This window comes from Protomyctophum bolini (genome assembly GCF_963924005.1).
Source record: "Protomyctophum bolini genome assembly, chromosome: 19".
In the NCBI taxonomy this organism is placed as follows: Eukaryota; Metazoa; Chordata; class Actinopteri; order Myctophiformes; family Myctophidae; genus Protomyctophum; species Protomyctophum bolini.
The window spans coordinates 11,540,980-11,613,068 of NC_137880.1; the positions used below are offsets into that span (position 1 = coordinate 11,540,980).

The 72,089-nt window shown below is 42.5% G+C and overlaps 3 protein-coding genes across 11 annotated transcripts in view; 2 read left to right on the forward strand and 1 right to left on the reverse strand.

The window, feature by feature from the left end:
• dpf3 (double PHD fingers 3) overlaps positions 1 to 11,641 on the forward strand; it is a 34,636-nt gene extending 22,995 nt beyond the window's left edge. For all 3 annotated transcript variants that reach the window (XM_080791672.1, XM_080791673.1, XM_080791674.1), the window contains 5 exons: positions 474 to 620; positions 1,778 to 1,906; positions 4,026 to 4,138; positions 4,944 to 5,025; positions 7,742 to 11,641. In XM_080791672.1, coding sequence (XP_080647798.1) covers positions 474 to 620; positions 1,778 to 1,906; positions 4,026 to 4,138; positions 4,944 to 5,025; positions 7,742 to 7,809 — 539 coding nt within the window. In that variant the 3' untranslated portion in view covers positions 7,810 to 11,641. The remainder of the gene's footprint in view (positions 1 to 473; positions 621 to 1,777; positions 1,907 to 4,025; positions 4,139 to 4,943; positions 5,026 to 7,741) is intronic.
• A 14,631-nt stretch (positions 11,642 to 26,272) lies between these two features.
• zfyve1 (zinc finger, FYVE domain containing 1) lies at positions 26,273 to 40,798 on the reverse strand. 3 transcript variants are annotated; one of them, XR_013965873.1, is made up of 15 exons: positions 40,377 to 40,798; positions 40,033 to 40,150; positions 38,431 to 38,978; positions 37,435 to 37,678; positions 36,594 to 36,854; positions 35,612 to 35,826; positions 34,997 to 35,103; positions 34,549 to 34,657; positions 33,985 to 34,082; positions 32,950 to 33,067; positions 32,137 to 32,307; positions 31,230 to 31,410; positions 30,169 to 30,288; positions 27,302 to 29,510; positions 26,273 to 27,238 (listed from the first exon to the last, which is right to left on the reverse strand). XR_013965873.1 is itself a non-coding variant. In XM_080790916.1 (13 exons), exons 2-13 carry the CDS (start codon positions 38,968 to 38,970, stop codon positions 29,275 to 29,277), a joined length of 2,400 nt encoding a protein of 799 aa, XP_080647042.1. In that variant the 5' UTR covers positions 38,971 to 38,978; positions 40,033 to 40,798; the 3' UTR covers positions 27,300 to 29,274. The 3 variants fall into 3 exon arrangements, 1 of the variants encoding a protein (XP_080647042.1); XR_013965874.1 differs by having other exon boundaries at positions 30,169 to 30,285; positions 40,033 to 40,798; XM_080790916.1 differs by lacking the exon at positions 26,273 to 27,238 and having other exon boundaries at positions 27,300 to 29,510; positions 40,033 to 40,798.
• A 2,322-nt stretch (positions 40,799 to 43,120) lies between these two features.
• On the forward strand, positions 43,121 to 55,701 carry pigh (phosphatidylinositol glycan anchor biosynthesis, class H; the record flags this gene model as incomplete). Of its 5 annotated transcripts, none has more annotated exons than XR_013965864.1 (5): positions 43,121 to 43,303; positions 47,336 to 47,545; positions 52,098 to 52,181; positions 53,330 to 55,179; positions 55,292 to 55,701. XR_013965864.1 is itself a non-coding variant. In XM_080790872.1 (4 exons), the coding sequence occupies 4 exons, from the start codon at positions 43,121 to 43,123 to the stop codon at positions 53,399 to 53,401; spliced, it is 549 nt and encodes a 182-aa protein (XP_080646998.1). In that variant the 3' UTR covers positions 53,402 to 55,701. The 5 variants fall into 5 exon arrangements, 1 of the variants encoding a protein (XP_080646998.1); XR_013965865.1 differs by having other exon boundaries at positions 53,330 to 54,791; positions 54,831 to 55,701; XR_013965866.1 differs by having other exon boundaries at positions 53,330 to 54,606; positions 54,903 to 55,701.
• Positions 55,702 to 72,089: the final 16,388 nt, after the last annotated feature.

Genomic DNA, 72,089 nt, shown 5'->3' on the forward strand with positions numbered 1-72,089 from the left:
CTTTGCTAAAATAAGTGTTAAATAGCTCTATATTGTGATAGTAATCATTGCTATAGCGTGTTTGTTCAGTAACGGTGTTAAATAGCTCTATATTCTGATAGTAATCATTGCTATAGACTAGAGTGTTTGTTCAGTAACAGTGGTCTCCCTATCGCTCTCCAGCTCTTTAGTAAACAGATTTGATTAAAAAACAGCAAAATTAGAACTGAATTGACAACCGGGTTCTCTCGCTTGATTGGACGAAATTGGTGTCCCGGCTGGAAATGTATTTTCTGTTTACTAAAGCACTATAGAAATAATTACTATTGGAATTGTAATAAGAGTTTTTACTTTTTAACCAAAGACTTAATTTAACAAAAAAACAATATCACTTGCACAGCACCTTTTTTACTGTTTTTAACTGTTATAAACGTGACAGCTTTAACGGTGGGATGTTGTGCTGTGTGTGTGTGTCTCTCTCTCTCTCTCTCTAGTCTGTGGGAAGCGCTACAAGAACCGCCCAGGCCTGAGCTACCACTACACCCACACCCACCTGGCCGAGGAGGAGGGAGGAGGAGGAGGAGGCCATGAGGACAAGGAGATGAGCCAGTCTCCTCCGCTGCGCCCAGACAACCACAAACGTAAGGAGAGCAGGAGGACCGCAACCATGACCACCACCATTTAGACCCGAGGACGATTCTATGAATGTCTTCTAAATCCTGACAGTGCACGGTCGTTCTCAAACATTTTCATATCAAGAACGCCCAAAAATATATATGTAATTGACCGCCGCGGCCAATAATAAATACACGCGGCAGCGTTACTTCATCCCCGAAGCCGGGTATACGCATACCCGGCACATCTCCTTGTAGTTTTGTAGTCTTTTGCAGTACTTTGTAGAGGTTCAGCATATTGCTGAACTCTGGGGGAGCCCGGGATCCAACTGGGCCCCGCCCCCACCTTTATGCATAGTACAGAGCACCCTGGAGTCGCAGACCAGACACACAGGACAGACATAAAGAGAACAGAAATATGACCTCGTAACTCTGAGTCGTAACTTCACAGGTCCAATCGAAGTAAAAAGTGCCATATAGTCACTGATGCGGACGTATAGTAAATCCAATACAGTAAAAAATGAGGGCTAAATGAGTCTTTTATTCTTTCTTTATTGATTCGGATCCCCATTAGCTTCCACAAAGTGGTTGCTAGTCTCCCTGGGGTCCACACAAAAATGTAGACAATAAAAACAGATAATTGAAATTTAAAACAGACAAGATCAGCAAAAAAACTGTGAAGTCGCTCTGCATGCAGAGACAACAGTGTTTACACAAAATAATAATAATAATAATACAATAAGAATAAGGTACAAAAAATAGAATAAAACGAAACTTAATTCATCTATAAAGGACTCATCAATGTATGAGCATATTCCAAGCTAAATGTGTCTCTAATATCATTGTTTAAATTAAGATAAGATAATACTCAAAGGTAGTGTAAATTATGTTTTCATGGTTAATACTGTATATGATACCATAATTAACCATAATTAAAAGAACAACCAAGGAAATGGCTGAAAATGAATGACTGCGTGTTCATCAACCGATTATCTAACTGTGTGTGTGTGTGTGTGTGTGTGTGTGTGTGTGTGTGTGTGTGTGTGTGTGTGTGTGTGTGTGTGTGTGTGTGTGTGTGTGTGTGTGTGTGTGTGTGTGTGTGTGTGTGTGTGTGTGTGTGTGTGTGTACTGTGTGCGTGTACTGTGTGCGTGTGCATGTGTACTGTGTGCGTGTGTCCTGACAGCTCAGAAGGGTCCAGATGGATCCGTCATCCCTAACGACTACTGTGACTTCTGTCTGGGAGACCAGGAGTCCAACAGGAAGACCGGCCAGGCTGAGGAGCTGGTCTCCTGCTCCGACTGCGGCCGCTCCGGTGAGTCCTCCTCTCCTCTCCTCTCCTCTCCTCTCCTCTCCTCTCCTCTCCTCTCCTCTCCTCTCCTCTCCTCTCCTAAACTCCTAAACTAAAGTTTTCTCATGGCACTTTACATGCAATATAGAGCAGGTCTTTCATTTACAGAAACCCAAACATTCCCCTACAAGTAGCCAAGGAAACAACTCCCCTTTGTCGGGAAGCAGAACCTGGCTAAATGTGGGAGGCCATCTGCCTTGACCAAGAGGGAGAGACACACGGACATATATACTGTACATTACATACACAGCATGAAAAACAATAACAACATTAAAAACAAATCAATAACAGTCCACAGCCATGGAGACTGGCGTCCATCCGCAGCCTGGGGAGCGATCTGTGAAAGCCTGTGTAATTTAGTAGAGAGTCTAGCTACAGGCCTTATAGCCTTTATATACGTAAACCAAAGGGCCTATAACGTTCATAGTATACAATTGATCTTTGCTGACATCAGCATCACTAACCCACAGACTCATGTCTCCCTGTCTTCTTGTCTCTGTGTCTGTGTGTCATAGATTAGATTAGGTTAGATTGGAGCAGTGGTTCCCAAACCTTTCAGCCCGTGACCCAAAACAGAAATTAGATATTCACCCTGGGACCCAAGCTAAAATAGCATATCTACAAGCTCACAATGCGTCGCTTCACATTACTGTATATTTTATAATGGCTGAGAGGCGTGGTGAGAGACGACGTGCAGTGTTCCAGTTTCAATTTTGCCTGCTCATTTATTCATGTCATATATCTTACATTTTCACTTGTTTATCCTCTCTTCTGATTGAATAACTTTGGCATGATATCCCTACCTGAAACATTTTTTAAATTATTTTTCTGTTTAATAAAGAGCTAGAGAGATATCCCCGTTAATGAACGAACACGAACACACACAGCAGAATTTAGAGCTATTTACCACTTATTTTTAACCAAACAATATCACTTACTTTGACCTTTTAAGAAATAGACGGCATGGAACAGACTTAGCCGGTGGAGTCTATAAGTCTTCTGAAATGACATCATGAAATGAATGACATCATTCATCAAACTGCCAGGACTCACTGTTTCCAGTTCCTCTCCGGTTCTATTTTGTCTTTATATTCATCCTACATTTGATCAGTGTTGATTTAACACAGAGTGTACAAGTGGAACCAAATGGACCTTAAGTGAGTAACAGGCTGACAGCAAAGCCCATTGCTTTGAGGCTGTCTTGAGTGTCTTCTATTCCAAATAAAATAGCTCAACCTTCACTGCCTGGCTTCTCTCTCCTCGCAGAGGTTTATACTGTAGTGTGGATCCTTTGTCTGCATATAAATGTAATATATTATTATTATTAGTATTACAATTTACAATTCAGGCATTTAGCGGACGCTGTTAATCCAGATGGATTCACCGTTAAGGTAAACGCGAGGTAATGCATAGAACAGTACTCATCAGACTAAACAGTATAATATCGCAAAAATGAATAATCTGTAGATTGAAACTATACTTCGACTCATGAATGGATCGAATATATTTGTATTGAATATAAAATGAGCAATATATTTATTATCTACCAACCATAGGGACCGATCTGTATACGGAGGATTACTGGGGTGGTGGAGGGTGAGCAGCAGTGTTAGCGTAAGACAGCAGCGGTGGGTGCAGCAGCATAAGCAAGCAGGGATGAGTAGTGCAAACCCCCAGATTATACAGAGAATTAAATGAGTGTGTGTGCTTGGACGTGTGGATGTGGACGTGGAGCTGAGGCGCGGCCCAATGGACGGCTGCCAACAACTGCACTGAGTTCCCTGACGGAACTTGTCTGTGGAAAGCGCGACGCTCATACACTATACTTGCCAGGTCTACTATTATTATGATGAAATTGGGGAGGAAAGGGGAGTGAAAAAAAAGCACACAAAGACATGTAACACCATTGACCATCTATCTATCTATCTATCTATCTATCTATCTATCTATCTATCTATCTATCTATCTATCTATCTATCTATCTATCTATCTATCTATCTATCTATCTATCTATCTATCTATCTATCTATCTATCTATCTATCTATCTATCTATCTATCTATCTATCCCTCCTCTCTGTGCAGGTCACCCCACCTGCCTGCAGTTCACAGACAACATGATGCAGGCTGTGAGGACCTACCAGTGGCAGTGCATCGAGTGCAAGTCCTGCAGCCTGTGTGGAACCTCCGAGAATGACGTAAGTCCACCTCAAATATAATATCCGTCTGTCTGTCTGTCCGTCCGTCTGTCTGTCTGTCTGCTGCAAAATAGCGACACCTACAGGTTGGTGCCTGTGCAGCAGGCTTTTTTTTGTTGCCAACGGCTGATTCGGTCTGGCTTATTAGCCAGGCTAGGGGAACAGGGCAGGGGGGAAAGCAGTGGTTCACAAACTGTTCAGGTCGAATCCCAAAAGAGAGATTAGACGATTAGACGCAAAGACGTTAAGGGATAAGAGGTAAGGCGGTGTGCAAGTCTCTTGTGACGCGTTGTGAGCTTGTAGATCTGCTATTTTTGGTCCCCCCCAGAATAGGGATGTTGGGGTTTAAGTGGTTTGAACGTCCAAGTATAAAAGTTATTTTCAGTCTGACACTCTCAACTCACGAAGTAGAGCATTATAAGGGACGGAAAATAAACAAGAGTTGAAATACGGATATACAAAGTCTCTATAAACGGTTTACGTGGTATAGTAAATTATCGTCTCGGTCCAGTGGAAACCTCATATCATGTTCGTTTTCAGTATTCAAATTCAAAAGCATCAAAAGTAGCACATCTACTACAAGCTCCATACGCATCGCTTCGAGACGCGTTTTCGAACTTAGGGATCGGCTAATTTTGTGTGACGCTGTAGTCGGATGTTCATTTACGAAAAAACACAAAAAGTTTAAATATGGAGATATGGAGATGGACGTTTCTACCCAACAGCAACAATATAGTATACAAGTATAACTTAAAAAGGATAATTCTCTCTCTCTCTCTCTCTCTCTCTCTCTCTGCGTGTGTAGGACCAGCTCCTGTTTTGTGACGACTGTGACAGAGGGTACCACATGTACTGCCTGAAACCCCCCATGACGCAGCCCCCCGAAGGTATGTACACCCCCCCCCCCCCCCCCCCGCCCCCCTTCATGTTACTGTGTATGACCCTAAGCCATAACCCATGATCCAGCCCCCCAGAAGGTACTGTACTGTACCGTATCATGTACACACCCAACCCCTCCATTGTACTGTGTAATGACTGTTACATGTGTCAGTAGTGCATGGAAGTGTGTCCCATTAATGGCCCAGCAGATGTCGCTATTTCACCTTCTACCATTTGCGAGACATTATAATCTCAATGGGCCTGATTCATTAAAAAGAAATACGCCACCGTTACACTGTGGCGGAAACAGATATCGTATTTATCCGTCCGATCAAGCTACGTTGAGATGACGTGTTATTCAGAGAGCGGTGTGTACCACAGGTGTGCTGGCGTATCGCAGGTGTATGTCATACTGAATGCAGTGGGTGCAAAGTGATCGGAAAAGAACCCGACAACCTCATTTGCATTGATCCACGCCCCATATCGCACCATAAAAGGCTTCAAGCATGACTCAGCAGACAGCAGTTTGGTCTGTCAAAAAAAGAAAAAAGGCTTTGCAGCCGCAGACTATGCGGCTTCACAGCCGCGGTCAATGCATGAATATAGCCCGCACTCTATTAAAATGTCCACAACGGTGCGCGCTCCGCTGCTGAAGCAATATCATTATAATTTATTTAATTAAGTTCGGGACCAAGGCGGGTGCTGCACTCACACCTTTGCAGTCAGAGGTAAAATATAGGCTATCCGATATTTAAAATATCGGATATATGTCAATGCAAAAGTCGTCTTTTGAGAGAGAGAGAGAGAGAGAGAGAGAGAGAGAGAGAGAGAGAGAGAGGGGAGAGAGGGGAGAGAGGGAGGGGGGCATGGCTTGCGCGATAAAGAACAGTATATACATTCATAAGTGAATAATTGGGATCCTCTTGTCTGAAGAATTTAAGAAATTATAATCCAGTGAGTTTATCCAGTGAGTTAAACTATTCTGTGTGTGGCATCCATGCATGTGATCAATATCAATACATGATATTAATTTGTACTGTTCACCACACGACCAAATGCTATATTACAACTCGGCAATGATAAGCCCTTATAGGCTACTGATGAATGCACCTGAGGGTTATAAAAAAAGAAACAACACTCGCCTGCAGAAGTAAAATAGATATCCGATGTATCAGATGTAAATTAATTTCATGATGTCGTCATATTAAAATGATTCGCGGGACACGGCAAACTCATGATGAGATCAATGTAGTAGCCTACAGCATATAGCCTACACAGCTACAACGTTGCCCATATTATAATTAATTAAGGTGAGCTGGCTTAAAACTGACTGGCCAAATTGCACGCTGTGGATTTATAGCCCTCGTCGTGACTGCTGTCTGTCTGTCAGACCGGCATGTCTGTCAGTCTGTGAACCATAGAATGCCATAGATAGACCATATAACAGTCGGGCCAGGCCGTGTTCTGTCCTTGCCGGGCTCACCGCGCCGTTATATTAATTTTCCAATGTAAATTTCACCCAGATTGGACTCGGTTCAGCGGCCGCATGCTGCTGTCCGCCCCCCCCCCCCCCCCCCACACACACACACACACACACACACACACACACACACACACACACACACCGACAGTCAGAGAACTGACTCACTAAACAACACTAACACACACTAAACAATTGGATTCGTACAGTGCAGAATGCAGATAAGTGTAGGCCTATATGTTCTTATTATAATTGTGAGTTTGTTTTTTAACATGCAGCGTGAGTCCACGGGAGCCGATCTACAAGCTCACAACTGCACTGCGAGTAGCCTAGAGAAGGCTGTCAAGTGAGCAGCGCAATCGCGCATGCTATAGAAATATCCTAATAAATAAATAAAAAGGTGTCGCTTGCAGGGGCAGTTTCCTTATGGGACTTGACTCTAGAATGCATGCATAGGATAGGCATACAAGTGCAAGTGCACTCGGCTTTTATATATCATTTTTTTATGTGCTGAACAATGTTAGGGTCGGGACACATGCCTACATATTTTATCTGCGATTTGGGAACTATTTATTGATTCAGCATGAAGACTAAAGCCTTCTGAATATATCCGTAAATTCGTCCGCCACCTAAAGAGGTCCCGTGGGATTTTACGGAGTTTCCGACCAACCTACGTGAGCGTCAAGTTCACGGCCATTTCCATGAATTCCAAATTAATGTGGGAAATCCACGTAAATGCCTTTCCGCTAGCTTCACGTCATTATATCAGCGTAAACGCGTTGAAGAATCAGGCCCAATATGAGTCAATGAGGTTTTGGGCAGACTTTATACTTATTTCTTAGCAGCAGGACGTTGCTTTACTGAAAGCGAGTGCTTCCAAATTCTGACACTGAATTTCTTGACATAAAGTAGCTCATAACATGTCTACGGTGGATTTTTAGGAAACAAACACTTTGCAGATAGAAAGAGGATAATTCAAGCTTTTCATACAACTGCAATGTTGGTGCGTTTAATACAATCGATAGGACTTTTCTGTTTGGATGTATGGGCTGTCAATGGCAAATTGCGGCTAGTTGCCACCCTGCCATTAACTTAAGGGCAAGATTATAAGATGGCTGCGGTCTGGACTGCAGTGGACCCTGCAGTGAGGAATAGTTACCATGTTGATTTGTCTCATATGCTCTCTCTCTCTCTCTCTCTCTCTCTCTCTCTCTCTCTCTCTCTCTCTCTCTCTCTCTCTCCAGGGAGCTGGAGTTGTCACTTGTGTCTGGACCTGTTGAAGGACAAGGCCTCAGCCTACGGAGAAGCATAACACACGCACACACACACACACACACACACACACACACACACACACACACACACACACACTACGGTGCATTATCAGGCTCAGGGCAGAAGTCCAGTTTTCCAGTGAGGAGCAGAGATCCCCTACCTCTCAGACAACCACCTGTTCTACTTATAGATACGTATATATTTCACAAATTGTCCATATTTATGTTTCAGAATAGACAAAAAGTGGCAAAATAAATATTTGTAAAACAATTATTTTATATAAATTCTTTTTTTTTCTTTTTTCGTTGTTGTTTTTTATATCCAGTCCTGTATTTTCTCCATAATACATATTGTTTTGTCCAGTTTTTGTGTCATTTGAAACATAATGTTTAGGTTAGGGTTGTCCCATTTCCATCACGTGATCGGAAATCGGTACGGGAGCAAAGAAACGTGATCAGGACATCTCTAGTATCAATATTATATCCATATCATGATATTAGACTGGATATTGTCTGTGATTTTTGATATTTTACTATTGTGATATGGCATAACTATAAAAAATATAAATATCGGATCGGGAAAAATCGGCATTGGCAGAAATGAAATGATTAGAATGGGATTGTGATGGGTTTGTTGGGGTATGGGGGGTGTTTCAGTCATTAAGCCACGACCTCACGGTAGTCCCAAGGCTTTAACCAAACCATTCAAATAGATGAGGAACATGCTTCATCTTTTCTTTTTACATCATTTTTAAGACACTTTTCTTTACCAGAAGGTTTATGACACACTCCAATCCTTATCAGATTCAGATTATTATCCATATCAGTGGTTCTCAGACTGTGGGTCGGGACCCACAGGGGGTCTCACGATGGACAACAACAGTAAACAAACCAATATACAGTACAGGTGTATACAGGATATCTGCACATTTCTAAAGGCCTATTAACACCTTTTTAATAACTCTAAAATGATGTATTAATAATAATAATAATTACGAAAATTACTGCGTCCAAAGTAATCAAACTATTGTCAAATGTTACATAAAGAGGCAAACATTGTGGAAAATCTCCAAGCTTGTAGATCGGCTATATTTTCACAATTTATCTGTAGAACCGAGTCAAACCAAAATTTGTGTCTCAACTCCTACAGTTCCAATTAAGGCCTTGTCAGGATGGGGGGGGGGGGGGTCCCGGCCGTAAGGTTTGAGAACCACTGATCTATATCAGTGGGACCACAGGGGGCCCTTGAGGAGTTCCAGGGGGTCCCCAACTAAATGATAGTTTGATACCAAATGGACCCTTATGTTTGGTTCCATTTGTACCCACTCAGAGTAAAATTAACAGTGATTTTACAATATAAATTGGGGGTCCCAAAGATGGAAATGCCATTTAATGGAGGTCCGTAGACTAATTCATGTCAAACTGGGGGTCCTTGAAATTAAACGGGTTGAGAATCTCTGCTAGAGCCATAAAAATCTTTTCTTATCATCTTCTCATCCCTGGCATATGTTTTCAAATGGGGGGGTCTGCGGGCTAATTAGTGCCAAGTTGGGGGTCCTTGACATGAAAAGGTTTGGGAACCACTGCTCTATATTGAGAGCCAGGGGAGTGTGGTTCTCAGGTCCTTCTTGTTGGAAGGAGAAACAGATTGAGTGTTTGTTTGAACTTGACTTTCTATTTCCAGTCCTCTTTCCCGGTGTGTGTGTGTGTTTATACCTCACAGCGACGTCCCATAATTCGTGGCTGTCGGGTGGAGACCTCGTATGTCCCCAAAAAACGTTACGGATTTAAAGTAGTGACTTTTTTTTTGTGCTACTTTAGTGCGACGATCCTGTGTGACGACGTAGGGCGTTAATGTACGAACCCCCCGCCGCATACAAGATTTCTGTTGCTAGATTTCTCAAACTCTTTGAAAACAGCTGATCTAAGGACCCCCTCAACTAGGATCCAGTCTATCCACATCCACAGGAAAATGAATTGAATTTTCAGAGCGCATATACTGTACCTTGCATCCATGTCATGAGAAATGAGACGCGTCTCTTTCAGAACAATTCTGTTTAGCGTTTCATGTTGCGAGTTGTTGTCGCCGTGACTCAACCTCGTCCTTGGATATCAATCAAATCTTGGACCCTGTCTTTATACTGCAGTGGTGGACAGTAGCAGAGTACAGTTTTGTTGCGGGAACAGACCTTTAATATCTCAATAGAAGAGCAGGTAGACCAAACACAACTGCTACAGTTGTGTTGGTTACATTGGATTAACAAACTTTTCCACACAGATTGGTCAAAATAACGTTGTGTTCATTAAACAAAGGCTGCAGCTTTGTAATGTGCTTAATGCTGTCTGAGAACTGATGGTGATTGTTTTTTAAATTATTATAGATTATAGAACACAAAATCCAAGGTTACACGTCCTCCAGTGAATACTTTGTTTTTGTTTTTTAAAACATTAGATGGTGATTATTTTTCGCAGGATTATCTCATTCAATTATTTTTATTTTCATTTTGTGATTTGGTGTTGTATTTGAAACTGCTTTTGTCCCAGGACAATCAGGAGCTAGCATAGACACAATGATATTTATCTGTACAAAAGAATGTATCATCCCCCGGTTTCAAGGGGTTTCGCAGAGGTTTTTCTCTATGGACATGGTGTCGTCTTAAAATCGTCTCCTATAAGAATTGTGGTCCAAAAATAAACAAACTGTCTCGGCGATATTGTCGTGGAGGTGTGTCTGCCGTTTTTGACCGTCAGTCAGTCAGTTGATACGGTCTGTTTCTAGTGAAAATCCTACTATAAATACGCCACATCTCTTCGTGCGTGCGTGTGTGTGTGTGTGTACGGTTGTAATGCACGTGTAACTCGAGAACCGTTTGCCCCACCGACTTCATATTCGACACACGAACCCGTGGACTCAGATTTAGAGGTGATCTATTGGAACATCCTCTAAATTGCGTGCTGAAAATAGCCACTGTACAAGCTCTCTTGTCCGCTGCACAACACACCACCGTAGAGCAGTGGTTCTAAACCTGTTCAGGCCGCGACCCCCCAATAGAATCATATTTGAACTGTAGAGCCCCCACCCACACTGACAATCACTGGAATTGGGGAGTTGGGCATTACATTTCGTTTGACTCGGTTCCACAGATAAATATTTGTTGCGAGGCGTTGTGAGCTTGTAGATCGGCTATTTTCACAATGTCTGTCTCTTTCTTATTAGTTGACAATTGCCAACGTTTGAGCAGTTTTATTAGTATAGGATTTTTAGGACCTTTTTAATACCTCAAAAAAAGAAAGAGAGAAAAGAAAACAACACCATTACTGGATATATCAAAAGTAGTCAACAAACTAGTAGTTGCCTTTTTTAAGGTATTAAAAAAGGTCTTGAAAGTCCTTAAATTGTCACTTCACTGTCAACTGAGGATCCCCCAAAGTCCTGTGGGGACACCCCCCTGGGGGTACCGACCCACAGGTTGAGAACCACTGCAACAGAGCGTTATTTATGCGTTACACTCTTAAAAGGATTCTATACTCTCACACCATATGCCCCCAAAACATTCCATTGTGGAAACATTATTATATTCTCTATTCCGAACTTAATGATTGAACTTCATGAATGAATGTGAATTAGACTCAGTATGTGTAATATGCGTCTACATAGTAGACACAGGTGGTATAAACTGTTATCTGTTGTTCGACATAGAGCCTTTTCTAGTAAGAGTGTGCGGTCATTATAATTTACGCTCTGAAAACACCTTTTTAATGTCATTATGTTTTGATAGCGTCCCTTAATTCAACATCAAATATACAGTATGTTGTATTTTGGTAATACTTGATGTTACATTTTATGTAAAATAAAGATGTGTTTTTTTTTCACAAACTACACGTCACCTCTTGCCTTTTTTTACTCCATATTATTTTATTTCTTTCCTCTTAAAAACTTTAGCCCTATTTTTGCCTATAATAAATGCATAGTGTAGTAGTAACTATACACTAGGCCCACGGGACCATTATGACTGGCCCACCAATGAAAATCTAACAAAAAGAAGAAGAAAAAATCTGGAAAATGAAATAAAAATAAATAAACCTGAATGAAGTTATCTTTAATTACATTATTATAAGTAATACTATTAGAGTTGTACTATTACTCGAACGAAAATAAAAGCTTGGGGGGGGGGGGGGGGGGGAGATGCAATGCAAATGAAAGACATATACTGTGTATCCCTATTCCCTGACATAATTTTATAGCTAAACGGACAGAATTCTATTTTATTTGAATGATGAAACCCAGCTGCCATTAATAGTTGGAAATGGAAATGGAAATTGCGGAAATTGTGGAAATGGAAATTGCGGAAATTGCGGAAATTGTAATTGCGGAAATTGCGGAAATGGTGTTAATGGAAATTGCGGAAATTGCGGAAATGCGGAAATGGAAATTGCGGAAATGGTGGAAATTGAAATTGCGGAAATTGCGGAAATGGAAATTGCGGAAATTGCTCTTCAGTTATAGCTATCTATTTTCAGGTAGATTGTTTTATTTTACTCAGTCAGCCATATCACTACTCATTTCTTTTCATGAAAAAGGTCATAGCTGGGTAATCTATTTTCAGGCAAATTGTGTTTATTGTATTTAATTTTACTCAGCCATAACAATTTATTTTCTGTTAACCAACTTGCTGGCTGGCAGGCAGGCAGACAGCTACTCATAGACAGGCAGACAGACAGACAGCTACTCATGGAGAATTGGACAGGCAGGCAGACAGCTACTCATGGACAATTGGACAGGCAGGAAGGCAGACAGCTACTCATAGACAGACAGACAGCTACTCATGGACAATTGGACAGGCAGGAAGGCAGACAGCTACTCATAGACAGACAGACAGCTACTCATAGACAATTGGGCAGGCAGGCAGACAGCTACTCATAGACAGACAGACAGCTACTCATGGACAATTGGACAGGCAGGAAGGCAGACAGCTACTCATAGACAGGCAGACAGACAGCTACTCATGGACAATTAGGCAGGCAGGCAGACAGCTACTCATAGACAGGCAGACAGACAGCTACTCATGGACAATTAGGCAGGCAGGCAGACAGCTACTCAGACAGGCAGACAGACAGCTACTCATGGACAATTGGACAGGCAGGCAGGCAGACAGACAGCTACTCATAGACAGGCAGGCAGACAGCTACTCATAGACAGGCAGACAGTAAGACAGCTACTCATTGACAGACAGACAAATAACTACTCATGGACAGACAGGCAGGCAGGCAGGCAGGCAGGCAGGCAAAGAGCTACTCATGTTATGTTATTATGTTATTATAACAGCTACTCATGTTATGTGCAATAATTTGTGCAGTTATGGAAACAGCTCTTTGTGTTTATGCAAGAAAATGTAACACATTTATTTATTTACATATTGTGTGCATGCACATTGTACTTTGATACATTTTGCGAAAATAAAGCAATTGAAAGAGAGAAGTTATCAAGTATCATTAATGTCGTAATTGTATCTACTGGCCCCTGGCCCCTTGCCATTTTTGTAATGTGGCCCACAGGTAAATCTATTTGAGTATCCCTGGTGTAGGATATAGTGTGAAAATCAAGAGAAGATTTACGTTAAAAGAATGTCAGTCAAAGCTATTCAAAAGTTTCCACATTTTCTTTCCAAAATAGCAGATTTCCTACTGGGGGAGTAAAACATTGTAAATTGTAGCCTAGTAAATGCTATTAAACAGTATACTACACAACGAGACATGATGTCTTGAAACATCTGGAGAAGAGGCTATATGCCTGAACCTATATATGTGTTGTCCAAAACTGTTACTTTTCAGGATTCAAATACAAAAGTATCGAAAGTATCAGATCTACAAGCTCAACTTCGCGCCACGTTTAAAGCTTGTGGATCTTTTTATGCTTAATTTACGACTATACTAGTTATATCTGGGGAATGGGATCCCCTGGTACCCTCACTCACACTGTCACAACAGAATGTTGTATAGCTGATGCATGAGTCTTGTTGTCTGTTGCAAGCTCGCAATACATTTTCAATGGGAGTCACGTGGTTTGAAGAGACTGCCCCCCTCCCCTTCATACAACACGTTTGTCTCTTCAAACCACCATTGGAAATTAATTGCGAGCTTGCAATAGTCAACAAGTCTCATGCATCAGCTATACAACATTCTGTTGTGACAGTGTGAGTGAAGCCTAACTCTGTTTGACCAGAATGGAACTCCATTAGTAGCATTGGTAACACCTGTGATAGAAGAGGCCCAATTTCTTTCCAATATGGCTGCTGTGCATAGAGCCATTGAACCCAGGGTTGTTAACATCCCTCTGGTTAACCTCCAAGTCCAATGTCCAGGCCGGAGAGGGAAAGTTATAGAACACATCTAGGTTATACACAAACCCAGGTTTCTGACCAACAACACCATGGTAAGGTTTCTTGCCTTATTTATTGTTAGTCGGTAACTTACCTAATTAATGTTACCAACATCGCAAAGCCTCAGGGTGATGATGAGTGGCAGCAAAACAATGATATCTGGAGACAGATATCATCGTGTGTGTGTGTGTGTGTGTGTGTGTGTGTGTGTGTGTGTGTGTGTGTGTGTGTGTGTGGTGCAATAACACCATGTTGTGGTGTGAACTATCTTGTTGTTTTGAAATGTCATGCAAGTGTGTTTGTATGGTTTGTACATGTTTCAGTAACACTGTAGTTAAGAATCAGATTATACGGCTGATTCTTATTAGCCAGGCTAATTATACTCCACAAAGCTTCTTTGTTGCCCAAATGATGATGGTGGGAAATTTGGGAATGGAATGGATCACAAAGCTTTAATGTTGTACAGATAATTGTTTTATAGCGGCTAACCTATTATGTGGAATTGTGGATTAATCACTTCTTGTTTTGTTTTAATAGAGAATAAATACGTCTTTGTTCCGTTGCTTTAAACAGCATTTTGATCGTCCGGACTACTGAAATTGTTATTGGTTTCTGGTGAAAATAATAATAATAATTTAACAATAGGAAATCATTGCTGCACCTTTTTTTTTAAGTCCAAACAATCCGAGTACTAGGCCTATACTTCTTCCACAGTGGACGGGTGGTTCTGCCCTGCAGGTCCATGCGGTGCGGTTTGGACCAGGCCAAGAGCTGCTGGGTGGCCTGCAGGCCTTTGTGGAAGAGAGGGGTCTCTCTGCCCCCTTCATCCTCACCTGTGTGGGCAGCCTCACCAAGGCCTCGCTCCGGCTGGCCAATGCCACGGCCACCAATACTAACAAGGTATGTTACTAGCCTATATGTCGTCTTATCGCCTGTCCTTTCAAGGAGCCCTACTCCTCTAGTGTGATGTGTATTAGGTCACGGACCCCCCATTTGATACTATATATCGTCTCTGTCTGGCAGAAATCAGCAAACAAAACAAAACATTCCCGTCCTTTTTCATAAATCAATGCTATTGAGCATGCTTTGTCTGTCTTTGTTAAATAAATCACGTGAGGGGCGCTAATATATTAAAGTCTAACTCAGGTGATGTAATGGTGATGTAAAACAAATGGTGCAAACACAAACATTAAATGCCATTAATAATAAAGAGACAATATGACGTAATGAGTTACAAAATGACGTTTTCCCTTCATCGTCAATGGCGTTTATTAAACAAACATTGAACTAAAGACAAACATTAAACCTGTATATAGGAGGGGCTAGCTCCCCTCAAAAATCACACCCGTGTCAAGTGAGGGGCGCTCTTATCATCGACATCATACATAATCATGACATTTTGATTGATTGATTGATTGAAGTATTTATTAACTGTTTACAGAATTACAGTACATTTCAAGCACAACTCAATACAAAAACTGTCAACTGTGAGTGGACGACCAATAAAGCACTATACGCTTGTGGGAGAGGGTCCACCATGTTCAATTCATCATAACATTTAGAGACATACAAATAAACACTTCTATATATAGCCAAAAAACAGGAAATCATCATCATAATGGAGGTAAAAGAAACATTATACAGTGAGTGGAAAAAGGGGTGGGTGGGAGATTCCGATTTTACGTAACGTCTATTTGCTCAGACACATATGACGTAAATTCTCCATTCATTGTTAATGAGAATTTCATCTCAGCCATTACCATTAGGAGTTCCCAATGCAACTACTGTATGCCCAAATATGGAGTGTGTTGTCTAAGCCCAATTTGTAATCATGGCGTCAGCACAAATCAGTCAGCTCCATATATGGGCATGAAAGGGACATGGACTGACGCATACAAAAATCTCCATATATGGCCAGATTGGTGGTGCGGACAGTACACATCAACTAATGAACACATGTTCATCCAGGTGTTGGAGCTCAACGGGCACTTTGAGATCGTGTCTCTGGTGGGAACGCTCAACAAGGAAGCCCACCTCCACATCTGTCTGGCGGACAACGACGGCCGCACGGTGGGGGGCCACGTTCTGGGCGACCTGGAGGTCTTCACCACGGCGGAGGTGGTCATTGGCGAGGCCGTCGACCTTCGGCTCACCAGAGAGATGGACCAGCAGACCGGCTTCCCCGAACTGGTCGTCCACAGTCGACTCGTTGATATAATAAATAAATGAATCGCCAAAATCCCCGCTGAGCCCGCTCTCGATTATTCAGTTATCCTACATGAGCCAAGATTAAGTCGGTGAGAGGTTCTACATTTTGGTTTCGATGGTCTTTTTGGGGAATTGCCCCAGCCATAGTATTATGTACTATATGGTACTGTATGTACATGACAGTTTTAAGTTTTAACATGAAAGAGGTGGCAGGTGTGTCGTCGGAAGTGTCCTTGAGCAAGGCACTTAAATGAAATACTCCCTGAACACTGTAGGGTGCCCACTGCCCAGTGCATCTAATAGTCTTCAACGTTTCTCAGCCCAACAAGCACCCCATAGCTGAGAGAGTTATGGCAGGGACCCCACTATACAATAATATATAAAGAAAGATATATTATTTATGATGGGGTAAGCAAGTTCTTAGTAATTAACACATTGGGCTTTCGGTGAGGGACAAAACTATTGTAAACTAGAACTGCACTCTGTCGAGTGCCTACTTGTTGCACACTAGTAGGCCATAAATGGCCTAGTAGTGCGCAAGCAGAGTTCGCAAGTACTGTCGACCGCTACAAAATGTCAAATCTCAGCTTCTCTTCAACAGTTGTTCTGTTGAAGAACTGTTGAAGAACTGTTGAAGAACATGAAGGAACATGAAGGTATTCTATTTAGGTATTCTATCAAATGAATTATTTCGTTACGTAATTAACAACAATCAATTACGAAATGTTGTAATTAATACGGATGAGTGACGGCTTTCGATGGTGACGTATATGTCGATCAGTGTCGGGTGGATTAAAGGAAATGCCTCTATGTATTATGTAATTTGTAAGTTGATTAGCGGTATACTGTGGTTACTTTGCGTATGCCCGTTTGATGCATACTATGTATCGTAGCGGCATATGGCGTCAGGGTATAACTGGTACAACTAGCTCTCAATGATGACGTAATAAAGATGTGGATTAAAGGACCCAATGCCAGGGTGTAATTGGTTTTCGATGGTGACGTAAGGACGATATGTTTTAGTGTCGGGAGGGTTAAAGGTAATGCCCCCATGTATACATGTATGTAATCTGGCGTGTGTGTGTGTTTGCGCTGGCTCGGGCACGTCATATGGATGCCCCAAGATCGGCTGCCCCGTAGAGTGCTGTATGGCCAGCTCCACCATGGCCAGCGCCTGGCAGGAGGGCCAAAGAAGCGCTATAAAGACCAGCTGAAGACCTCACTGAGGAAATGTAAGATCAGGCCTGAGGACCTGGAGGCTGCTGCTGCTGACCGTGACTCATGGCGGCATCGCTGTCACCAAGGAACCCAGAGGCTGGAGGAGGACAGGACTGTCAGAAGACAGCAACAGAGACAACAGAGACACAGGAGGAACACCCCCATGACTGCCATTACCACTACCACCACTACAACCTACCCATGCCCCACCTGCAATAAAATATGTAATTCCAGGATTGGACTCTTTAGCCATCAAAGAACTCACCGTTAAGGACATAAGTGGACGTCATCATCGGATTCGATGGACAACCATAAGCAAGTAAGTGTGTGTGTGTGTGTGTGTGTGTGTGTGTGTGTGTGTGTGTGTGTGTGTGTGTGTGTGTGTGTGTGTGTGTGTGTGTGTGTGTGTGTGTGTGTGTGTGTGTGTGTTGCGTTGCAATAACACCATGTGGTGTGAACTATCTTGTTGTTTTGAAATGAGTGTGTTTGTAAAATTGTACCTATGGTTTGTACATGTTTCAGTAACACTGTGTCATATACCTTTATTGAAAGGATGAGCCCCTTGAGATGTCTCATTTCATTTTAGAGGGGGTCCTCAACACAGATACATAGTACAATACAGTTCACAAAACAATACAACAGTACAACCATACATATAAAGACAGGACAAAACAAAAGCTCTCACAAAGATAGCCGCTTCTCTCACCCCACTGTTTCAAGCCTAAATATCAAAGTTCATATGGAGAAAATATACCCATTGCACAATAAAACCATGTTACTAAGCAAAATACAAATGTGATAATAAACAGCAGCATCGAACAAGCAGGGTATATAAATATGAGGTTACATGCAAATCAGTCAGTAGTAGGCTATATTATGTTTGTTATAGAAAGACAAAGACAACTGCCAAGAAGGATACGTTAATTAGAAGCATGAGCATGGTGTTGAAGTTGTATGAAGATTGATTCTTTAAATAAATTGAAGTTTGTAAAATTGTACCAGTAAAAACTGTGTCACACATGCAGTTACGATTATGCTCCACGAGGGAGTGCAGAAGCTTCTTTGTTGCCCAAATAGGATGGATGTTATGGAATGGATCACAATTTCACAAAGCTTTAACGTTACAGATAATTGTTTTATAACAGCTAACCTAATATGTGGATTAATACCTTCTCTTTTTGTTTAATAGAGAATAAATATGTCTTTATTCTGTTGCTTTAAACGGCATTTTGATCGTCCGGACCTACTCAAATTCTTATTGGTTTATGGTGAACACGCACCAGGAAGCTATTAAATATATAGAGACCTACAACAAGCCCACAATGCGTTGCATCCGTAACTCGCTGTGGGCTTGTATCTCTGCTATTTTTCGATGAGCAACACCGTCGTGCGACGAAGTATGCGTCTGGCTTAAACGTTTTAATTCTCGTTCTTATTTTCTTTTTAAATATTTGACTCCAGGACGTCAGTATGGCTCCTTGTGTCAGGGTGTTGTTCACATTGTAGTGTCACGTGACGCTTAAAATATACATTAATTAACCATAACTGTAACTGTTTCCTTTCTGAAAGCCACATCGGCGTGTGGCAAGGGGCATGTGGAAAACCTGTGAGTTAAAACCTGTAAAACAGCTCTTGTTTAGACTTGGTTTTGATTCCAAGCTATTTGTCTCGGGCTCTCACCGAGAACAAGGAATTTTTGCCGGGTGCCGTGCCATTCGTGCACCCTCTGTGACTTGAAGACAAATAGCCTATTCTTTTTTTCATTTGATAGGCTAGAATTTAGTAAATAATTTATTTATTTATAGGATTATTTGTCTTTGTTTTAACGTCTTGTGAATGACTTGCTGTTTACATTTCTGTTCTGACTACTACAGAGTAGCCTAGCCGGCCTAATCAATCATTGGAAGTCCACAAGTGCATTCCTATCCCTAAGTGTTTTTTTTTTCCTTTAGATTTCTAACCGTTTTAGGTTGTGTTTTTTCTTTATTTTACATGGTACTGTAGGCTATATTTGTATTTCATTACATACACAATGTATAATGTAATTAAATGTTCGAATGAATTGAAAATGGAGGACTATGTAAACAAGCCATTGTGCTTTTCTGAGTATTTCAATCCTCTTAGCAGACCTTGTACTGACCTGTGCTTCCCTGAAAGTTTGGCTCAAACTGTGCTTACTCTACAAACTGTTAATATTATTAATTTCAATCAATCAATCAACATGGGGGTACCTGGCATATATTTTCCAATGGGGGTCCGTGGGCTAATAAGTGTTTATTTGAGAACCACTTGCGTAAATGACTAATTCTTGAAGCGGTGATATGAAAACATTCAGCCATGTCGCACTACCCCTTTCACACACTGACTGGTGGCGAGCATCTTTTCTCAAACATTGTCCTGATGTTCAACCATAGGTGTTCAACCTAAATCAGGGCCAGGGTGGGCAACTTTGATGATGGAGAGGGACACAATATTTCCACACTCACTCTAGAGTGAGTGTGGAAATATTGTGTCCCTCTCCACAAATTGTAATTAAGCTCAAAACGAGCATTTAATTTTTTTGCTATTTTTTTTTATTGGAATCCTAACAAATCAGTTTAAATGCAAATGTATGACCTTAAATAAGAAATACAATGGATAATGAATCATTAAGTTACTAATAGGGATGTCCCGACTTTTTTCGTTCCCGATCCTCCACTCCCACCACTCTAGCTGAAAGTGGGGTGGAGTAGTAGCAGCCTAGCAGGTTGTCTTGTTGGTTGGTGGTGTGGGCGGGGCCAACAATCGGCACACCTGGGGACTATATAGGCCTGACTAAAAGCCACAGACAAACATTTGTCTTTTACCGAGAGGTGCTGGTAGAACCACAAGTTCACAACTACTCTGTGCCTATAGACCGATGCATTATCCTGAGTTTGCCCTTCTCTATATTTGCCAGAATGCCCCTTGAATATCTGATTTGTTAGTTTGTTTATGCCTTTGTTGTTTACTGTGTGTGTTTGATCTATTTGCCTTACGGATGGTTACCCATTTCTTTCCTTGTCAGTTAAAATCATCATACACCACCCATCATTCATCCTCATCTCACCAATGTCATGTCTTTAACCATATGTGAACTGAAGACTGAATAAATCTGACGAAATGCTCTGGTCCATAGCCCTAATGCTTCTATGATTCTGCCCTGCATTAAGGCTATGCTATACTTTCGGTTTTAAATCTCACATGGAACTCAGACCAGCCTCTCCTCTTTAGTGGAAATCTCAAGAACGTTTGACCTACTCACCAATACAAAGATGGGTTGTGAAATTAGAAAGCCTACTTTCCTTAGTGGACGCACTCTGAGCCCCCACCACACGTATAAACGGTACTTTTTAGGAAAAAAGGGGGGTTTTTTTCACCGGAGGAAAAATATTCTCTATGTGGCAATTCTCTGGGCAATATCGGTAGAGGGTGCGCATTGGAATAACTAAAAGTATTTTTTTCCAGGTGGAAACAAAATCCCTTTTTGGCCAAAAAGTACCACCGTACGTGTGGTGGTGGGCTCAGAGTGCTCCCACTAAGGAATGTAGGCTTTCTAATGACACAACCCGTCTTTGTATTGGTGAGTAGGTCAAACGTTCTTGAGATTTCCACTAAAGAGGAGAGGCTGGTCTGAGTTCAATGTGAGATTTAAAAGGGAAAGTAGCATAGCCTTAATGCAGGGCAGAATCATAGAAGCATTAGGGCTATGGACCAGAGTTAGGCCCTCACATGCTCTTATAGGCATGCAGGTCTAGGAGTGCACATACAATATATAGCCAGCCTCCTTTTACCAGTCGGAATACTTTTCAGTTTCACAGATACCATAGTTTCTGTGTTAGCTGATACCGAATACCGATACCAGTGTTGTGATCTCGTGTTGTGTTTATAGCTATCTAGCTATATATCTCGTGTTGTGTTTATAGCGGACTCCTCACTCATATGTTCACTTGCAGTTTGATATTTTTACTTTTAACATCTTACTAAGCTGGGATGACCAGATCTTATGCATGTCATTGCAGGCTGACCAGGCCATACCCGTTCTAGTTTAAAAGTCCTTTTGGGAAGAAGATATATATGAACCCAAATACTTGTAGTCATCAACCTGTTTCAGATGAGTGTTAAGTGTTTTTATAATGTGGTTATTGTTGGATTTGCATATATTTACGTATTCAGTTTTCGTCTCGTTGAGATAAAGATCAACACAGATGAGCGTATTCCAATGATTGACTGATAAGCACGATGTCATCAGCTAAGTCAGTGTCAGTTAGGCATTTAGCAGGATGACGAGAGCTTCTCCTAGGACCTAGGGTTTAGTTGGTAGCCCTTATCATTGGATAGTATCAACTGACGTACGAAGAACATAATCAACAACAATAATAAATAGAAACTGGAGAATGCCAGCAAGAATGATGGTGTTTCTCTGTCAGGACTAGTAAGGTTGATCGCTGAGGTATTTGTATAAGTTTTATGGCATTGATCATTTACACGAAAGAGGTGGCGGTGTGTCGTCGGAAGTGTCCTTGAGCAAGGCACTTAAATGAAATAGTCCCTGAGCACTGTAGGGTGCCCAGTGCCCAGTGCATCTAATAGTTGTAAATAGTCTGCAGAATGTGGCAGATGTTACGACACTGAGTGATTCAAGGGGTCTTCAACGTTTCTCAGCCCAACAAGCACCCCTTAGCTGAGAGAGATATGGCAGAGACCCCACTATACAGTATTGTATAAAGAAATATATTAAATGTATGATGGGGTTAGCAAGTTCTTAATAATATCACACATTGGGCTTTCGGTGAGGGACAAAACTATTGTAAATGATGGCTGTTTTGATGTTTTGGAAAGACAGACACTTAAAAGATCTCTTTGAGATTCTCCAGTTTATTACATGAGATGAGCATATGAAAACAACAGGAATTCAGGCTGATATATCTGTAATATTTTTGAGTGGTGCAACCACTCCTACAACGGACAACCAGCAATGTCCGTGTTCACCTGCCTATGTGTTGGCAGGTTCACCCACCCACCCATGCGACTATGAGCACCATTAGTACACTATTAGTACCAGTAGGGGCGCTGTTGTGCCAACAGAGAGTGAGATAGTGCTGCACTGTTGCCTGATAGACTAGAGAGAGAGAGAGAGAGAGAGAGAGAGAGGAGGAGTTGCACCACTGTTCACACAGGTGTGATTTTTTTTTAAATAGTCATCGCTGACTTATGGGAAGAAAACTGTGTGTGTGTGTGTGTGGGGGGGGGGGGGGGGGTGCAATGCAATTACACTCAATGTTGTGGTGTGAATTCTATCTTGTTGTTTTGAAATGTCATGAGAGTGTGTTTGTAAAATTGTACCTGATGGTTTGTACATGTTTCAGTGTCACACATGCAGTTCCAATTATACTCCACGAGGGGGTGCAGAAGCTTCTTTGTTGCCCAAATAATGTTGGTGGGAATGTTATGGAATTCAATGGATCACAAAGCTTTAATGTTGTACAGATAATTGTTTTATAACAGCTAACCTAATATGTTAATTAATCCCTTCTCGTTTTGTTCCATAGAGAATAAATACGTCTTTATTCCGTTGCTTGAAACAGCATTTTCATCGTCCGGACCTACTCAAATTGTTATTGGTTTATGGTGAACCACGTTACCAGGAAGCGAATCAATTCAAGCATAGAGTAGGCTAATATATAGAGACCATAGAGACCTACAAGCCCACAATGCGTTGCATCCGTAAACCGCTGTGGACTTGTAGCGCTGCTATTTTTCGATGAGCGATACGTTGTGCGACGAAATATGCGTCTGGCTTAAACGTTTTCATTCTCGTTCTTATTTTCTTTTTAAACGTTTCACTCCAGGACGTCAGTATGACTCCTCGTGTCAGGGCGTTGTTCACATTGTAGTGTCACGTGACGCTTAATATACATAAATTAACCACAAATCTAACTGTTATTGCCGAGAATGGCGAGCCCTTTCTGAAAGCCATGTCGGCATGATCATCGCTTGTTTAGCCTCTGGTTTCTTTGATCCCATGCTACTCGGGCTCTCACCCTGAGAAACAAGTGTAATTTTTGCCGGGTGTGCCGGCCACGGTGCACTCTCTGTGACTACGAAGATAATTGTTTTGTTTGTTTGGTATAATTCAGTAAATCATTTAGGGGATAACGGGTTAAGATGAACCACGTTTTTGCTTAAGTTGTCAAAATGAGGTGGCAGTAATGATCTACCCTGTCTTCTATGAATTGAATTGATGAGTAAGCATCTATGACAAAGGGCCATGGAAATGTGGCTCAATTTGCCCGAGGTAAGGGGTAAGTTAGAACCACATGATATTAAAAAGCTTAAACTTGAACAGATATATATTCACTTATCGACAATAATATAATGATAGTTTTCCCTTTTGCAAATAGTCTTACTTGTTTGTTTATTATTTAAACAATATTAAGACAATTCAATAAAGTTTGTTATTCAGAACCTTATATTTGCAATATTGTTAATACAATATTATGTACATGCAAATTAAAGGTCATTCAGTATAATTTGATAGTGATTCCCATTGACTCAATTTACCCCCGGACATTGGTTCATTTTACCCATAGCCACCATTTTAGAAAACAATGACTAGAATAAGCTACTGACAATTTATTTGCTAAATGATTCACATGGTTCTATCCATTGGCAAATCATCAACGTGTATGATATTACATTTTAGACTTTAGTACTTTAGGTACATTTTGCTTTGTATAACAGTCATTTTACATTGACTGAGAAAATAGTTTTTTGTGTAAAGTAATGTTTTCTATTTTCCCAATGTGCTTCCCAACTTCACAGCCAGGTGTAAATGGTGGATGCTTACTAGATTTAAGGTCACATGGCAACACAGTTTTCTAGATAAAGGGGGTGGTTCAACTTAACCCTCTGGCTCATCTTCCCCGTTCTCCCCTATTTCGTTTACATTTCTGTTCTGACTACAGAGTAGTAATCAATCAATGGAAGTCCACAAGGGCATTCCTATCCCTAAGTAACTTATTTCCTTTTGATTTCTAACTGTTTTATGTAGTTTTTCTTTCTTTTACATGGTACTGTAGGCTATATTTGTATGTCATTACATACAAATTGTATGTCATTACATACAAATGTATAATGTAATTAAATGTTCTGATGAATTGAAAATAGAGGACTATGTAAACAAGCCAAGGTGCTTTTCTGAGTATTTCAATGTGTGTTAGCTGATACCGAATACCGATACCAGTGTTGTGATCTTGTTGTGTTACCAGCTAACTGCATTGGACCCTCAAACTGTCTGCTGATGCAGCTACTGTAACTCCACCACCTCTCCCCCTCTCATGCAAGTATCTGACAATATATAAAGAAAGTCACAATACCAACAATCTCATGTCACCATCTCAGCCATAAGCCATTACCAAAAGGAGTTCCCAATGCAACTATGCCCAAATATGGAGTGTGTTGTCGAAGCCCAAATTGGGAGTCGGCAAACAAATCAGTCGACTCCATATATGGGCATGAAGGGGACAAAGGACTGACACATACTCTGGTGGGAACGCTCAACAAGGAAGCCCACCTCCACATCTGTCTGGCGGACAACGACGGCCGCACGGTGCGGGGCCACGTTCTGGGCGACCTGGAGGTCTTCACCACGGCGGAGGTGGTCATTGGCGAGGCCGTCGACCTGCGGCTCACCAGAGAGATGGACCAGCAGACCGGCTTCCCCGAACTGGTCGTCCACAGTCCAGACGACCTCGCAGGAGGAGGGCCAAGTGAGAATAATAATAATAAGCCCTATGGAAATTCCATTGTATTGTATGTGGAATAGACAATAGAGACAATGGCTGATCTACAAAGTGAGAGCTTACAGATCAGCTGTTTTTCACTATTGATTTATTTAATGTGAGGAGTCAAGGACACTAGGCTGAAAGTAGTTGGTTAACTCTTACCTCATCTTACTCAAATCAGTCAGATGTTCCTTGAACTCCCTCTGATAAAAAATAAAATGTATAGGGGTTTGCCTGGGGGGTAGGGGGGGTGTTTCTCTGCCATATCAGACTGACTGACCTGGTTACAGCAGGTTACAGCTTGTTGAGTTCAGTTAGTTATATATTGGTGGTGTGGTGTGGTGACGCATATGTGTGAGTCAACGCTCTGCTGCTGCACTTTGCTGCAATACAGTACAGGCAACCTGGAACTGGAAATCTCAATATTTCTACTTTTAGATTTTCTTTCTTATGTTAATGCCACACTTCGTTATGTGTCGTCTGTGGGTTTTTAGTGGCATTATAATTGGTATATTGAACCAACGAAAAGTATTAACAAGAGCTTGTGACAAAATAGCTACACTGGATCCATATGGATCCACAGGTTTCGAAGCGATGCGTTTCGAGCTTGTAGATCTGCTATTTTGATACTTTTTAATTTGAATCCTGAAAAGTAACGGTTTTGGACGTATGTCAGGTTTCCACCCGACAGACAAGACCTTGTAGATTAGACCCAAGCACTTGAACTTGCTTGAATTTCAACCTGTGACATGTAAAATGCATGCGCACACGCACACACACACACACACACACACACACACACACACACACACACACACACACACACACACACATTTTGATGTCATACAGAAAAGTGAAGTCACAGGAAAAAAATAACTATGTAGGATAGATAACAATAGTTTATTCTTTGACTTCAAATGCCAATTTTACAGTATGTGTATGGACATTTCATGCAAGTGCAAATGTGCACCTGTGTAGATCGCGTTTCACGAGCTCAAATCTACTAGCTCTTGAATTTTGCAACACATCCATCTTCATTTTATTAATATTTCACTTTACATTGAAAACAAATCTAGATACCACACAGATGTACAGTAACTAGTGAGATTAGACTAGAGGACCTGAGCTGCGGCCAGAGAAAACAATTTCCTAACATGAATGAATATCTTTTGAGGGGCCAGCCTCATGCAAAGTGTCTTGTTTTCATCCAAGACTTTTATATTCCACAGTTCTTCTGTGTGAGGCGGACAGGCGGTCAGTCTCCGAGAGCAGTTCCTGACACGTGTTTGGATTGCAGTCAGATTATGTCCGGTCAATAGTGGTGATGATATACTATACCGTCAGTTCAAAAACACACAAAGAGGCCATTTATAAAATCGTATTTCCCCTTTTTATAAAGTAACACAGTAGAAGACAAAGAAAGGAAGAAGCTTGCAGGGCTGTAGGGAGACTAGGGAGTGGACTGGAGGAATGGGATTCATTTTAACCAATCTTTCCCTGCTTTCCAAGTCCTATAAAAGCCATTATTAAACTACCTACCTAGGCCCCCCTCACACATAAAGTCATATTTGGTCTGTCGGATAGAAACCTCATATGTCCAAAACTGTTAACTTTCCAGGATTCAAATAAAAATACCAAATGAAACGGCAAAAGTAGCAGATCGACAAGCTCGAAATGCGTCGCTTTGATGCTGCAGCTTTTGATACTTTTGTGTGACGCTGTTAACCCATTCTGACCTGAGATCAGATTCATACGAGGTTTCCACTGGACACACACTGGTCTTGATGAACCCATTCTGACCCGAGATCAGATTCTAAAAATGTCAGTCGTTCTTCGATTTTTCAAAAATAGCAGACCTACAAGCTCGTAGCGCGCCACTCGGTGGCGCGCTACGAGCTTGTAGGTCTGCTATTTTTAACGCATAACATGATGCTAACCCCAAAAGGGGTTCCCGTTCAGAATGGGTTAAATGATCAAGGAGGGCGTTACATTTGCGGAAATAAATAATCAGAAACAAAATATGGACATGAGATTTCTGCCCTGACAGCAACGACTTAATAAAAGTGCTTATATGAGAAAAGTAATGTAGTCGTGTGGAGTTAGCCATACTGTACATCGGCTTGGATCCACATCAACAGATACATTGAGGGAAAAAAGAGAGAGCATTGTTTAAAAAGACAAAAAAAAAAGACGAACGAAAGTATTGAATTTTGTTCATTAAAGGCCCAATCAATGATACAAATGTAAACAAAGCGGGGGAACCCCACCACCGAAAAGGAAAAATAATAGAGACATTTGTTTTTAATTTCTAGATAAGCAAGAAATTGTAAGTATATTTGTATTTGAGGCCTGTATGTTTGTTTGTAAATAATAGACCTACAGTATACTTTAATTGATGATGGTGATAAGTAGCATTATTTTCCCTCAGCAAATCTAGAGTCTAGAGATTGATTTGATAATATAACCCTAATAAGAGGCAGGCAGAGACCGTCCTGGATGGACAACATCAAGGAATGGACTGGCTGCAGCTTCCAGACCCTGCTACGCACAGCTGAAGACCGAGAGCGCTGGATATCCCTGACTGCCCAAGCATCCACCATGACACCCCTACGTACGGCCCCCTAGGCCATGGGATGAGTAAGATAACCCTAATTTATATCAACAGATTGTCAAAAAGGTTGCCGTGGTTTTATACAAAATGGACGAGATGGGACGGAAGTGGTAACGTCAGAATTATCCCAAAATGCACTCAAACAAGCATGTCTGATACTCGCGCATCAATGTATTGCATTGTCTAATGAATCAGTGGTTCTCAAACGTGGGGTGAATTAAGCCACGGACCCCCTAACTCGTGCGTACAAAAGGAACGAGTCTGTTTGGTTCCATTTGTACGCTCTCAGAGTTTTGGAGATTTGGTTCCTCCTATCTTTTAGAACCACTGCTATAGAATAGATCCAGGGTGTCTTGCCGCCCCTTCTGTTCTGTCTTAACAAAGGTACTCTGCGCACTCTAAAAGGTGTGTTCACACCGGGACGCAATGACCATAATCGTGTCACTTGAATCGCGGAAGCCGAGTTGCCCCGACTGACATTTTGTGAATTTGGTCACGGCAGCATCGGCTATATCCTACTGTATTTGTACTGTATGTTCACTTGTGTGTTTGGTAATATCGTTCGGTTTAGCAAGCACAACGTGTCCTTAATGTTATGTGTTAAGCACTTTGTATTGCTTTGTTGTTGAAATTCACGCACAACATCAAATAAACTACTTCTCCGACTGGATACTTGAGTCGGATGTCACTCTTGTTTGCCTTTGCTTCAGTTGAAAACGTTTCAACTTGATGGCGAGATTCCCGCTAGAAGCGGAAAACATCGATGTCGCCATCTTAACGTTGATTTAACATTGAATCGCCTCGCTCTGGCAAAAAAAAGAGAAAAGTGCCACGTCTGGTGTGAACACACGTCAACGTGTAGGCATACTAGATTTAAATATCCTAAAGGGGGACAGAGGTGTTGAGTGCGGACAGGAAAAGCCTAAATTAATACTGGAGTTACGCATCGAAAATAGCCAATCCACAGTCCACACACTCACAACAAGCTTGTAGATCTGATACTTTCAGTGCTGAGGCATGATGCGCAACTGCGTATGAATCAGGCTAAAACGACAACCAACATCAGCTGAAAGACGGAAGCTGTAATCCACCCCCCACCACCACTTAAACCCTATATATGATTGACCGGTGGCCAGTGTATTTTCTGTTATTGTGGGGAAAGCTTTCGATGAAAATAGCCGATTGACACGCTCACAGATGCTGGGGTTTTAAGTGGATATAACGGGGGCGGACTCTTCTGGACTGTGAACCCGGTCTCGTTCCGGTCCGCTCCGGTTCCTGCTAGAGCTCCCCGGGTTTCTGGCTGCACCCGCTGCAGACCCTGACGGGGTGGTCCCAGCCGCGGGAGGGCACGGCCCGCCGCTCCTGGGAGCAGTCGTCGCACACGCCCTGGCCGCAGGCGCGGCAGTGGTGGATGGACAGGCGGGCGGCGCAGAACTCCTTGCGACACTCGCAGCACGCCTGGATGTCCTGGTCCGGCACCCAGTAGGCCGGCCGCGCCGCGTCTTTCACCAGACCTGGAGGGTGGAAGTGGTGGGGGAAAAAAAGCGCTCAAATGTTTTACTTAAGTGAAAGTATCAATGCTGCCATGTAGAACTACTCCGTTACAAGTCCGGAATTCAAAATGTACTTGAGTGAAAGTGCAAAAGTATTGGCGTCTAAATGTACTTAACGTACCGAAAGTAGAAAGTGGTCATTATGCAGCATGTCTCATTTCAAGTTTTCAAATGTATAAATATCTTTTGAAAATAGCAGATCTACAAGCTCACAATGCGTCACGATGTGATGCATTGTGAGCTTGTAGATCTGCTATTTTCAAATGGCCAAACCCAAAATGTATGTGTGTGGCTGAAGTTGGGGATGTATGTTTTGTAATAATAATCCAAATCTACAAAGTAACTGAAAATAGCAGATCTACAAGCTCACAAGTCACAACGCGTCGCGCTGCGATGCGTTGTGAGCTTGTAGATCGGCAATTTTCAGCAAGTGTAAAAACAGTCATTGACTCATTACGGCCCGCCAAAACACATTTTAGTCGACTAAATCAACTGTAGATTTAAAATCGTATGATATTTAGTCGACAAAAACTAGACTAAACACAAACATTCCAGGCGACTAAAATGAGACTAAAACTAAATTAAAACTATTCAAGAGTTGTACGGAGCGTGGTCTCACCCAGTGGGATGTCTATGGCTCCTACCACAGCTCCCAGTGTGTTCTGGACCGCCTCTCCCACCTTCCTGGCGATCAGAGTTCCTCCTTCCTCTTCCTCCAACGCAGCATCCAGCAACTCTGCTAGAGGGAAGCGCACGCACGCATGGCCACGCACACACAGAAAACCAAGTGTGCCTTTAATATTCTGTTCTTTATAGAGCAGTACAAGTATATAAATGTAGGCTACATTTAAGCAGAGGGCACGCCAGATAGAACAACACTAGACGCACAGCCTTCTTTATTGTGAGTCAGACATCCATTGCATTTACCTCTCATTGGGACAACAGACATAACACTTACACTGAGTGCAGCTTTAAAGACGGAGTGCTGTGATTTTTGTACTTTTTCTGTTTTGCATGTGTCTATGGAGTTAACATTACTAATAATAGACCCCCAGGTGTGATTAGAATATTCAAATAGGTCTTCCATGTGTATTTTTGGTTTCTTCCTGAAAGCTGAAAGCCTTTGAGTCAAAAGGCCCAATCGAAATAACAACTCCTCCCCTAGCCCCTCCCCCATTATCATACAACAGCTGTGGGCGAGGCTTAAGTTTAGGTGGGTGGTACTTTCTGTACAAGAAATATTCCTCCTAGTATAGCCTAATCATAATACCTGATTATCATGTTTTAGGGGGGAAAAAAATTACGGCACTCCATTTTTAACCCATTTTGGGCGGGAACCCCTTTTGGTGTATCAAGCATTATGTTATACTTTAGCTATTGAAAAATAGCAGATCTACAAGCTCGTAGCGCGGCACACGAGCTTGTAGATCTGCTATTTTTGAAAGTGTGGCACAAATCTTTGAATATATTTTCTTTCAGAGCAAACGTTTTTAACTCAAATCTTTGCTTCTTCCCTGGAACAACATATTTTCAGGTGGTGTTAGGCGGCCAATTACATATATTTTGGGGGGGGTCATTGACATGAAAATGTTTGAGAACCACTGACACAGAAACATGGGGTTTTTCATAAAAACTGTCATGATTTAGAAGACATTTAGTAGAATTGTTCCCGTAACGTACCGGTGGGGATCCCTCGGTTGTGGAAACAGGCGTCACACACCCTGACGGGGGCCAGGCCCCAGCCCCGCTCCGGGACGGGCCGGGTCTTAGAGGAGCACGCGTCACAGAAGCCCTCCCCACACGCACGGCAGTGGTGCTTGGTGTCGTTGTGCAGGAAGTCCAACTCACACTTGTGGCATTTCTGCGAACAACATCTTTATCATCATCATTCTATATAGTATAGTCCTATTGGGGGGGGATTGATAGATTATTTTGGTACATCGGTTGTTTGTGAATGATGCCATGTTCCATTCAATCATATATTTCTGGACACTTTAAACTCTGTCCCGGCTTTCATATCATTACTGTACTGCGCAACAGTGACACTTGGTTGTGAAAACCAACCAAACACAATTTCCGTGCTCAGACGGACGGACACAGCCAGCCAGCCAGGGACAGACACACATAGCTCCTTAATGGAGTGGTTGCACCACTCAAAAATGTGATTCTTGTTATTAACCATTCACAATTTCCTATTTCCATTTTTCTCCAGTAATTGAATCGTGACACCATCATAATGGTGAGATAGCAGAAGATTCACAGCCCTGGTTACGTACCAGGATGAGGGAGTTGGGTCTCCAGTAAGATTCACAGCCCAGGTTACGTACCAGGATGAGGGAGTTGGGTCTCCAGTAAGATTCACAGCCCAGGTTACGTACCAGGATGAGGGAGTTGGGTAGGGTCTCCAGTAAGATTCACAGCCCTGGTTACGTACCAGGATGAGGGAGTTGGGTCTCCAGTAAGATTCACAGCCCTGCTTACGTACCAGGATGAGGGAGTTGGGTCTCCAGTAAGATTCACAGCCCTGGTTACGTACCAGGATGAGGGAGTTGGGACTCCAGTAAGATTCACAGCCCTGCTTACGTACCAGGATGAGGGAGTTGGGTCTCCAGTAAGCAGGGGCGATCTGGTCGGTGAGCCAGGAGGTGACGGCTTTAGCAGGCTTGACGCTGAGCTCAGACACAGACTGGGAGATGTAGTTCACTCCGTCCAGCACCCTCTGAGCTGCGTTGTGGTTGTCTTTCAGGAAGCCGTCCGACTGCAGGCCAGAGACACAATGATGACGTTAAGGAAGATTTACGGACATGCCGTTTTCTTAAATCCACGGCGCACGCTCATGGGCTCGGGAGGGAGTTATGTAAATGTTTAACCTGTACCACTCGTTCTGACGTTCTTGGATATAGTAACGTTAGATTAAAATAAGAAACTGGTTGGCCCTGAGTCTGACTTCTCCTTTAACAAGCAGCATGCCATGTGAGCAATTTAGAATTTAGGCATTTAGCAAACATCATAATCCAGAGTGATTTACAGTAAGGTAAACACGAGTCAAATGCAGAGATAGTAATCAGTCTAAACAGCATAATATCCAAAAGATAATCTGTCCATTGAAACAATAAACTATAGGATGCCAGATTTGTATCACTGAGGACTATCCCCTGGCCAGATGGTCTAGATGTGAGCATTGAGGACTACTGTAACTAACCCCTGGCCAGATGGTCTAGATGTGAGCATTGAGGACTACTGTAACTAACCCCTGGCCAGATGGTCTAGATGTGAGCATTGAGGACTACTGTAACTAACCCCTGGCCAGATGGTCTAGATGTGAGCATTGAGGACTATACTGTAACTAACCCCTGGCCAGATGGTCTAGATGTGAGCATTGAGGACTACTGTAACTAACCCCTGGCCAGATGTGTTGGATCTCGGTTCGGACCACTGTGTCGACGGGATCCTGGTTCCCGTACCAATACTGTCTGCTCCTGTAGATCACGCCGCAGTTGGGACACTCGATCACATACCTGGACAGACCACGAGATGGATCACGGCACAAGTTGAATCCAAAAAGCTACAGTTTGCTTTGTATGTAATGAAATGTGAAATATCGTCTGTGTCGGGCAGAATTCTTGTATCTCATATTTCAAGTTTCATTGTAAATGAATGCCACACTTTGTCTTAGGACAGTGTTGCACAAAGGTAGCAAACGTAACTGATGTTCACAACCTGCGGCGCAATGTGAACTTGTACATATGCTATTTTCGCTAGATTTAAAGAAAATTTAAGTACTGCATAACACAAGTGAGTAATAGGTTTTATAAATATTGAACGAATGACGAAAGTATTAAAAAGAGCTTGTGACTAAATAACTACATTGGATTAATTGGAACACAATTCCTGAGAAGTGACAGCAATATTGTCGCCGGCAGCAGTGTTGATTTCATCGACTAAAACTAAGACAAAAAATGTTCGTCGACTACCTTTTTCCAAAGACGAAAACTAAATGAAAACTATGATGACTAAAACTAAGACTAAATATACTGACAATTTCGTCAACAAATAAAAACTAGACTAAATGTTAGGAAGGGACTAGTGGACAAGAAATCCAGTATAAGTCATTTTACACTTGGTTGCATGCTGAAACTGCTGATCTGCTGATCTACTGATCGGCTATTTTCAGCACATGTAATTACGATGGCATCAAGGCCCACAAAAATACAGTTTAGTCGACTAAATCCACTGTAGATTTAGTCGACAAAACTCTTATGCTATTTAGTCGACTAAAACTAGACTAACACTAAGACATTCAAGGTGACTAAAATGTGACTGAAACTAAATAAAAACTATTGAAGAGACTATGACTAAAACTAAAATGGAAATTTGCTGCCGGCGGCGAGGATGCGTATATATGCTTATATGTGTGTGTTATGGTAAAACGTACCCTGACCAGGCGTAGATGGCCAGACCGAACCAAGGGCTGTCGGACGACGCCGTGGTTTTAGGAACCACGATCACCTCCTTCCCTCCTTCATAGCAGGCCTGGCGAAACAAACACAGATACAACCAAACATATCTTACCATCTGATTTTAAGCTTAATTGCTTCAGCGTCTACATAAAGAAATCATCAGGTTTTTACTTTTTTTGTAAGATAATTTTATTTGGGCTTTTGTGCCTTTATTGATAGTTACAGTGACAGACAGAGGGGGAGAGAGAGAGAGACAGGGAGAGACATGCAGCAAAGGTCGTCATGAACGGGACTCGAACACATTATAGGCAAGAGCCTATATGTGGCATGCGCCTGGACCACTAGGCCAGCGGGCGCCCCGAAATCATCGTTTTAATACAATAATATTTTATATTGTTTTTATATAGATCAGCTATTTTCTTAATTGTTTTGTTGATTGTGAAAAAAGGAGCAATCTTAGCTCTAGTGTGTGTGTGTGTGTGTGTGTGTGTGAGAGTGTGTGTGTGTGTGTGTGTGTGTGTGTGTGTGTGTGTGCGTACCTTGCAAGTGTAGATGCGGTTGTCGTACTGTACGGAGTAGCGACATCGATGTTTGGCTTCATGGTTAACATCCTCCTTCATATGGTTCATACTGTTCTTGCAGCCTGACCTGTACACACACACACACACACACACACACACACACACACACACACACACACACACACACACACACACACACGTACGCACACGCCCACATTTAGCTGAGGTATTTAGTATATAGATATATACAACTCATTACATTTCGTCTCTGTCGGGTGGAAACCTCATTTAGTATGTCCCAAAACTGTTACTTGTCACGATTGAAATTCAAAAGCATCAGATCTACAAGCTCAAGCTTGCGGATCTGCTACTTCCGACGATGCTCTTGTGTGACGCCGTTGTGTGTGTGTGTGTGTGTGTGTGTGTGTGTGTGTGTGTGTGTGTGTGTGTGTGAGAAGACACTCACCCACAGCTGAGACAGATGCTGGAGCAGGTGAAGTATTCATCTGGAAAGAAGCAGTTACTGTTCACGTGTTCATCTGGGATGTCCCCGCTGAAGCGCTCACTCAACGCCTGTAGGGGGCGACAGAGACACAGAGACAGAAGTACCGTAAGTACCTATTATATATATTTTTTTTAATCACACCCGTGTGAAGTGAGGGGCACTCTAATCATCGTTCATCATCATCAGGAATGGTGGTCACTTATTGGCCAAGGGTTCCAACCGACATGCCGATTTGCTCAGACACATGTAAATTCTCCATCCTTTGTCAATGTCATTTAATGTTTGTGTTCAGACAGAATCCACACAATAGTTTATAGTTTATAGGAGGGGCTAGCACCCCTCAAAAAAGATAGATCTACTATTTTCTGTACTTTTGTGTGGGGGTACTTGTTGTTCTAAGTATCATGTACACAGGGCTGGACTGGGTAAAAAAGGTTGAGCACCCACTGACATAGAAACATGTTTTTCAAAAAACTAGAATTAGAATTTAGAAGCCTTAAAAAAAAGATTATACTGCAGGTCTAAATGGTATAGTTCCAGTTTCTTCCCTCTCAACTCCTTGACCTCCAGCGTTACCTGCAGGGCCTTGTAGACGACGCTGGCGGAGCGCGGCGAGCGCGTGGTGTTGTTGTCCAGCAGCAGCTCCACGCTGTGCAGCAGGCCGCTGAAGTCCGTGGGAGGGTTGTAGGTTCGAGTCCCGCGGTACTGCACCGAGCTGAAGGCCTCCGGGAACACACACAGCTTCCTGAAGCGCTCTGCAAGCAGGCGCTCCGCTGAGTCTGAGGGCTTGTCTGAGAGAGAGAGAGAGAGAGGGGTGAGAAAGGGAAAGGAGATCCATACATTGCTTAGCAAATCAAATCATCGCTATGCGGGGTACACACAAAATACGCAAAGCTGGGCATGGAGGAGGGGCTAAAAAGTGATTGTGAAGGTATCTTCAGATTCCAGGTGTGTGTGTGTGTGTGTGTGTGTGTGTGTGTGTGTGTGTGTGTAATAATCACTTTCTGATAGGAACAATAAAGCCATCACACATTTAGCACTGCAGACGTTGCTGCACTATTCAATTCAATTCAATTCAAAGGGCTTTATTGTTGTACTTCGCCCAGCAGATATGGGAGTTTTTTGTCATTGGTCATGTTTTCAAAATCTCTGTAATCTGTGGGAAGTATGTGTTTCTGATGTCTTGGTACAATGTACAGATGGTTAGGAAGTGTAGCTCGGTTTCCACTTCATTTTGTGTGCAGTGGGTGCATAGTCTGTCTTCTCTCGGGATACAGGTCTGCCTATGACGGCCTTTCTCGATCGCGAGACTGTGCTCACTGAGTCTGTACCTAGTTAAGATTTTTATTTGTTTTGGGTCGGTCACGGTGCTCAGGTATTCTGCCACTGTGTATTCTCTGTTTAGGGCCAGATAGCATTCAGATAGTGTCAGATAGTTTTCCTTTAACAAGTGGCCTCGTTGATATGGTTCTGTGTATACTGAGGACTTACTCTGGATAAGAGACTGCTAAATGTCTTAATGTACGTTGTGAAACGTTGTGTGTCCTCCTGTCCTTACCGGTCCCCAGCAGCTTGGTGTGCACGGTCTCGTGGAAGATGATGACGGCGGGGCCCAGCGTGGACAGAGGGACGTCCAGGCCACAGCGGGCCGTGGTGGCCTTCAGCTCGCGGGTGAAGTGCTTCAGGTAGGCCTCGGACGCGTCGCCCAGGAACTTGAACAGGTCGTCGTGCAGGCGGTCGGCGTGCGTGCGGTAGATGACCAGGTCGGACACCGCCAGCACCTTGAGGAGCAGGCGGGTCTGCTGGCCCTGGTTGGCTCCTGCATTGGGCAACAAACAAAGACACAGACACGGGAGAGAGGAGTGAATGTTTAGGAGATTGTTTCTGGTCCACGATTTGTCTACAAGGTTCACAAGGTGTTTGCTTTGGTGTGCGTTCTTCCCCGCCGCGTTATACCCCATTTATATTCTGGAGTGCGACGGTGTTACTTGTCGCAAAGTAACCGATTTCAAGCTAACGATGCATCACAGATGCGCTTGAAATGATTTTTCACCACCATTCACCATTTGTGCATTCAAAATGCTTCTATTTGTGCACACTACAGACTTACAGATGGTATAGAATAAAGCATAACATTGCTGTTGGGCAGAAACCTCTTATCTCCATATTTAAACTTTTTGTGTTTTATTAAATTAACACCCAACTCGATCATACTACACAGCGACAGTGTCACACAAAAGCATCAAAAGTAGCAGATCTACATCTGCAGACCTGCTACTTTTGAATTTGAATCCTGAAAAGTAACGGCTCTGGTGGACATGTGAGGTTTCCACCCGACAGAGACGACCGCACGGCGCAGGAGTCAAGAAGACACATCCACCTGTGGGTTCAACGCTTACCGGCCCCCAGCAGCCCCTCCGTGTCGATGATCACCACCTTGTGTAGGGGGTCCATGGCCGCCCACACGCCCACGGTGCAGGACTCCTGGGTGGGGGAGGTCTTGAACACCTCCCTCCCCAGGAAGAAGGTGTGGTTGAGGGTGTGCGACTTGCCCTCACCGGTGTTGCCAAAAATAGAGACCACCTTGAGGAGTTGATCTGGCTCGCAGCCCAGCCTGCTGACAAAGTCGTCCTCGCCCTTCACCTGAGGAGAGAACGAGAGCGAGATATTACAGAACCACGTCGCTGACACGCATGGAGTTCATCTTGTAGGCCCGTGCACTGATTGATCATCGCGGCGAGGAGCTCCGCGGAAGGTTCTAGCCACTCCGACACTTCAGCTGTCGCCCCGCATTGCAGCGATGCACTGGCTCCCTAAAATGGCTCGTGAAAAGGTGACTGATTTTGACAGCAGTGTTGATTTTAGAGTTGTTTTTTTCTATTTTAATTTACAGTGTGAGTGTGTGTGTTTTTTTGGCAATTACCGGTATGTTGATCTTGATTGTTATTGCTGTTGAGGGGCACTAGCCCCTCCTATATACAGGTTTAATGTTTGTTATGCCATAAACAAACATTAAAAACGCCATTGACATGGACAGAGTTTAAGATCTTTGTTATGCGTGTACCATTTAATTTATGTATAGCCTAGTAGCCTATATCTGTGCTTCTGCATGGCAACCACATTTCCCAGCTGGGACCTATAAAGTAGCCTACTGTATATAGCTGCATGTAAACAAGGGTGATATGACTGAGATATTCTTATTTATATACCGGTATTCATTTTTGCACTCGTTCAAGGATCTAAGGCAGTGGTTCTCAAAAGTGCAGTTCCCGGGGGGACCCTGAGGGTCACCGGAGGGGATTCCAAATGGACTCTTACACAGGTCTGTGACTCTGAGAGTCCTTTGATTAAAAAAAGAATAACAAAACGGTTGAGAGGCACTATAGTATACTCACCCGCATCTCCTCCTTCTCGTCCACCAGAAGGAAGCTGCTGACCGTGTCCAGCCTGGCCCTGAGCGCCTCCATCATCTCGTCCTCCGGGGCCAGCGGAGGCTTGCCCGGCGGCGGGTAGGGACTCATCGGGTGCTTCCTCTTGTTGATGCCGCTGTGTGTGCGCTTCTGGCAGTCCACGCACAGGTTGATCTTGCAGCCTTGGCAGCGCACCACAGCCCTCAGGCGACCGCCGCTCGAGCAGCTGCCACTGTTGTTGTTGTGCGTGCCACCGCCGCCGCCGCCGCCGCCGCCGTCTCCTTTACAGGAGTCGCAGAAGGGAACGTGACCCGGTGCAATCCGAACCCGGTCGTGATTCCTCATGCGCTCCTGCCGGTGGAGCTCCAGTTCGCAGCGGGCACACTGCAGGCTGCCGCACTCGTCACACTCGAAGGCGGCCTCGTCTGAACCCCCGCACGCATAGCTCTCCTGGCACAGCAGCGCGGCGCTCGTGCCTTTCTCCGCAGGGGGAGGAGGAGGAGGAGGAGGGCCCGGGGTGCTCATGTCGACACCTGTTCAGCATCCAGCAGTAGTGGGAAGAAACACATGTTGTTTATTTCCCTTTGACATACAGTGCAGTGCAGTTGTATACATGTATTTTACGACCTGGGGCTGATTCTATACAAAATGCTTTCTAAATCAGTTAATCTCAATCTGTTTTTGTTTGTTTCTTGTACCAAGGACCCTGCAAAAGACACCATCCCCCCCCCCCCCCCCCCCCCTCAGAAGATTTTTAAAAGAATAGCAGATGAACAAGCTCGCAGCGCGGCACAATGTGACACACTGCAAGCTTGTAGATCTGCTGGAAGTGGTAATAACAATGTAGAAATACTCTGTTACAAGTTATTTTTATGCCTAAAGTATTCCATCAAAGTATACGTAAAAGTACCAGAAGTAAAAGCACTTATGTGTCAGAGAATGTGCCACTGATTTACATTTTTTATTTTATTTTTTCCACAAAAGCTTGAAAATAGCCTGTCTACAAGCTCAATTGAGTTTGCAGACCATGTTAATTAGCTATTAAGTATAAAATAGGGCTTAATTGGTTAGAAGTGTATGTTTTGTAGATCTAACTCAGTGGTTCCCAAAGTGGGGTCCTTGAGGGAGTTCCAGGGGGTCCCCCAGCTAAATGATAGTTTGGAACCAAATGGACCCTTATGGGTCTGTAACTCTGAGAGTGTACAAATGGACCCCAATGGGTCCATTTGGTTCCATTTGTAACGAGTCCATTTGGTTCCATTTTACACTCTCAGAGTTAAATTAACATTGATTTTACAATATAAATTGGGGGTCCCAGAGAAAGAAATGCCATTAATTGGGGGGTCCGTAGACTAATGCCTGTCAAACTGGGGGTCCTAGAAATTAAACATCACTGCTAGAGCCGTAGAAATCTTCTCTTTGGGGGTCCCCATGGCATATCTCTTCAAATGGGGGTCCGTGGGCTAATTAATGCTAATTTGGGGGTCCTTGACATGGAAAATGCAATGTCACTAAAGTTTTCAAATAACTCTATAGGGTAGTAATTTGCCTCTGCAGTATCAAGTATTGAAATACCTATAGGCCTACCTCAATATTGTGCTTAAGCCGAGTACTCGAGTAGGTGTACTTATCCAGGTCTCCTTAAGGTGCTGATTCACTCCCACAGCTGTGGCTGAAACTTCAACACTGTAACCAGTGTGACACACTATGGCACAAATCACCTCCAAGTCACTATAAAACTAATTATATATCAACTAATATCTTCTTCAGTCTCCCAAAAGTTAACTCCTCTCCATTACAACTATATAAGACTATTATGGAATATAAAAAAACACCCCCTGGCTGATATATGATATGACAGCTCCAAGTAATAACTTTTAACCATACATGACGACACACGTTATATAAGGCTATAGCCTTACTATACCTACATGAAACGGAGCTCATCCATTTAACGGTGGCTGTCAATCATCCTTTGCTTATAAAATAAATATCTACCAATCTAATCCACTGCATATGGACCGTGGCACACTAAGACTGTAAGGCACTGTCGAGCCTGGTCGTTATGCCACGATTACACCAAGTGACACACTTCTAGAGAGACACACGTAAACAAACAACCTTCATTAAAAATTGACCTATTGGGAGAAGCGGCAGCCTAGCCGGTTTGATCGGCAGACGGACAGTAATAACAGTAGTAATAACAGTGTTATTACGCTATGACTCCGACAATAAAACCAGCGCTACCCCCAATTTAGCACAAACGAAGCGATAATGAACGCGTCGGTGGAGATATAAAATAATTTGAACAGATCTCCTGTTAGATGTTGTTGCTAGTTTACATCAGCTGATCGACTTGTTTTCATCCACAGTGGTCAAAGGTTGTGCGTGGCATTGTGGGAGATGTAGGATTTAATCATTATGGCTGCCCTGGGTGTCTTGTTGTAGTGGGAACATGATATTATTGTATGAAAATATGTGTTTCTTGTATTTCTTGTATAAAGAAATGTGTTTAATTTTTATTATTCTTTCAAGTATATATATATATATATTCTTTTTGACCAATACATTTTTACTTTGGCTACTATACTATATTGTTAGGCTTATTTTTATTACTACTATACCATGTTACAAACATAAACCATACAAATAATTTCAAACACAGACAATTGTAATATTATCACGAGACTATTTTCTAAAAAGACAATATAGTGAGTAGCGTTGAGGTTTAGTGAGATGAAACAACTCCATTCCCCATAATGCTTTGCACATTCTAGCGGCTGTCAATGAAAAAGCCAGATTCTTTTTTTGCATCATTTATCCTCCTGCTAGTATACTTTTAATATTCAGTATTTACTCCGCGCTCTGGTCTTGATCTCGGCCGTTTCCATGTACGTATCTACCACCTCATGACACGTTGTGTTTATATTATTTTGCCTTTACATTTTGTTTTAGCCGACTGGTTAGTGGTTACCATGCTAGTGTCACTGTTATTGCTATGCTAATGCTAATCAACATTTCCAATGTTAAAGCAGTTTACTTTATACTTTGCAGAACGACTGTGTCGCTTGCCTAGAAGAATACGAACACCCTCGCACGATGTTGTATATGAAATCCTTGAATGTTTTACCAGTTATTTCATGCATGATTTATGATTTATTTATTGATTTATTGATGATTGGTTAATTTGCCTGGCCTCTGACACATAAACAGTGGTTGAGGAAGTACATTTTAGTTGAAACGGTTGAAACCTAGTAATACTCTATGGTTGAAACACACAACATAAAGATAAAACTACTTACAAACAAAAGGGCTGTGTTAAATATTTGACTTGAGTAAATGTAAAAGCTCAAAATTGTTTGCATCAACTGCATCAAAGTAAAAGTAGGCTCCTATAAGCACATTTTGTATAAAATTCGAAAATTGGGAGCTGATCATGGCAATGCAAAGCACTGACCAGTGCAAATGGTGCATGTATTAATTAAATAAATCATCATAGTGAAGTAAAGAGAACATATGGGGTATAGTGGAGTGGAAGTAAAATGTATTACAAATACAAAATGGAAAACGCTAAAGTAAATTAACTCAAGAAGTGTACATACAGTATTAGGGCCCTATCTTTTTGGCTATTTTTAATATTTGAAAATAGCCAATGTATTGTCAGTATTGATATCGAGTCGACTATTTACACTATTTCAAAAATGTTTTTCAAAATTGTAAAATAAATAAGACAGATTTAAAGTGCTCAGGCAGCTATAGTTTATTTTCCTCCACTTGCAGAAAAGAATCAGGGTTGACACTACTACACTAGCGGTTTGCCCGACTGTCCGTGGGCCGACGGCCGTGGCAAGTAAATAAAACGTTCGAGCAAGTGGAGTTTGCTTTCAGATTGCCCGGCGGTCAAGTGCATTCTCTCTTCATTAAATATTACTACCTATTTATTTACAACTAGCAGTTGCACTCATTCTGGTTTTTCAAAGTGACTGTAGCAACTCTCACTCTGCAGTTATCGATTGGATTTAACATTATCATTTTCTGTTGGCGCAGATTTTATAACGGCCTTATTTACTTTTCGGGCATGACCGAAACATGACCTGTACTTGCCCGATAGGCTAGTGCCACCAAGACCTTTAGGCCTGTCACACATAATCGCCTAATCACAAATATTTGAGATCATCACAATTATGTTTGAATAATTAATAATCATAATTGTTTCCATGTTGAAAAATGTTGATGCATGTTTCAAACATTTGTGTGACAATTAATCGTCAACTTAAATGTGTAATCGTGACAGCCCTAGACCTTCGTGTCAACCCCTGTATAAACTGTATTAAGCTTGTAGATCTGCTATTTTTGAAAAATCGTGAAAATGTGGCGCAAATCTTTGCACCACTCGGTTCACACGGGTGTGATTTTTTCACATCGAACAGTTTTAACTAAAATCTTTGCTTCTGGGGGGTGCCTGGAACATTTTTTTTTTCAGATGGGGGGGCGGTGGCCAATTACATATAAAATCTTTGGGATCCTTGACATGAAATATTGAGCACCACTGATACAGAAACATAAGGTTATTCAGAAAACTTTAGAAGCCTTTTTTTAATTTCATTGTCAATGTCATTAAATCAAACTGTGGTTGATGTGACAGACACTGCTGCTGCTGCTGCTGTGCTCCACGATGGAAGAAGAGGAGCCGGTCTTCACGGACATCGACGGCAGGAGCATCTCTCTGGACTGCCAGAGTCACTCCAGCTTCTGCCGGGAGTTCACCGTCAGCTCGGCCAAGCTGTCCATCAGCAAGGTGCTGGTGGCCACCTGCTGCGTGTGGCTCCTAGCCTACACCGTGTTCTTCTTCACACAGGTGCGTGTGTGAATTGAATGATTGATTTAGCAGTTTTTATTTCACAGTATGTAGAGTGGGTACATTTCAAAATGAAAGCACAACGCAATACAAAAACAGCAACTTTGAGGACGAAACCATGCTCTACACAATGTTATTAAGCTCTATTAAAGACTTGTTTACGTCAGGGTCCTCCATTTTTAATTCAACAGAACATTTAAAGACGTAAAAATATAGCCCACACTTCTATGAAAAAAATGGGGACCTTGACTTTTTATTCTTTTATTTTTATTTTTACAGGGGGCAGTTTTAAATTGCAGCCGCCTGTAGGTGCTCTTTGAGAGTGGTTTTTTGAAGGAGTCAAGGGATTCACATTTCTTAATGGCTGTTGCTAGGGCGTTCCAACTCTTAGTTTATTTGTTTGAGCCGAATCTGGGTTGCATGTGGTTTGTTGAACTCCCTCTGGTGTGAACCTCGTTGATATTAAGGAAGTATTTAGACAGATACTTGGGTATCTTGGTCGTGTAGCGAATCTTGTAGACCAGTCTCATTGCAAGATGCTGTACTCTGCCGTCAACCTTAAAAATTAGGGTCTGCCCCTCAACTGTACTCCGAGCTCAAATAAAGGTTGGGTTATGATGATGATAAGGTAGAGGTGGGAAAAGTACTACTCCTTTTTTACTTAAGTAAAAGTATTAATACTGCAATGAAGAAACACTCAGTATTGGTATCAAAATGTAGAAAGTACTCATTATGCAGAAGAATGTCCCATTAAAAAAAAAAATGCATTGTGAGTTTGTAGGTCAGCTATTTTCAAATGGCCCAAATGTATATTGGGCTGAAGTAGGTAATGTATGTTTTGTAAAATCAACATCAAATCAAAATCTACAAAGTAACTAGTAACTAAAATTTTCAAATAATTGTAAAAGTGCAATATTTGCCTCTAAGATGTAGTGGAGAAGAAGAAAAACTGAAAAAGTATTGAAAATTGGAAATGCTCCAGTAAATCACACCCGTGTGAAGTGAGGGGTGTTCTTATCGTACATCATCATGACGTAACATGTCTATTTGCTCAGACACGCATGACGTGAATTCTCCATTCATTGTCAATGGGAATTCTATGTTTGTGTAAGACTATCTACACTGTACACTAATCTGAATTTAAGAAGAGATTAGAGATTTTTCAGTTAATTGCCCGAGCCCTATGTCCAAATAATGGAGTGCCTCACAGCTCCATATTTGAGCATGACTGATGTCACTGAGTGCAGTGACATCATATTGATGTAGCGAGATTCGCTGGCGGACATATACACTCGAAGCTCTGACGAAACGGCAGGAAGAGACAGCGGGCGACCCTTCGAGAAAGCGCTGTCCCGAGTAGAACGTCCTCTGAACGCCACATCGCAGAGTTCCAATTTGAGCACGGTTCCGTAAAATGGCACCGGTTTATGCGACTCCGAAAACCTCCCTTCAGAAGAAGGACGGCTGGAACCTGATAGAGTGTGGCTGTTGCTACGGCCAGTTTGCGTTTGACCCAGAGACGATGACCCAGTGTTCGGACGGTCATCTCTTCTGTAAACAGTGCCTGATCAAATATGCCGAGGAAGTGGTCTCTGGCTCCGGACGGTCGGAGCTGAGCTGCATGATGGAGGGCGGGGGGTGTGACTGCTCGTACCCGGCGCAAGAACTGGAGAAAGTCCTGCCGGAGAAGGTCCTGCGTCGATACCACGAGAGACAAGCGGAGGAGGCGGTCGCCGCCGTCGCCTGCGACGAACTGGTGCGCTGTCCGTTCTGCAACTGCCCCGCCCTGTTGGACAAAGGCGTCTCGGTGTTCAGATGTCCCGACCCCAGGTGCCACGTGGAGAGCTGCAGGACGTGCCGCGTCCGATGGAAGCAGCACACGGGCAAGACGTGCAAGCAGCTGCAGCGGGCTCTTCTGGACGAGGAGACCAGGATCAGGGTGCTCTACGAGGAGCGCATGACGGCGGCGAGGGTGAGGAGGTGTCCGAAGTGCGGCGTTGCCGTGGTCAAGACTGTGGGATGCAGCCAGGTGACGTGCCACTGCGGCGGTCACATGTGCTACGTGTGCAGAGAGCCCTTTGCAAAGTGCAAGTGCTCATGGCATGATATCCTGCGAGGCAAGGACGACTCCGAGCGGATCATCCGGGAGATCCAGCAGGAGGGCGAGGCGCAGCTGAGCAAGCGGGTCGGTCCAGTCGGTCCTCGTCCAGGGATCCTGGACAATCCGAGGCTTCCGAGCACACTTTTTCTATTATGCCTGTTCTTAACAGGCATAACAGTGTGTGTTGTGTTGTGTATTGAGTTTGTGCTTGAAATGTACTGTAATTCTGCAAACTGTTAATAAAGATTTCAATCAATCAATCAATCAATGTTGCAATTCGAAACTGGCCCCCGTAAAATCTGAATCCCCCACTACCCACCCCTTTTCCCCCTCACTGTATATGTTTCTTTTCCCGTTTTTACCTCCTTTATGATGAATTCCTGTTCTGTTCGTTGGCTATATAGAAGTGTCTATTTGTACGTCTCTAAATGTTTTGATGAATTGAACATGGTGGACCCTGTTGTAAACAAGTGTAATGCTTTATTGGGTCGTCCACTCACAGTTAACAGTCTTTTTGAGTTTGTGCTGAAATGTACTGTAATTCTGCAAAATGTTAATACATATTTCAATCAATAAAAAAAAACATCTGCATTGCTTAATTTGTCAGGAAGTCCACACAATTAGAGAATGTAGAATAAGTGATATTTTGATCAGCGTTTGCCTGTTAGGCTGTTATCTCTCCTAATGGTACCACATCAACCAAGCATGGAATTGTGTGTGTGTGTGTGTGTGTGTGTGTGTGTCTTGGGTCCGAGAGGCTAAGGGCCGATTCATACTCCTATTTTAGAGCCGAATAAAAGTCGGTTCGGCGCTGTAGAGCCTACATTACAATGTGACGTCATTTGAAGTTCGGGAGGGCGGATACCGTCCTAAAGTCGCCTCTTTGGTGCTACTGAAAATTTCTGACGAGCCGAAACAGTGGTAAAATAGGAGTATGGATCGGCCCTTAATCTCATCAAATGGTGGTCCAGCATGGCCCAAAAAATGTAGCCTGGCTAATAAATAAGCCAGACTAATATCACACCACACTGTCGCGGGAGGCAATTTTATTTTTGCCAACAGCTGATTCGGTCTGGCTTATTAGCCAGACTTCTAAAAATGGACCATGCTATGAAAGGAGTTGAAAACCAGTCAGTTGTTGTTTGTATTATGTTTTATGTTGTGTTAGGGGACCATGTTGGGACCATGTTGGGTTTCAGGGACCTCGGGGACAGTGCAGTGGTTCCCAAACCTTTTAGCTCGAGACCCAAAAGGGAAATTACCCAAACAAGTAAAAAATAGCAGATCCACAAGCTCACAACGTGTCGCTTCGTGCCACATTGTGAGATCGGTTATGTTCACTGCTTCTTAAACATTTGTTTTGTAATTTATGGAGTATTCTTAGATTTGCAATATTATGTACAGTAGAACATGTATTAAAGCTGAAGAAAAACAAAACAATTACAACAAAATTGACCATTGTATGAAGATGTATTCACTGCCGCCCCAGCGGCAGAGGTTTGAATGCGTTGTTGTAGCAACCGCAGATAGCACCTCTGTGTGAACCTAGAAAGATTTGACCCTTAAATATTAAATTGTAAAAAGAACTAGAAATGCACTCTGTCGAGGTGCCAACTTGCGCCTTGCACACAAGTACCGTAGTAAGTACGTACATACATATTACATACAGTACATACCCAGCCGATCACCAAACATACCTTAGTTACGTCATCAAGAATGGTGGTCCCCCCTTATTGGGCCGGTCGGCAAAACACCGACATACCCAGCTGATCGCAGTACTTGCACGCTCTGCTTGCTCAAGTAACAATACAAGCATAAATAACTGCATGAAGCTGAACATGTTGACTAGATTTCTAGCACAAAGTATGTGGAAGTAGTTCGATGTCCCACAATGACACCCTGCTGTGTGTCCTTCCCTGTGTGGCACACAGGTCACGGCGGTGCTGTCCTCCGCCATCATCGTCACCCTGGTGGGCATGACGCTCCACATCCACCTGGTGAAGGTAGACCACGAGTCCCTGCTGCTCATCGGCTCGCTGGGCGTCCAGCTGTCGTCCAGCTACGCCTCGGGGCGAGAGAGCACCACGTTCATCGAGATGAGCCGCATCAAGGACATCGTCATCAACGAGGCCATTTACATGGTGAGGGAAATGCTCTCTGGTGGGAAAAGTACGTCGAAGTCTTCTGAAAGAATGTATATTCAGAGACTTGTGCCGCATTTTCACGATTGTTTTCTAAAATAGCTCGTAGGTTGACCTACAAGCTCGTAGCTATGAGCTTGTAGATCTGCTAATATTCAATAGGTAAAGTACAACATAATGCTTAGTTAAAACACCAAAAGGGTTTCCCGTCCAGAATGGCTTAAAGCCTAGGAACCAGACGGTTGAGCTAACCGTCCGGTCCGTTTTATTATTATTATTTTAAATCTGAATTGTTTGAGATTGTTTGGGCAACACAGCATAAAATATACCAACTTTTTTATGATCTTTCATTTTATTTTATTGAAGATAAAAGTGAAGACGCCAAAAGTGATTGGCCGGAATTACATTTGTGATGATTCGATTGGAATTTATGTATTTATATATATGATATATTTATGATGACCATGTATGATGATAAGAGCACCGCTCACTTCACACAGGTGTGATTTTTCTTAATGAGGTCGGTTCCTCAATCTTTGAGGGGCGCCAGCCAGCCCTCGAATGGCTTTTGAGTATTACGTCATGTGGTAAACAAATCTTTTTAATGTTTGTTTAGAGCACTTCTTTTTTTTGGGCTTTTCTGCCTTTATTTATAGATTACGGTTACGGCGTAGATAGACAGGACATTTAATAGAAATGTATTGATGCATTGCATCGTTATTGATTACATTATACACGTTATGTTAATTATACACTATGTTTGGTTCCCAAACTTTTTCATGTCAAGGACCCCCAAATTGACACTTATTAGCCCATGGACCCCCATTTGAAAAGATATGCCAATGACCCCCACAAGAGAAGATTTTTACGGCTCTAGCAGTGATTCTCAACCATTTTAATTTCAAGGACCCCCAGTTTGACATGCATTAGTCTACGGACCCCCATTTAATGACTTTTCTATCTCTGGAACCCCCAATATATATTGTAAAATCAATGTTTTTTTTATTATTTTAACTCGGAGAGTGTACAACTTCATGCAGATTCTACAATGTGGTCCTGTTCCCCTTCAAGAACCACATGTGTGCTCATCTTCATCTTATGTATTGTCACTGATCTTCATTGGTAACATCGTCAGAGGAACAGTAACTGTTTACATACAGACCAGACTGTGGCCTTGTGGTTAGAGTGTCCACCCTGAAACTGGGAGGTCGGGGTTCGATCCCCGGCAGGGTCATACCAAATACTGTAAAAATGTGACCCAATGCCTCCCTGCTTGGTACTCAGCATCAATGGGTTGGATTGGGGGGTCAAATCTACTAATGAAATGATTCCCGAGCACTGCTCCAAGAGATGGGTTAGTATCAGGATCGGAGAAGCACAGCTTGAGTCTGTCCCTGTCCAGTTGGACTCTGATGCTCTGGGGTTTCTGTCTCACCGAGAGGTCCGGGCTGCATGAACAGCGCTCGGTGTCTGCCCCATAATATCATAACTCTGGGTCAGATGACGGTTAGAGCGCTCAGTGTCTGCCCCTCAATATCATAACTCTGGGTCAGATGACGGTTATCTCATAGAGATGAAGTCATATTGTTGACATCGGTCTTGAACTCCATATTTGGGCAAGAGTGAGGATGACTAAAAGAACCTACAATAATGTGAGAAATATCCAGAGACGGACAGATGTACAGACATAAATGCTCTTCCCATTACTATGATTGGGGATTCCACGATCACATTTTTTGCTCCTGTTCCGATTCCGAACGTTCGATTTTGAGTATCGGCCGATAACAATTTGTCCCGATCCGATATTTATGCCATATCACAAACTTAATGCGGATTCTAAAATGTGGTCCTGTTCCTCTTCAAGAACCACATGTGTGCTTATCTTCATGTTATGTATTGACACTGATCTTCTTTGGTAACACCTTCAGAACAGTAACGTCATTATTATAAATGTATGGAAAGAGTCTTTCCACAAAATAGCATGTGAAGGTGTGTAGGTGTGTGTTAGTATCAGGATCAGAGAAGGACACCTCTAGTCTGTCCCTGTCCAGTTGGACTCTGATCCTCCGGGGTTTCTGTCTCACCGAGAGGTCAGTGAATGACCTTGGTGAGTAGAATGCTATTCTGGACATCGCTGTGTATTTATCAGCATCTAACTTTATAGACCAGGCAGGGCCATCTCTATCTCCCTTCCTCCGGCAAGACTCTGCTAACACACCTATTGTCCAGCGTGTACTGTCTCCGACCTCAACCTCCCAGCTGTGAGTCCCCGACTTAAAGGCCTCAGAGCCCAGGACGTATCTGTACTGGTCAAACCGCTCCGGGTTGTCAGGAACCAGTTGCTTGTCTCCACATGTCACGCTGGTCAGATCATCAGACACGGTGTAGTCCGGATAGGCAGTGTTGGGGTCCAGAATGACAGGAGTGTAAGAGACGATGTCCTTCATCTTGTCCCAGACTCTGAAGGTCAGGTTGCCCAGGTGTTTGGCCTGGTCTATCAGTGCTCCCGAGACCAGCTTTGGGTCGTGCAGTGTGAGCTGGACTCTTTCCACCGTGGCCTTGTGGTTCTGCAGAGATGAGAGGTGGTGAGCTCTCAGGTCCTCCTCTATGGCTCTGATTGTGAATGAAATGGTCAATATGTCTCTGTTTAGACCTTCAATCTTCTCCTTCATCATCTGACTCTTCTGCTTCTTTTCCTCCCACAGTGCAACAATCCTAGCCTCCTCTTCCTCTTGTAGAAACTGACGAAGCCTCTTAAACTGTTCCTTAATCGTCCTCTCCGTGTTCTGGGTCTGGACCTCAATGTGCTTTGCTGCTTGGTTGCAATTTGTTTTAACTTCATTAAAGACCTTTAGTCTCTCCTGTAAGATTGTCAGTGATTCTTCGGCTGCCTCCTTGGGATCCATTTTCCGACGTTTCTCTTCTATGAAGATCTCACATATGTTCTTCAGAGCCAGGTTAGAGGGTGGATCGGCCATCCAAGATATTTTCCTACAAAGTGGACATTCCAGCCTGCCCTTCTGTTTCCACCATTCTTGCAGACAGGCTTTACAGAAGCTGTGGCTACATGACAGGAGAACAGGATGTTTAAATATGTCACGACACACGGCACAGGAAAAGTTCTCCTCTGAAAAGGAGGCCATTGGATCTCTTGAAGATCTCTTCTCGTGAGTCATTACAGGAGATATATTCAGTTTATGCTCAAGCGAGGAAATAGATCCTGTTTCTCTATAAATTGACACATTTAGAGATGATCACAATGATTTCACTTTAGTTGTGTGTACATCATGGTGTGGGTCATAGAGATGAAGTCATATTGTTGACGTCAGTCTTGAACTCCATATTTGGGCAAGATTGGATTACTAAAAGAACCTACAATACGTGAGAAATATCCAGTGATTGCGAACGCAGTGAGCACTTACTATGAGACCTAGCAGATCATGTCTGTCTGTGTGTCCGTGTGTCCCCCCTTTGTGCCCATATATGGAGCTGAGTGATTTGTTTGTGATTGATGCAACACACTCCATATTTGGACGTATAGCTGCTTTGGGGACTCCTTATATGGTTATGGCTAAGTTAAAAATAACTTAACTTAAAAAAAAAATAACTTAAAAATAAATCTTAAAAAAACCCAAATATGTATGAGTTGCGTTCGCTTCCCGCGTTTGCGCGTCTTACTGGTTTAAAGACATACGTACACAGACAAATGCTCTTCAAGATGACTATGATTAGGGATTACGCGATCAAATTTTTTGCTCCCTATCCGATTTGATTTTGATTATCTGCCGATAATTTTTTTTCCCAATCCGATATTTATGCAATATCACAATAGTACAATATCCAAAATCGCAGACAATTTCCAGTCTAATATCATGAAATGAATGTGATCGGATGGCCCGGTCACGTTTTTATCCCGATCTGATTCCGATCATTTGAAAGTGACGTGATGGGCCCCAATTTCGGGACAACCCTAATTATGATGAAGCCCCTCGGGTTTGTATCATCCTTTCGGGTCTTATTTCTCAACAATGAGCGCCACGCCGTCAATTATCCCTTGCTTAGTTTATTAGTACGGGCGAAGATTTTAATAATTTATGCGTCTCAAAAGGCGCGTTGCTAAATGGCTCAATAGCGCCCCCTACAAATTGTCAACGCTGAAGCCCCACAATACGCTTTTGCCTACATAAATTGGTACACAAGACCTGTATCATTTCACCGACTTACAAAATAGTCACTTGGAGCGATGACCTAGAAGACTTTGGAAATTTGGTGCATTTTTTCGACGGATCATTCTTTAATATAAGGAACTCCTCCGAGCAGGATGGTCAGATCCACCTCACACTCGCTCAGTGTACACAAGAGACCTTTAACCTTCAATAACCTTCATAACTTTTGACCTGCTCGTCATAGCCACTACTAGTGATTTAAGTCTGTGTCCTTAATTAGTGTTACTTAGCATTAGTTTAGTTTAGTTGTAATTGTCAGTTTTCTCAGAATTCTCTCACTGTGTTTTCTGTTTACGAGTACTATGTGTCATGTCTTGTCGTTTCAGCATCGAATCATCTACTACCTGTGCATATTGCTGAAGGACCCCGCGGACCCCAGTGCAGTGTCCAGTGTCGTCCCCTTGTTCCAGGTAAAGACAAGACAGAAGAGTGCATCGGCGCTTAGCCCATTAAGGCCTGGAACGCATCTGTGACTGTGTCACCTTAGCTTTTAACGACTTTATCCATTATTTTAGCTGTTGAAAAATAGCAGATCTACAAACTCATAGTGCAGCACAGAGTGCAGCCTGGGAGTCTAGTTTCGGAGCAATTCACACGCTGAGTAACGACAATGAATACTAATGAAGTGGCCAGCCAGGCACACTTTAGTAATCAAACTTTAAAAAAATATATATATAATTTGATCAAATTGAAAATGACCAAACAAACAAATGTAAGAAATTTCATTCATTAACAAAACAATTATTAATACGTTGATTGCCAGGTATTAATTCTTCCACCGCCACTTTTCTGTGTTTTTACCTCTCTTTTTTGCCGATCTACAAGCTCGCAACGTGTGTGATGCAACACGACACACATTAATTATTAACCGTTTTTGAATAGGGTGGAATCTTAAATGTACTCATTTGCTTGGTTATATTGTATAATTAAATATTCGTTAGTTAAATGCTCTTTTCGTATATTGAAATTATAATCCCTATAAAAAAATGTTTTTGTTTATTTTTGTTTGCTTAGGTTAAATTCTTATCAATTAGAAACTTTAATCAAATGTTTTATTATTTTTAAAAGTTTTGAAAGCTTTTTATTCAACTCTAAACCTCCCCCTGGCCAGCCGGGACACCTGGTGGAGGGGTAAGGAACTGGTTTGAATAACGTGTTCCTTCCACAAGCTGTGTCCGGCCGGGGAAACTCCTGCCTGTCAGCTTGGACTCCTCATGCATAGAAGAAAGCATGAGGTCAGTCTGCTGCCCTCCCCACGTTGGCAGAGGAAGTGTAGCACCCAGGATTACATTAGATAATTGACACTGGGTGAAAAAATGGGTCGCAAAATCGTGGGATAAAAATTATATTAAAAAAATAAAGATTTTCATGTTTTGAACTGATCTAGGACTCTTCCAAAATATCAGCGATTTTCTTAGTTTTAAGGATAACTGTTGTATAATTGCAATATTACACTCGAGGGGGTGGTTTAACGTCATTAATGCACGCAGATAGGTAATATTGCTTAAATCTCCACTAACCTGTCTGTAACAAAGGTATTTTTTATATTGTCTTTCAGAGCTCAAAGCCGAGGCTAAGCTGCTTGGAGAAAGTTTACAAAAGCTGTCAAGAGATCTTGTCTAAATGCTGATGACATGTTGGAAACCCCAGCCAAGCCACTCATAACCCTGCTGCAGGTTAGACAGCACAACATGAATGCTTTACTCCACATGTCACTCATTTTATTGTCCGTGGAGTAACACACTGGTTTGTCATTTGTCTTTTGGTACATCTCTGTCTTGTAGAGCAAAAACAGGCAGTAGCTTTTCAAAAATGTGAATTCATCAATACAAACAACTGAAGGTTTTCAAAATTGGTACCACTTAGAACGGATCGGTTTGCAGGACAATAGCCATGAAGGTTGAGTTTTGGTGTTGGTTCAGAGATTATTTTTCTGTTTTAGTTTAAGCATGGTTTTTGGAGAGGTTATGTTTTGGTTCAAGATTTGAATGAGTGAGTTACTTTGGTTTACTCAACATTAGGCCTGTCACAATCATGACATTTACTTAACAATTAATAGTCATCTGCTTTTGACGATGGACATTGGAGCATATAAATGAAGCGTATTTCTGTTTGTAGGGCAGGTATAACAAGTAAATTAACTATACAAATAAATGACCTACAATGACCAGTGCCAATAATGAAAATAAACAATGGACCATTATTTAATAATGGAAGGAGGTTTCAGGCAAAGTATTTACTTTATTTTAGCTTGGCGACAACTTTTTGATCTCTTCATCAGGCCACCGTCGATGTGTGTCTAAATGGGTATCATTATTTTAAAATGTCACATTTGGAAAAGGGGTTAGAAATAGTGGAAATAGTTGACCTTCAAGCTCACAATTCACAACCTCTAGATAAGCTCTTTTACACTATTCTTCCTGAACACTGTTTGTGTGGCCATAATGCAAGTGAAAAATAATCGATTCATTGATATACTGTATAAAAGATTGGAGTCGCAAGATTACGTGCAAACAATCAATTATTCGATCCCTGGGGGGTCCTTGAAATGGCAGCAATCATGAACAAATATTCATGAACAAAGATCCTGCACTCTACTCTTGCTCAGCCGAATCAGTTTTATTAAAATTAAATGAACATGACGTTTCCCTCCCTCTGGAGTCTGGACCTTCATCAAGAATGCCTTGAAAAACCTTTGAGAAGCACTGAACCAGAGGTTATAAGGTTAACCAGAACGCTCGGCCCAAAACAAACTCACCCCCATTATTTTTCCTCGCCCCCTGTTCTTGTGGAATGTGTTTTATTTTGGGTTAGACATGATTGAACTGAGGTTACGTAACGTTTAGGAATAAGGATAGGTTTAGGAATAGTTTTACTGAGATTAGGTTTAGGCATAATCACCTGAGGTTACGTTTAGGAATAAGGTTAGGTTTAGGCATAGTTTTACTGAGGTTACATTTAGGAATAAGGTTAGGTTCAGGTATAGTTTTAGTTTTACTGAAGTTATGTTTAGGAATAGGGTTAGGCATAGTTTTACTGAAGTTACATTTAGAAATAAGGTTAGGTTTTGGCATAGTTTTACTGAAGTTACGTTTAGAAATAACGTTAGGTTTTGGCATAGTTTAACTGAGGTTACGTTTAGAAAGAAGGTTAGGTTTTGGCATAGTTTTACTGAGGTTATGTTTAGAAATAAGGTTAGGTTTTGGCATAGTTTTACTGAAGTTATGTTTAGAAATAAGGTTAGGTTTTGGCATAGTTTTACTGAGGTTATGTTTAGAAATAAGGTTAGGTTTAGAAATAAGGTTAGGTTTTGGCATAGTTTTACTTAAGTTACGTTTAGGAATAAGGTTAGGTTTTGGCATAGTTTTCCTGAAATTAAGTTTAGGAATAAGGTTAGGTTTTGGCATAGTTTTACTGAGGTTACATTTAGAAATAAGGTTAGGTTTTGGCATAGTTTTATTGAAGTTATGTTTAGAAATAAGTTTAGGTTTTGGCATAGTTTTACTGAGGTTCTATTTAGACAGGTCTCACCGGATTTGACCCAGGGCGAGCGTTCTTGCATTCAACCAGAGCACTTCATATTAACAAGATAAATGTGAATAGCACCTGACCTCTTGTTGAACACTTCAGTTAAGTTCTACTGTGATTTCTAATTATTTTAAGTTTTGTTCAATATATTTAGCACTGTTAGAATAACCTATATGCTTTACCCTGTGAAGCAGCCAAAGCCAGTTATGTACTGTATATACAATTATAAATGTATTTAGAAACGATGAGAATTTGAAGTTATGTCAAACTGACAATTTAGAAATGTCTTTTCTATCTGAATATTGGTTATTTATTCTGTTATATTTTGTGTAGTGGTCTACATTAACCTCCTGTTTCCGGCTGCTATGCTGTATTTAATAAAACAATTTGCTGTAAAACCCATTGACATTGTTGTTGGTAATGTGAGGATAATTAATTAATATGTCTAAGGCCATGTTAAATTGTCAAGTTTTTTGTTTCTCAAATCTGAAATTTGAAAACAAAATCTATTATATATATATATATATTATTATTTTAAGATATATATTTATCTTTGTTCTTTTAACTGTTGGGTAGCACTTTATTTAGTTTAGCACTATATTTAGGGTGGCACTATATTTCGTTTAAAAATGCTTTAGTAATGTATGAATAATGCTACACAAATTGTTCATGATGAATTTACTAATGCTTAACTATAATGCTTAACAGTGTACAGTTACTTATAAAGTACACTGTTGCAGGTTGAGCCACTGTATATCAGCCTATATTTTGAGGAGCTTTACTCCTCATCACCAGTAGAGGGCAGCATTACACTGACTGACTGGCTGGCACTCACAGATTTATTAGCCTTTCCTCTCCATCAGATGGATGATGTCATGTGTGTTTCAGTGCATACTACATCACTGTGGGAGGCACTTTACTTTAACAACAAGGTGATTCATTTATAATTTAATTTCATGAATCAAATGTTGTTGATGCAATCCTCCACTCTCGGTTGCTTCACTGGTACTTTTGGCTTCCCATGGAAATTGGTTACAGCTGTTTCTTTGCTTTAGTAGGTCCGTTGCTGAAGGCTATAAAATGTGACTCCTGACCTTATTTCCCCCAAATTCCCTTTAAGCTTTGAAGCTTTGCATGTGTGTTTGTGTTTGGTTCATCTTTATTTAAAGTGATCCAGAGGTGCAGCGTGACCAAGGATTCTTCATCTCGTCTCTGTCGGGTGGAAACCTCATATGTCCAAAACTGTTACTTTTCAGGCGAAAAGCATCAAAAGCCGAAGATCTGCAAGCTCAACATGCGTCGCTTCAGACCGCATTTCAGTCTTGCAGATCTGCTACTTTTGATGCTTTTGTGTGACACTGCAGTATGATCAAGTAGGGCGTAAAAAAAGGTTTCTGCCTGACGACGATATACAAGTTAACACAACAGGGTCCAATAAATGGTGCATTTCTATATCGTTGCTTGTTGTAGGGCAGAAACCTATATCCATATTGCCCTACTTATGTCATAAAAGAGTGAGCCACAAAAGTATCAAAAATAGCTGATCTATTTCCTGCACTGTGAGGCGTTGTTACCTTGTAGATCGGATATTTTCAGCTAATGTTCCCCATCGGCGCAGGGACCTTGAGACTGACACCAAGCAGTGTGGACTGACATGGAAACACCTGGAAAAGAAGGCCCAGGATGGAGGACTCTGGCAGACTGTAGTCAACAAACGGCCTATGCTCCATGCGAAGGAGTGTAAGTAAGTAATGCTCCCCATCACACAAACATTTTGCGAACCCCTGTAGTAAATCTTAGAAACCCCACAAGTTTTGAGATTTCCTAGATTTGAGAGATTTTCATCTCTCAAAAATAAAAGTTACATCTTTTTTTTTAGAACTGTGAACTAAAATGAGTTGGATTCATGGACCCCCATTTGATTCAAATATTAAGTAACTCATGGGACCCCAATCTACACTGTAAAGTCCTCACTGTTAAATAAACTCTGTCTGAGAGTGTACAAATGGAACCAAGGCCCCTTTTCCACTGGGGTTGAATTTGAACCGGTTGGGTTCTTTTCCGAACATTGAACTAGCCTGAGTTCTAGCCTGATTCACTGTGTTCCGTGTATCTGTTCTCAAAGTGACAATCCAAATCCACGGATCGCAACAACTCGGGCTAGAACCCATGGTTCCAAGAATCTAGAACGGCACCAGTTGTAGAACCAAAGTTGTATTGGTGGAAAAGTTGCCCAAGTGGACCAGCTGGTTGCAAACAGTACAGCAAGTACAATTAGACAAGCTAAAAGGCCATATGTAGGCCTACTCAATTCATCGTCACAGACATGCAGGCAGACCCTCTTAGACGGCTACCTCTTTTCAAAGCCATGTTGTAAAAGAAACACTGTCTCCTCTGATCAACACTGATGGGGTTTCACAGATGGCAAGGTGCCATGCACAGTCTTTGATCTTTGCTCCTTATCTGACTCACTGGCAAATTGGTCAAGTCAAATTTGTATCGTAGCCCGATGTGATGTCACAGATGATCACGTCCCAACGAGCTGCACATAAAAAGAAAACCATAACAAGAAGCCGTACTAAGCAACATGTAAAAAAGAATCACACCCGTGTGAAGGGAGGGGCGCCACTGTGCCACATGACATCACTGCTTAAAGCAAAGTTAAAAGTAAATAAAAACATTTATAAAAAATGTATGGACATACACAAACACTGTAGGAAGATGAAGATAAAATTGTCAATAAACATGGATGACTTTGTTGTTGTCTTTGTTCAGATTAAATGACTGATTAGTAGTCATTAAGCTCTCATAATTCTATATACATTTTAATATATTAATTAATATCTGTATACAGCTTCGAAAATGGAAGACAGGATTTAGAGTAAGGATTTTTATTAATTGTTTGTTTAGGGGCACTAAATGACAACATAAGACATCATGCGGTCCATACATATAAATACATCTTCCGCCCCGGTCTTACTTAACACAAGTGTGCCTTTTTTTCTCCTTCCATTTCTGCTCCAGATTTGCACTAGATTTATGACCAATACTCTTCCACAGCGTCAGGAGTTACAGAACGCTCCTCTGGAAAACGGATATTCATCTCATCTGACAGTAATCACGGTGTCATGTGAGTTGTTTCTATATCTCCTTCCTGTATCACATTGGCTCTTCCTCAAAAGTGCATTTGCCTGTATCTCTTATCTGAGGTGGTTAGTCAGGTTTTCTTGTTTGGTGGAAGCCTCTTTAACTTTTTAACCACTTGCACACCCCCAGCATCCCTATTATGTGGGGGATATTGGACAAACATATAGGTGATCCACAAGCGCACACCGCGTTGTAAGCTTGTAGATCGCTGTTTTTGAGGGGCCTATTATCTTTTGTCCCCACAAGTCTCATATTTGCCTTTGACAATGAAAGAGAGATATTAGGTCAAATGTCCGCCAAATATGACGTAAATTTAACCAACCAATTACATTCATGAGATGATGTATGATGATGTATAATGATAAGAGCGCCCCTCACTTCACATGGGTGTGATTTATCTTTATAGATTTGGCGTAGACTAGTGAAAAATGTGTGCAGTTTCAACTCGGGTCAGTTTGGCTTAAGGGTTAAGTGTTTAAAGCTCTATTGTGTAATTTAAAATTTCTTTAGTGAGAAAATATGTCTTAAGACTTAAATTAAGGTTGGGTCTACAATGTGTAATAAGCACATTTATAATCCATTATAATGTACTTTATGAAGTCTTATAAGCACATAATGCATTTTAAATGGTGATGATTATAATGCATTATAGACCTGACCTTTAAAGTGTTACTTACCATGCCATTGTGGTGGTTGTATTTGGTCTCCCTGCTCTTCTATTGAGACAATTAGATCTTTGATCTTTGGTTCGACACGACCTTTGACACGATGCCGTTTCTGGTTTGACACGAGTTTTGACCTGAAGGTCAACATGTCATTTCTCCCCTGAGCAAACACAAACAGCCACGGAGGCTCTATTGGCTCAGTGGCAATGCAATGTCAGCTCTTGTTCAGGAGACGCGGGTTCAAATCCAGGGCAGAACGGGAAACTTACATAGTGCAGCATTTAGCATTTATCTACATTTAGATGACAACTTAGAGCCTGGCCAACAATAATAATAATAATAATAATAATGAATTTGATTTATATTGCACTTTTCATTCACAAGGAATCCCAGAGTGCTAATGCCAGCCAGATGTTCTGTCAAAAGGTGCAAAATCGTCTGATCAATTTGAAAAACTTGAATTTGATTTCAGATTCTATTTTGTAACACTTAACATATAAGCAAACCTATAGGCTATAACCCTGTAAAGCTTTTACGAAATAGCCCAATCTGCAAGCTCCAAATATGCGTCCCCTTGACTCCCCTTGTACAGTAGAATATCAGAGAACTCGCCGGGTTACCAAATCGCCGCAGCGAAAAGTGGAGATGCTAACATGCTGTCTTCATCGGTATCGTATGTCGAACCCACAGATTAATTTCCAAAGTGATCAAATTTAGCTGCTAGATAATGATACTCAGGTGAGTACGCGAATACCGATGATAGTACCAATGATATTTCAGGATATTGTTTACTAATGAATTACATTGTTTCGGTACGTTGGTGTTTAAACATTAGCATTCCTACTTCATCTAGTGTAAACTCTAAACAACTATCCTCTTTCTCTCTCTCAATTCAATGCAATTTAAATAACGGTGAAGTAAAACTAAAATGCACTAAACCGCAGCGAGTCGGAAAACCGGCAAGTTCTCCAGTTACCATACAGTAGATCTGCTATTAGTATTTTGGAGAAGAACAGTCCTATAATGACATGGCCAAAATAGTGTTCCCTGGTTGAAAGTAGTTGAAAGTTGTGATTCGGTACGGCTAATTGCTGAAAAGAATCACACCCGTATGAAGTGAGGGGCGCTCTTATCATCATACATCATCATGACATAAAATAGACACTATGTGGATGGTAACCAAAAGCTGGATGTAGGAGGGGCTAGCGCCCCTCAAAAAAGTCAATTAATGGACACTCAGGTGGCGCAGTAACCTGCCCACCACTTTTGGGGGTTTGAATTCACCGCGGTGCGTCAGGCTTTGTCAAGTGTTTATACGAACACAACTGGGAAGGGAAGCCGGGCGGGGAGGTTGACAATTACATTATAATCCTACAGGCTGGGGGAGGCACCATGTCAGCAGGGGAGCGTTGGGCGGGAGGAGGAGTAGTACGCACGTCACCAAAGACCAAAGATGTGCCATCTTGTGATGACCTCAGGTCAACTTGACATGATTCCAGATTCCTCCAGGTATGTAGGCATCTAACTAAGTCACGATGACAACTGATTGCTGATTACAATAAGATATGGAACACGCGTACCCACCATCTGGCTGTGACATCTGACATGATGGCGCTATGGCATGGGCAGAGCCATAGAGTAAGACAGAGTTATGCAAACTATTGAGCATGGGGATAACCCGGAAGTTTACGGAATGCATTGGAGTCTATGGGCTCGTGCTAGTACATGAACCACGTGACCGGGCTGTTTTCTGCCCCCTCAATTTCGCAACTCTTCTATTAGATGGCTCTGGGCATGGGGTGCTTCTTCCAGATACAGATAGCATACCAATATGTTCATAAATATGCCAGCATTTAGACTAAAATTGCACCATTTTTTCATGATTATTAGTGAGGACCTATTATATGAAGATAGGTTGAAAAGTGGTGAAGTGGTCCTTTTTGAGGTATGTATAGTATACCATTGGGCCGGTGGGGCCGTGGCCCTTGGCTCTCAGGGGCCCTTCATTGGCAGTTGATTGTGTTAGATTTAGGTCAAAATGATGATAAGAAATCACACCTGTGTGAAGTGAGGGGCGCTCTTATCATTTTATCAATTACAACATAATGTTTGTTTGAGCAACGGGTGCTAATGTTTGTTTAAATCCTCAAAACAAACATTAGATTTCTCTTTATATGGCGTTTTCTTAAACAAACATCGTTGAAAAACAAACATTAAAGCCATATATAGGAGGGGCTAGCACCCCTCAAAAATGTAAAAACCCAGAAAATTCTGGGGGCCCCCCAGATTACAGGCCCAGGGGCCCCCCAGATTACCGGCCCAGGGGCCCTTGTGGGGGTTAGCCCGTCCCTGATGTATACTTTACTTGAGTATGTCACATTTTCTGAACTTTTACTTCTACTCCACTACATCTCAGGGGCAAATATTGTACTTTTACTCCACTACTAAATATGTGAAAACTTAAGTTACTAGTTACTTTGGATTATTATTATAATACCTACATTAACCACTTCAACCCTATAATATATTTTGTGTATTTGAAAATAGCCGATCTACAAGCTCACAATGTGTTGCGCATAGATTTTTTAAATATAATATTTGAAAACTTGAAATGAGACATTTGTGCAGAATGTCTCAATTCAAGGTCTTTCTACTTATGGTACTCTAAGTACATTTCGATACAGATACTTTTGTACTTTTTCTCAAGTAGATTCTGGACTATATTGCAGAATTGATATACTTTTACGTAAGTAAAACAATTCAGTACTTTTTCCACCACTGGACTTTTCCCACGGAACAAACTCACTATCCATTTTATTCTCCCATCATTTGGCTGCGGCGACCTCCACATTTGAATACGGAAGGTTGGGTGTAACTCCGAATACATTTTGAAACTATCGGCCTATACGGATGTATGGAACACTAAACATTGACAGATAATGGACATGCAAATGATTGTTGTGATTCCCCAGGGCTTCCCCTCTCTGCTCAGCTGCATGGTGATTATACCTTCTCCCTCTGTTCTGGTCCCACTGGCACGGACCACCTGTAGCCCCCTGTTTAGTGTGTGTGTGTGTGTGTGTGTGTGTGTGTGTGTGTGTGTGTGCGCAGAGCAGTAAGCTACAACAGTTTGGGAACAACCTGCACCAAGATTTATGCTACGGGGGGGGGCAAGCTGCTGGTTCCCAGGCCCCCCTGAGGTGTCACACCTAGTAGTGTTGATTTTGTGGACTGAAACTATATGACCTTTTTTCCCTGAGGAAAACGAAATGAAACTTAAGTTATGAAAACTAACTAAATATATTGACAGTTTCGTCACCAAATAGATAGATAGACTAAAATGTTAGGGAGGGACTATAGTGGAGAAGAGACTCAGTAGAACTAAAAGACAAGTCTCGTTGTGCTTAATTGGTTGCGTGCTGAAAATAGCCAATCCACAAAAATGTGACATGCGGTGCGAAATATGACTAAAACTAAATGGACTTTTACTCAAAAGACAATATCTAAAACTAAATCAAAATGTCCTGTCAAAATCAACACTAACGTACACCCCAGGCTTGTCTGTGTCCCCTGGCTGTGTCCCCTGGCTGTCCCCGGCATGTTTTCACACCTCCAGGAGGGCCTGTTCTGTCGCCATATAGAGCCACTCTTCACAGCAGCGTGACAGTGTGACACCTCGCCCTGCGAAGATCACACCCTGATGCTTGTTCTGCTGCCCTCGGAGTGCGGGGTTCTCACACGCACGCACACACGCACGCACGCGCGCTCATGCACGTGTGCTCGCACATGCACACACTCAAGTCCTAATCCTAAAGACAGTTATACTTAGCCATGCGTTGAGCTTGTAGATCTATCTTCAGTGCACACCACCGGCATTGCAACCACCAATTTAAATGGGCCAATAACTCTAACCCCTAGAACCTCTCAATGCGCCACCCGACCCCAAACTGGATATTTTGATTTGAAACGTGCAAAATCCTTTTAAGCATATAGCAACACTTTCTACATGTGAGAAGTCAGACCAGGAAACATGGTACCTCAGTATGTCTATTTCTCAAATTTGCCTTTTAAAGTAACAATGTCAATAATTAGAGTATTCTCTCTAGGTCGTCCTCAGACGAGCCTTCCATCGTCGCTTCCAGTCATCCCGGTTCTCCATACATCTGGCCAGCTCGTTGGTGCTTTGCGCTCCTGCATCTTTCTTGAGTACATCCACACATGTTAGTATCATGGGACGTCCTCGTGACCGGTGCCCATGTGTTGTCCTGCAAGTCTCATTCTCCTGGCTGCAATGTTGTCGCTCACCCTGAATGTTGAGCACTACACGTGATGTTGAGCACTACATTCTGATGTATCACCCGTCTAGAGCCTTCTGCAGAGTTGGCTTCAGAGTCCAGCATTCACTGCCATATAGGAGAGAACAGATACTACCATCGCATTGAAGAAGCTGAGTTTGATTTGTCGGGGGAGGTTGGAGTTCCATACACTGGCCATGCCTTTCAGGGCCCTCCATGCAAGTGTCTTCCTCACTTTTAGATCTTGCTCTGTTGAGTTGACCCATGAGCCCATGGTACTTGAAGTCCTTGACTTCCTTCAGAGCAGTGCCTCCTGCTGTTGTGAGAGGTGGATGTTCCGTTTGGATGTTGATCAAGTTGGGAGGGACACCGTAGGCCTTCAGGATCTTCATCATGGGGCCTCTGTATATTGAGTCAAAAGCCTTTTTGAAATCAATAAAGCACAATACGGCCGTCAGGTTGTTCTTCCTCACCTCCTTGATTAGTCTCCTCAGGGCCAGGATCTGGGCTGGTGTGGTTCTCTCCTCTCCAAAGCCGTTTTGGTTTTCCCTCGGTGGCATGCCGAAATCCGGTGTTGTATCATCCGGTTGTGGACCTTCGCAGCGACACAGGTCAGGCTGATGCCTCGGTAGTTGTCTGGCTTCGAGAGGTCACAGGTCAGGCTGATGCCTCGGTAGTTGTCTGGCTTCCAGAGGTCACAGGTCAGGCTGATGCCTCTGTAGTTGTCTGGCTTCCAGAGGTCTCCAGGACGAGGTCTCCCAGGCACCGGGACGACGTTGGAGAGAGACCACATGTCAGGCAGCTTGTTGCCTAGCAACTCTCTCAGCGTGTTTTTCGCCCTGGAAAACTCAATGACCGTGAAGGGACCGTCATTGATGTTGAGGTCCTGGAGGAATTAATCAAATGAATGAAAGTAATGCAAGCACGCACGCACGCACGCACACGGTGCATTTATTGTTAAGATTTTCAGATCTAAAGATCACAATAATTTATATTTTGTGAGTTGTCTGCTATTTTGGCTGCTATTTTGGCTATTTTGACTACTACATTTCGAAATGAACTTTTGTTTTGATTGATTTGATTATTGATTATTGAACATTTCTTGAAACGTTTTAAACAGTGGTGGAAAAAGTACTCAAATGTTTTACTTAAGTAAAAGTATCAATACTGCAATATAGAAATCATAAGTAAAAGTCCAGAATTCAAAATGTACTTCAGTAAGTACAAAAGTATTGGCATCAACATGACTAAAAGTAGAAAGTACTCACTATGCAGAATGTCAAATTTCAAGTTTTCAAATGTATACAAATATTGTGTAAACAGCAGAACTACAAGCTCACAATGGAACTTGTTGATCTGCTATTTTCGAATGGCTGAAATGTATAGGGTTTAATGTACGTTTTGTAATAATAACAAAAGTCATTGTAACTAAAGTTTTCAAATAAATGTAGTAATACCTCAAAATTAGTTAGTTAAGTAAATGTACTTAGTTACTTTACTTTTAAAATGTCTGTCTATAATGTCGTCATGGCCCAAACAGGAATGTCAGGCTGAAAGTGGTCCATATGACGTAGAACTCTGGAATGCATTTTTGGAATATATGGAGGATGTGTGTGAATTCATTATGATACCAATAGGAGTAGTACACACACACACACACACACACACACACACACACACACACACACAAATTACCACCGCTGAAGTGCCCTTGGACAAGGCATTGAACCTCTACCATGAAATGTTCTATGAGCAGGGCCTGGCTGTAAACAAGTTCTTGAGCTTAGTCCAGTTACCCATGGTAAACATAGTACCTTTCCTTTTAGATACATACTTAATCACTGTACAGTCACACAGGCATGCACACACACACACACACACACACACACACACACACACACACACACACACACACACACACACACACACACACACACACACACTTTACAATGTATTTATGTCCACCCCCCCCCCCCCCCCCCCGCCAAATGGTAGTATAAGTACCGGTATATGTATTGTACGCTCAGAAGAGAAGATTAAAAACAAATGTTCAATGTACAAGCTCACAGTGTGTCACAAAGCTGATAGATCTATTATTTTTGAATGGCCAACATATAAGTGGATAAAGTGGTTACAATGATTTGATTGTGATGCTGTATTAACACATTTTGCTGGGGACCTCCTGGAACGCCCCCAAGGACCCCAGACCTCACTTTGGTAACTGCTGCTAAAGCATATACAGCCGATCAACCAAGTATATAGGGTTTTATTGGTTAAAACCCTCTAGCCTTTGCCATTTTGTTTTAAAATACAAAATGACTATATGCTTTTTTTTCGGCTTGGGATCCACCGCTGAACGGCGTGGAAATAGATCTGGATCTACTGCCAGAGAATTAATAGCTCATGACATGAAGTGAAGTGTGTCAGTTTTCATAGAATGCTTCCGCTCTACATTCTACTCCCTTTGTTCTCATTGCTGTGTGTGTGTGTGTGTGTGTGTGTGTGTGTGTGTGTGTGTGTGTGTGTGTGTGTGTGTGTGTGTGTGTGTGTGTGTGTGTGTGTGTGTGTGTGTGTGTGTGTGTGTGTGTGTGTGTGTGTGTGTGTGTGTGTGTGTGTGTGTGTGTGTGTGTGTGTGTGTGTGCGTGCGCGTGCGTGCGTGCGTGCGTGCGTGTGTGTGTGCTGGCAGACACACACACACACACACACAGCAGGTGGAAGATGTTGTCAGTTTGAGAACTGACGTTGGGATTTGAATCTCAACAAGTCCCTCCTCCCCTCATTGACACAACTAACACTGTACCAGCCGCTCCTCACAATGTTGCCAAGTCTGCTTACTATAAGCAACTTTGAGCTTGTTCTTATGCAAAGTTGCTTGCACATAATATTTGGTAGTTGCACGTTTTTTGGGGCTATTTTTCTAAAGTGTAGTTTGTTATTATTTAGGCCTTGCTTCCTAATGTTGTTTGAACCACTGGTTCTCCAACATGTTCACACAGTAAGGCGCTGTGAGCTTGTAGATTTGCTATTTTCAAACAGCCGACGTATATAGGGTTTAAATAGGGTTTCAAGTGGTTAAACTGGTTGATTATTTTAGGCTTTTGTTCGTCTGCTTGTTTCTGTTGCAAAGTCTGGCAACACTGACTGTGTTGAGTTGAGTTGTACTGTCTCAAAGGGCTGACCGAATATGGTAGTTTGATTGTGATTCTTCATCTAATTTATATAGCCTATATATTATTTATTCATTTTTTGACAATCCAAAATAATACTATGGATGGAACATGTGTCTCTCGGCCACTGTGGCTCCATTTACAAAAGGTCCAGGAAACAGTAACAGCCTGATGATGTCCAGATTATAACCACGTATCAGATAACACCATGAGCAGCTGCTGTGCCAGCTCTGTCTGTCTGTCTGTCTGTCTGTCTGTCTGTCTGTCTGTCTGTGGCTTTTTTACGTTTTATTTTTGAAAGTAGCCAATTAAACTACAAGCTCACAACGCGTCACATCTGCAACACATGGTGAGCTTGTAGATCTGCTATTTTCACAAATTTCAAAATCAAACGCTTTTTGAACATACAAGGTTTCCACCCGATGACGGCAGTGATAGGACTATTTGTGTTGTGTGTTCATGATACCTGCTGGCACTCACACACGCACGCACACACACACACACACACACACACACACACACACACACACACACTCACTGCTCCACGCGGTCTGACTACATGTCCCTGCAGTGTGAACTTTCACCTAAAAGCTGCCTTCATGATCCCCTCTGCAGCTTGAGAGAGATGGATTCATTTAACACACAACAGATGCTTTTCAAAGCGGTGTAGTAGGACCCAACATGCTCCTGACATATTACATTATGTGAGGGCTAGCTGTGTCCCTCTGGAAAATGACCCTTTTCTATATACAGTCAGTGATGTAATCTACCGTTATACACTGTATTTGCATGTGTCGAAGTTTTAGAAAACAAAAGCGTATACCCTCTGCATAAGCAGCATACAGTACGTGCGCATGTTGTGCAGGGATTAATTATGGAAAACCGTCAAAAAACGTCCTAGGCTAGAGCACATACAGTATTATACTTTGAGACACGAAATAGATTCGTAGTCTAATATTCCGTTTTTGACATTTACTCACAAGACTTTTCGGTTTACGTTTTTTTATCAACCCTTCAACTTGCACCAGTTATTCCTTTGGTAGTGCTGGGCTTCTATCCCAGTTAATGTCCTGTTTTAGCAGGACATGAAGATGTCATGTCAACAGGCGTATGAATGAATAAGCAGAATTAAGCATGGAAGTCCACACGCAGGCTAGCACAGTCTATAAGGGTCCATTTGGTTACCAACTCGACATCATTTAGGTTTAGCTGGGGACCAACTGGAACCCCCTCAAGGACCACTGGTGGTCACTGGAACACTGTTTGAAAAGCACTGCCCTTGATGGATAGAGAAACAGCATTGCCAGCGTTTCAAAATACGGTCTAACCTTTAAAAACCTTTGCTTTCAGGTGATTAATTAGACCTGCTTCTCTTTGTTTACACAAACGTCGGCCGCCGTTTCCTTTATTCCTAGGACAGGAAAACCCTGCTCCTCCTCCCTCACAGACCACAGCGTTATTGTTTGATGAGTCAGCAGATTTACTTTGGACATACATCCATCTGTTCCGCTTGGCACTTCCTCAATGACAGCCATTCAGCAACAAACCTCCACCACTTAAGACTGCACAGCAAAAAGATCTGTCAGGCAGTGGTTTTTCAGGTCATACGGTTGTGGCTGTCCATGACCTTTTGACCTGTCCATGACCTTCGGTGATCCTGTCTGTGCGCAATTTGCTGTCGACCTTCCATCTCGGTCTATGACGTCGTCAGTCTTCTATGACATCATCAGTCAACTATGACGTCGGTACTAATGACGTCAGTCAAACTCGACGCCAGATCTCTATACAAGTGGTTCTCAAGCGGGTTTCTTTTGCGACCCCATTTTTGTCCCCCCGGTTTGCGGAAGTATTCTCTCCATGGAGAATAACATTGGGTCGTCTTAAAATCATTGTGGTCCAAAAATGAACAAAATGTCTCTGCGATATTGTCGGGGAGGTGGCTCTGTATCGCTTACGACAGTCAATCATATTTGATACAGTCGTACGGTCGTCTGTGCTGTTGGAGGAGGCGTGGCTAATATGTGGGTGTGGCCTTGACTCTTGACCTTTCTCCGGATCATGACATTATATGCAAAGTTTCAGCCCAGTTTGGCCTGGGTGTGGTCGTGCATAAAAGACAGACAGACAACTTCAACTTTATTGCGACCACAGGTCGCAGTTAACTATGGAATCTAGCATTTCCCGTCAGTGTGTGTGTTGGTTGGTTGGTTGGTTGGTTGGTCACCCCCAGGCAAGCCCCCCAGGTCATCGTGACATCACGTCTCTCTTTTTGACCTCGACCTGAAAAGTTTGGGAACCACTGCTACACTAGACCATACATGGGCAAATGGCGGCCCACCTTCGCTTAATGTGGCCCTCAGGCCCAGTATCCGAATACTGATATAATATTGGTTTCAGCTGTTACAATTCCACAACATGCAAACATGACCCGCTTTAATTACTTCAGTCTATATTAGTAGCTTAATGCTCAACACAAGTATACCGGTAGCCTAATTAAAGGCATTTGAAAATTACATAAAAATGTAACTTTTCAGGATTCCAAATAAAAAATAGGAAAAACATAATTCAAGATTTCAATTTGAATATAGCAATGTGGCCCTCTGGAGTGAGTGTGGAAATATAGTGGCCCTCTGCATCGTCAAATGTAGAGTAGACCATCCCCAGCGTGCTGCGTGCTATATAGCGTCAGCTGCAAGGCGAATACATTGAGAGGTCCTTCTAGTCAGACCTGCTGCCGCTCACATGAGCTCAGTCTGCCCGGATCAACCGGTCTGACCGGGGGAGAGATATACTAAACACACACATTTGCTTTCTGGAGCACCTGATCCCAACTATTGTGTGTGTGTGTGTGTGTGTGTGTGTGTCTGTGCGCGCATATTTCTGAAGAGCAGTTTAAATTTGTTTTTATATACTGTTTTTGTCTGGAGTCTTCTAGTTTTTAGGATTTATTTATTTAGATTGATAGAGAATTTTCTTTTGAACAATACATTTTTTTGCACATTTTTGCTGTCATTAACTAGGAGGACACAACTTATTTCCCCCCCCCCCCCCCCCCCCCCCCTGAAGTTGCTTGGCTTGCATACAAATGGCAAATAAATCAATCTTGAATCTTGTGTGTGCGTGCGACCACTCGCTTTGTGCGACCACGCGCTTTGTGGAATGAACTCTCTCTGGAGAGGGGGAGTTCATTCCAGCCACAAATAAGGCTCGATTCCCCCGAAGTATAAACTTGTGTGTGTGTGCGTGTGTATGTGTGGTTCTTGTTTTATCAGTGATTTTACAACTGTTAAAGGGACACTTCACCCTTTTTGCATAGAAATATATGTTAATGACGTTTAGAAGATTTAGAACACTTTCCTGGGGGTCTTTATGTGTGTAATATGTGGTAGTCCACCCGACCAATATTTGAACATGTTTTGCAAATGTAAAAATCTATACGTTCTCTATAGGGGCAGCAGTGGCCGGTAGAGCAGCCGGATGGCAGCCCCAAGGGTCCCAGCTCGATCCCGCGGGCTCCCCCAGAGTTAGTGTCGAAGTGTCCTTGAGCAAGACTCTGAAACCCTAATTGCTCCCGGTGTGCAGGTTGGTGCCTTGCATGGTTTCAATCCGCCATCGGTGTGTGAATGGGTGCACAAAGCACTATATAAATGCACCATTTACCAAATAATAGAAATACAAAGTTAATTTAGGCGGGAGACATTATAATGCTCAACATAATGTTATTATTTTGTTTGTTGTTGGAGCCCCCTTTGGATGGATGGATGCCCCCCCCCCCCCACCCCTGCTGATTTGTAATTTGAAATTGTAAAAAGTTGAGAACCAACCGCCACATTTATACTGTAGAGATGGTTGTGCTCTGCAGTCTGCACTGAACCTCCCCTACGGTGATAATGATAGGGCACATCGTTGTTGTTGTTTGACAAGGTATGAGAGGTATGCATGTACAGTTTGAAAAGCTGATCTGTAATCATCTGTACAGTATATCGTCACCCTGTTTAAAAATACCCCACGTATAGTTACCGCATGACACAAAGACCTGCTCCACACGCACGGTGACGTGACATCACCTCACAGCGCTGCCAGCAACACTCTACAGATCAATGATTATACTGCAGCCATTCACAACCGTGTAGACCAGTGGTTCTCAAAGTGGGCTCCGGGGACCCCCAGGGGTCCTAGAGGGAGTTCCAAGGGGTCCCCAGATGAATGATAGTTTGGAACCAAATGGACCCTTATTGGTCTCTAACTCTGAGAGTTAAATTAACATTGATTTTACAATACAAATTGGCGTTCCAGAGATAGAAATGCCATTAAATGGGCTAATATGCATGTCAAACTGGGGGTCCTTGAAATTAAACGGGTTGAGAATCACTGCTAGAGGCGTGAAAAATCTTCTCTTACGGGGGCCAGGCTGGCACCCTGGCCGTGGTCCTGTGGATCTGGAACTTCCGGGGACCCCCCGGGGACCCCCACACGGAGTTGCACCACTCAATCTACACCAAATTTCTTCGCCAAAAATAGCCAAACTACAAGCTCACGCGTTGTGTTGCGACACGTTGTGAGCTTGTAGATCTGCCATTTTTGCCGAATGTTCCCCCTAGATTAGGGATACTGGGGTCCAAGTGGTTAAAGTATAAAGTTATTTTCAATCTGTCATTATGGAAATGGATATTCTCTCACGTTTTCCTCCTGACATGCTGTATTACGGGCAAATATTGATATTGCAATATGTCATACATGTAAGGTGTTATAGCTTGTGATTCAGCGGTACTGTGGATGGAAAGATTATTTACAGGGTTGCACTGAGCATAGACTCGTCTCCGGCATTGTTGGCCCGATGTGCATGCCCGCTCCGTGTGCCAGAGGCCCACAGCAGAACCTCTGCCCCAAAGTTGTCCGATTTTGATATTAATCCTTGATATCCCTACCTCACACAAATCGGTACACCGTATCTCAGCCATGTGATCAAGACATGATCAAGATTTGTCCAAGGTCAGAGAGTGAGACAGCGGCAGTGAGGGAGTGAGACAGCGGCAGTGAGGGAGTGAGACAGACAGTGAGACAGCGGCAGTGAGGGAGTGAGACAGACAGTGAGACAGCGGCAGTGAGGGAGTGAGACAGACAGTGAGACAGCGGCAGTGAGGGAGTGAGACAGACAGTGAGACAGCGGCAGTGAGGGAGTGAGACAGCGGCAGTGAGGGAGTGAGACAGACAGTGAGACAGCGGCAGTGAGGGAGTGAGACAGCGGCAGTGAGGGAGTGAGACAGCGGCAGTGAGGGAGTGAGACAGAGACAGTGAGACAGCGGCAGTGAGGGAGTGAGGCAGAGACAGTGAGACAGCGGCAATGAGAGAGTGAGACAGACAGTGAGACAGAGTGAGTCAGATGTATATTAGTAATGTCCACCAGCTCTCAGTGGAACAAGTTGTAACACAACTCTTATCATTTAGTCACACTGTTAACAAACACACTGTAATGCACAACTGTTGGGTAAGTGTGCGTGTGTACAGTATAGAGG

Bases quoted from the DNA above. Each gene is read 5' to 3' on its own strand.
- zfyve1 (XM_080790916.1), bottom strand. From the start codon at position 38,970: ATGAGCACCCCGGGCCCTCCTCCTCCTCCTCCTCCCCCTGCGGAGAAA. The intron at 34,658-34,996 runs GTGAGTGTCTTC...GTGTGTGTACAG, and splicing joins AGCATCTGTCTCAGCTGTGG to GTCAGGCTGCAAGAACAGTA. The intron at 29,511-30,168 runs GTGAGACCACGC...TCCACCCTCCAG, and splicing joins AGCCATAGACATCCCACTGG to GTCTGGTGAAAGACGCGGCG.